The sequence below is a fragment of the Diospyros lotus genome, chromosome 6 (assembly GCF_014633365.1).
Source record: "Diospyros lotus cultivar Yz01 chromosome 6, ASM1463336v1, whole genome shotgun sequence".
In the NCBI taxonomy this organism is placed as follows: Eukaryota; Viridiplantae; Streptophyta; class Magnoliopsida; order Ericales; family Ebenaceae; genus Diospyros; species Diospyros lotus.
In genome coordinates this window covers 28,988,279-29,060,367 of record NC_068343.1, presented here as the reverse complement: position 1 = coordinate 29,060,367, position 72,089 = coordinate 28,988,279, and the positions used below count along the sequence as shown (strand labels likewise).

General features: G+C 38.7%; 1 protein-coding gene and 1 pseudogene across 1 annotated transcript; both read right to left on the bottom strand.

The window, feature by feature from the left end:
- Positions 1-20,786: 20,786 nt before the first annotated feature.
- On the bottom strand, positions 20,787-20,942 carry LOC127805343 (5.8S ribosomal RNA; annotated as a pseudogene).
- A 7,716-nt stretch (positions 20,943-28,658) lies between these two features.
- LOC127803583 (uncharacterized) lies at positions 28,659-38,761 on the bottom strand. Its single transcript, XM_052339934.1, has 9 exons — positions 38,530-38,761; positions 37,081-37,164; positions 31,182-31,285; positions 31,039-31,095; positions 30,851-30,952; positions 30,375-30,709; positions 30,068-30,286; positions 29,790-29,984; positions 28,659-29,197 (listed from the first exon to the last, which is right to left on the bottom strand). The coding sequence occupies exons 3-9, from the start codon at positions 31,276-31,278 to the stop codon at positions 28,793-28,795; spliced, it is 1,410 nt and encodes a 469-aa protein (XP_052195894.1). The 5' UTR covers positions 31,279-31,285; positions 37,081-37,164; positions 38,530-38,761; the 3' UTR covers positions 28,659-28,792.
- Between the last annotated feature and the right edge of the window lie 33,328 nt (positions 38,762-72,089).

Sequence of the window (72,089 nt, the reverse complement as noted above, 5' to 3'; positions counted from 1 at the left end):
CAATTAAACACCAGCAACAAAATGCTTATATGGGCACTAGTTAAAAATGGAACATGAAGCATGCAAAGCAGAACCTTAAGTAGAACTTATTATAGGACAAAGATTAGCAAAGTACAAAAATTATCTATGGAAACATGGTTTAAAAGTCACAATATAACATATTTAAGTCTACTAAATTTTTGCATCAAGCCAGTTCCTGAACAGACATTTAATAAGCATAAATGCAACAAAATGCTTTCCCTATAACCAATAGGACAACTCAGAATTAAACACCAGCAAACGGAACAAAGGAAATATTAATGAGTATAAATAGAGAGTAACAATTCCATTCCTAACTCATAACGTAGATAAAAACATTTTAGTAAAGACAACCATAACAGTAAGAGAGCAACAATTCCATTACTGTTTCAGTGCATTCCCATTGAAACAAAAGCCTGAAACTTTATCTCTAACACCAACCTAACACATCACTAATCAAAGTTCAAACTTCTAGTTTGGTGTGAGATAGCTCTAACACCAAACTAACACATCCTTTAACTTTATCTCTAAACAGCCAATTGAAATAAAAGCCTGCACAATGAAGAGATTAGGAACAAAGGAAATAATGAGTATAAAATAAATAGAGCACAAGGAACTAACTAGTCTTCAACTTCATCACTAATCAAAGTTCAAACTTCATCACTAATCACTAAATAGAGCACACACACAGTTCAAAGTTTACAAGCATGCTCCAAAGTCTTCAACTTCATCACTAATCAAGGCTGAGAAATTTTTTTGTCATAACGGACTTATCTGCAATATTAAGGAGAACAATAAAATTAGAAAATTAAAATGTTAAACTTAATAGTTAATACAAATAAAATAATAAACATGTTTGATGAGTAGATAAAAAATTATCAGATTCAACTGATTCATAAGTAGCATGCTCTTCTAATACTAGGCTCATATCCAATGGTAAAGATGTAGCTCTCAATCAATTCTGACAACAAATCAACTCTTCTACCATAGAACCATAGATGGACTCAACGAACTTCAAAAGCAATCAAGCACCCTACCTCCAGTGCTAAAAGTTGACTCAGAAGCTACTGTTAACACTTGAATGGAAAGAACATCTCTAGCAATCAGTGATAGGATATGGTACTTTGTCGAAGATACCTTCCACCATGCCAATATATCAAAAGTATTGTTTCTTATATCCTCATTTGGCTCAGCTAGGTACCTTTCAAGCTCATTTTTCATTTTAATAGCATTATCTTGAAAACATTCTTTCTCAAAACCAGATTTAAACATGTTAACAGTATCATCTTCATCAGAATCCACAACTGGAAACCTTGGTCTAGAAGTTGTCCCACCTTGTTCATTTGATTCAATTGATGCATAAAAATTCACTAACTTCCCTAGAGTGCTCTTGATAAAATCCATAATGGTTTGAACTTTATCTTCAGAATAAAGTTTGTGCAAACAAAATGCCACATATTTCATTTTGTACCTAGGATCAAGTACAACCGCCACATAAAAAAGCATATTTTGATTGTCAATGTTGCCCCAATACTTATCAAATTTTCTCTTCATGCTAGAAGCCATATCTTTCAAGATTGATTCGTAACACGAACTCCATTTGTTTAGTCTACCAAGCATATTACAAATTTAATGAAAATAATTATTTGTAGTAACATTCAAGGAAGCACTAAACGTGAGGGTAGCATCATAAAAAGTCTTCAAAAACTTACAAAATGTTGCACAATTCTCCCAATCTATAGAATTTGACGGCTTAATATGTTTTTTTCCATTTCTATCCTTTTCACAAAAATATTGAGAATAAAGCAAATCTTCTTCTTCCAACAAGTTAAATGCATCAACATATTTTAGTGCATGATCCAACATTAAATAGGTGGAGTTCTATAACGCCCCGCTCCCACCTACGGGTGTTACTCACGAATAGCCAACTTACTATTCACACGCTAGAGCAAAGATGAAGAGATGGCTACGTTTCAACGGGAAACGACCTAGGTGGGAACTAGGCTTTGCCCTCTCTTCGCTCCGCTCGAGGGTCCAGGAATTATCAATCGACCTATTAAACTCGAAACCTCGCGATCGTCACCCCTTCTCGAGCTCTTTAATGAAGGCTAAGGGTGACCTACCAGGATAAAAGGAAATAAGCTAACTCTCTAGCTTAAAATAATTTATGGCATAACGCCTTAATTATAAGAAAATAGATTTTTCCTATCTTCGCCCCAACCATTAACCCATTTATCTCACTTCCAATTCCTTTGGAAAATATTTGGATTAATCTTTCTTTAGAAAAATTTAAATAAAATTTTCCTCATTAAATCTCAATTGATTTTCCCTTTTATTTATTTCAAAATTCCCATAATTTTCCAATCATTAGGAAAATAATTTTTAAAATACAAATCTCAAGCATCCTCATCCAATTTCAAAATTTTAGGAAAATAGTCCATTATTTAATTTCCCAAAATATAGAAATTTTTCCCACAATTGCCTCAAATTTACATTAATTTAAAAATTAATTTAGAGGCTAAATACTCATTTATTTATTTATTTATTTAAATTATTTCAGAATTTCATAATTTATCAGAAATAATTAAATAACCCCAAAAATATAAAATATAAAAAAATAAAAAAAAAGGGAAACTTCACAGCAGCCACAGGGGGGGGGGGGCGCGCAGCAGCAGCCGCGCCCCCCCAGCGCGCGCTGGCCGCGCAGGCTGCGCGCGCACGGGCCGCGCATGCCCCGCGTGCGCGCAGCCCGCGCGCGCACTGGCCGGCCGCGCGCGGCCGCGCCAGCCCCGCCCAGGCGTGCCCTTGGCCGGCCAGCCCACTGCCTTGGCCTTTTTTTTTCAAAAAAAAAATATATATTTTTTTAAATAAAAACCATATTTTCCAGAATACATTTCCATATCAAGGGGCTTCCAAAACACTCAAGTTTACCCCTTTTTAACCACATTTACATACATTCCAAGTTTAACAAAATAATACAACACAAAAATACAAAACTAGATAACCATTACACATAGTTTCTTTTTTTGCTTCAATACCTTCACCCTTGCAAAACTCCCTTTCCCTTGGATGTTTCTCCACCTACATTGAGGTCAAAGGACCTTATGAGCCAATGCTCAGTAAGGGTGCTATGCAAATGTAAATGAAGTATGAGAAACATAACATGTAATGCAATGCAATGCATATTAAGGGTAGTTCTCTATGCCCTCATAACCACTTAGGTTAAGGCACCAACCAACCCCTCACTCCCCTCACAAGTCCTCCTTATGGCCATAGGTCCACTTGGGCACAAAACATGCAAAGAACCATCACATGCAACTCATTCACACATGTACAAATGCAAGCAAAAACCCCTCCACTTGGGGCTATCCCTTACCTTGTTTCCTTGAAGCTTTAACACTCTCACAAGCCAAGAATCCCTCTTAGACTTTGAAGCTTCAACACCTCCACAAGCTAAGACTCACCCTTAAAGAAAAATAATAAAGGGACTTTAGTTCTTAAACACATGCATTCAACTATATCAAGGGAGAAAACTAGGCTTACCTTTGCTAGTTTTTCTCTTCTTTCTCTAGACTTGCTTGCCTTCTTACTTGCCTTCTTGCTTCTTTACTTCACAAATGGTAAAAGTTTTGAACTAATTTCTCACTTCCTATTTATAGAGTTTTCTTCTTAATCCATGCCAATTCTCAAGATCACATCCTAGCCATAGATTTTTTTCTTATTTCAAGAGACTTAATCTCTACCTTTGAACATTAGCACAATCCTTGTGCTTCTCCCAACTTAAATCCTAGCCATTGATTTTAGGAGAACTCTTGCCTAGATACAAAAGAAACACAAATCCAAGAGACTTATCTTATTAAATCTCATCCCTTGATCTCTCTTTGGAGACTAAATCTCCTCCCTTGGATCAATCCCAATTTTCCATAATTCTCCATTTTCCAATTAATTAAATCATGACTAATTTCCAAGATTGACTAATTTCCCAAATTTGCATTTAAATTAAATCCACAACTTTTCAAGCATTTAATGGAGACTTAAATAATTTCTTTTTGATTTAATTTTTTAAAGGCTCTTGAAAGACATAATCCATTTTCTTTAGCATTTATTTAAATCCACCATTTTCCAACATTAATGCTTGACACATTTCTTTTTAATATAGATTTTCTTTTTAATTCTCTCCATAATGGCTCTCATTAATGCTTGAGAGACTAATTTCTTTTTCCTTTTTGCATTTATTAAATACCCCTCTTGATTCATAAGATCATGCCATGTGTCACCAAATTCTCTTAATTAAATAAATCCTTATTCTCCAAATTAAATTAAATCTCTTCCATAAGAATTTGCCAAGTGTCACCAATCTAGCCATACTTGGTTTTCCAATTTAATTCCTAATTATCCATGCACTTAATCAAGAATTAAATTCTCCAAAATTAATTCTCCAATATAAATAATTTCTCCAAAAATAATTTATCTTCCTTTGGGATGAAATTCCAAATTACCATTTTGCCCCTCCTAAGACATCCAATATTTCATGGCATTTTCTTTAATTCAAGGGCAATTGTGGAATTTTTCATAGACCAAAATTCTCTTAAATGACAAAATTTATCATGACTCCTCAAGGGTATTACAATCCACCTCTCTTAAAAGAATTTCGTCCTCAAAATTTCATTTCCATTAATGCAATGTATCAATACATCAAAGCTACTCTTCCATTACATCAACAAATAATTCGGGAAATTGACGCTTTAGATCCTCTTCTAGCTCCCATGTTGCTTCCCGATCAGAGTGATGGTTCCACTGAACTTTAAATAATGGAATTGATTTGCTTCTCAATTTCTTTTCCTTACGGTCCAAGATTTTTACTGGTCTTTCAATATAGGTTAGGTTTTGACGAACCTCAACCTCTTCCTCTGGAACTTCCATTCTTGGATCCGGTATGAACTTTCGCAATTGAGACACATGGAACACGTCATGAAATCCCGCTAATTCGTTGGACAAGGCCAATCGATAGGCCAAAGGACCTACTCGCTCAATGATCCTATACGGTCCCATAAACCTCGGACTAAGCTTCCCTTGCTTCCGATTTCTCATTGACGGTCTTTGTGGTGAGATCCGAAGAAATACCCTATCCCCTTCTTGAAATTCCAAATCTCGCACACGGTGATCCGCATAGTACTTTTGGCGATCTTGAGCAATCTTCATACACTTTCTTGCCACCTCAATCTTCTCAGAGGCTTGCTGTACTAATTCAGTCTTGACCAACTGCTTTTCACCCACCTCAAGCCAACACGAAGGCGATCGGCAACGCCTGCCATACAAAGCTTCATACGGTGCCATGCTGATGCTACTCTGATAACTGTTATTATACGAGAATTCCACCAACGGTAAGTACTCATCCCAATTTCCTCCAAATTCCAGTACACATGCCCGTAGCATGTCTTCCAAAACCTGGTTCACCCTCTCAGTCTGGCCGTCTATTTGGGGGTGATATGCAGTACTAAAATTCAACCTCGTTCCCAATTCTTCTTGCAAACACGTCCAAAATCTTGATAAAAATTTTGAATCTCTATCAGACACAATGCTTACTGGGGTTCCATGCAGCCGCACGATTTCCTGAACATAAATCCGTGACAGTTCTTCCGCACCTTGACCAGTCCGAACAGGTATGAAATGAGCCGACTTTGTTAGCATGTCGACCACAACCCATATCGAGTCTTTCTTCCTTGCTGTCTTGGGCAATCCCACAATAAAGTCCATGGAAATGTGCTCCCACTTCCATTCTGGTATCTCTAACGGTCGCAACAATCCTGCTGGCCGCTGATGCTCGATCTTAATACGCTGGCATGCGTCACACTTAGCTACATACTGAGCTACACTCCGCTTCATTCCAGGCCACCAATAAACTTCTCTCAAGTCTTTATACATCTTGGTCGCCCCTGGATGTACAGTGTACTTTGATCGATGAGCTTCATCTAAAATCTTTTGCCTTAATTCTTCATTATTAGGAATATAAATTCGCCTGTTCATCCTCATGATTCCATCTCTGAACTCAAAACCTGTTTTCACCGGCTCTCCCTTCTCATCCACCCATTGGCGAAGCCTCTGATCTTCCCCGGTAGCCTGACGTATCTCCTCCCACCAACCTGGCTGAATTCGCAAACTAGCCACCATGGATATACCGTTCCCAGGCGCTACACCCACCGTTAGGCTACTGAACACCTCTATCAGCTGCCATTCCCACATCATCATCCCGACCGCGACAGCAAGATCCCTACGACTAAGGGCATCCGCCACAACATTCGCCCGCCCTGGATGATAATGGATGGTGCAGTCGTAGTCCTTCAAGAACTCCATCCATCGACGTTGTCTCATGTTCAGCTCTTTTTGGGAAAAGATATACTTTAGGCTTTTATGATCGGTGTAGATCTCAAACTTCTCACCGTAGAGATAATGTCGCCAAATCTTCAGGGCGTGGATGACTGCAGCCAATTCCAAATCGTGGACCGGGTAGTTCTTCTCATGAGGTCATAATTGACGCAACCCATAAGCAATCACTTTACCATGCTGCATCAACACGCAGCCTAATCCCGATCCCGAAGCATCACTGTAGACCACAAATCATGTCCTAACGAGTAACCAGAACTAATGTACAAAACATAACAGCTAAACAAAATTGAAAAAAGATCGATATAAACCAGGTAAATTCAAAACCACTATATCATGATCATCAACTTGAAGATCATACCAGTTTAAAGCTAAGCACGATTGTGTATTATCATAAATGCTCAAGAAGCAGGGAAAGCAATAAAGCGGGTGAGAGAGAGAAAATACAATTCTCGCTGAAAGTTTTTCCTCACAAGTCACAAGCATTTTGTGACTAAAAATAAGTAAATAAATCAACAGAAATAGTTGTGAGAGAGATAGAGAGAGTCCTATACTAGCAATCGGTGAATCAGCGATCGAAAACGTTGGGGGAAGAAGGCAACGGGACGCTCGGATTGCTGCGAGACAACGGTGGTAGTGTCAAGAGATGCCTATACCAGCAACCGGCGAATCGATGATTGGAAATGCTGGGAGAAGAAGGCGATGGGATGCTCGGACTATTGCGAGGTAACAGTGGCAATGTCAAGAGGTGCGTCTGCTGCGACTAGAGCCTGCAACGTGGGGGCTGCCGGTGGGTTGGCGTTGATCGGCGATCCGAGGGTCCAAGGGGAGAGAAAGACCACGGCGGGTGGGTGGGTGGGTGCGGGTTAGCATTTAGGGGAAATAGGAGAGAAAGAGGAGAGGAAGAAACAGCTGATGGTGCCCCTTTTATATTTTATATTTTTATTTTTTATTTTTTTAATTATATATTATATATATGCGAGCGGTTCGGTTCAAAACCAAACCGCCGGTCTGCCAAACTGCGAACCACATGGTTTGACAATTTTCCAAACCGAACCGAACCACCAATTCAAAAAACTGGCCGGTTCTGTTTGGTTTAGCCGGAAACTGCGGTTCAGCTGGTTTTTTAAACACTCTTAGGGGACATAGGTGAGACACAAAATGATGCACACCATCCTCCCCAGATCGTCCTCTGTCGTCCTCTAAGGCCACGCGTCCAAAATCGTTGCACAAAATGACAAAACAATCGTGCAAGCTTTCAGCGGATTCGACAGAAACTGTCGATAGTTTTGGTTGCTGTTGCCAAACTTTGGTTTATTACATCTAGGCCCACTATTAACTGTTAATAGCACTTCTCACTTCTCATAATGACACTAAGACCCCCGTTAACTCTTAACGGCATGCTGGTCAACTCTTAATGATTGCCTTCTCAATTATTAATCATTTAAACCCGGCCCATTAACTCTTAACGGTAAGCGTCATTTTCTTTTAATGACAATTTCAGCGTTAATCGCTTAGTCAACTATCACACTTGGATATGCGTATGACCTTCTAGGTTCACTACTAAGTAGCAATCAGGACACGTCAAATACTTTAATGCTGACCAAAACACTTTTCTCTACAACAAGGATTTCTTCATCTCCTCGAAGTACCCCGAAAGACCCTGAGTAACAACTAGCATTATGTCAGGGTGACCCTACTAGTAATGAAATCTTACTTCAATGAGAACCAATTTGAGCTTCCGATTCTCATGCACTATAATCCCTTCATTGACTAACATCTCGATTAAGTGAGAGCCATGGAATGATCAAACTCACTAACTCGATAGTTATGCCAAAATCAGCGTGGTGTGATTGAAATGACACGTCAAAACTCTTTCTAACGTTGGAACACTTTCCTATCGAGTGTACCCTAGCTAAAGGTTTCTACAATCAAGAGCCACCACTGATTGCATATGATGTTCGCCTCTTGTCAGAGGTCGATGAATCCCATTAGCAATCATCTATCTCCATATTCCACTACACAGGGACCACAAAGTGCATCTCCCACTTGGTAATCAAATGGTTCTTAGCAATGAAAAATCCTTGACACCGACACACAAGATAACTGTGTTGCCTCCGATCTAAGGACCAATAACACAATCAAAGCCTGTGTTAGATTATAGATCCTCTCAACCATGTGATCTATCACGTGCGTCATATTCGATAGTTATTCTACTAACATCTTCCCACATGTATACTATATCCACCACTTGGATTATGGTATGTGACTCACCATTCTTTATCATTAGTATCTCATACTAATCAAAATAAGTATCTCACGTGCCAATTTGTACTCGACTAATCATAGTCGCTTTCTGAAAAGTCTAAGGATTAGGAATTATCCTTAAAATATCCTTAATACAAAGGTCTCTTTGTCACATATTCTTAACATTTAAGAATAAGACCTTCAACAAGAAATATAGGGACTCATTCACATGTTATGATAGGAGAGGTGTGAATGAAGATATAAACTTAAAATATGCAAACATATTTTATTACAAATTGAAAGGATTACATCAGTAGTCCCATAATTACAATCGCTAGATGTCATCTAAATCTAGCATTAGGGCACTAACACTAACACTTATCTGATATAAAATATGATATTCTCGACTTAAATGGTGATAACTACAAAGTGTGGAAAGAGAATCATTCTACAATTGGGGTGGATGGATGTTGATTATGCCATTCAGAAAGAGAAACCACCTGCAGTAACACTGATTAGCATCAAGGCTCAGATCACTGAGTATGAGCATTGGGAGGGATCTAATTGCCTCAGCATGACATTCATACGAACAAAGGTCTCTGTTAGTATCCATGGTTCGATTCTAGAATGTAAGACAGTCAACGAATTGCTGAAGGCCATTGATGAATAGCTTGCATCTTCAAATAAGGTGTAACGCCCCACTTTTTCATATACACAACAATGTGAAATACAAGCAGACATCACCTAGGGCGTTATGGAAACCCTTGTTAACGGAAGCACTGGATCGAACCTGAAAGCTTAACCAAAGAAAAATAAATGGGGTTTCCACTCACTTTTCCTTTACATGTACAACAAATGCATATAACTTTCAATAAACCCAAAAGACACAACTCACTACTTGTAATTATAATTGCAACACACGCTCAAACTAGCGAATAAACCCTCATCATGACAGTTTCCCCATACAACATTTAAAGTGCGTCATAACCACCACAACAGTACCACATACCCTGTGTACCCACTAATCTATGGTATTACAAAGGTACATCTTACTGTACATATACATGAGAGCAACCATAGGACACCCACACACACCTTTTACAACCTTGAGTATCCTAGCTGCTATTACAATACATCAATTGGTTACAAGGGTACATAATGAAATAAAACCCAAAGCTAGCCAATCACCACCTCTTTGCCCTTGCTCGAATTAGAACCTGGAACACCTGACACTTTTGATAAACTTGGGACGTTGAATGTCCCAGGGGTATGAAACACCCGATTAGATAATAACATCTAAGAGAGTGAATTAAAAAAGGAAAGATATGTGCGTGCAAATGCAATAATGTTGTTATGAAATCCACCCATGTGGTAGCAATGCCAGGGTGTTGCAATCACCCCCACGGTCATCATAGTCACCCCTGGCTCACCGTAAGAGCACGAGATCTTCCATGATGGCCCAACAACTAGCCACAGTTACCAACACGAACATGATATATGACAAAGTAGGAGGAATATGCATAAACAAGGGAAAATATGACATGTAGGCCACAAAGGCATGATATGCAAGCCAACATCCACACACAAGTGAAGAAACAAATGCTCAAAGTGTCACAAAACATGCAAGAATCACTCACCTTGACCGATTACCTTAAGAAGCACGGTTTACAACGAGCGGGATGGGTTTTCTTGTAATTTTTCTTACTACTTGGCATAAACTTCTAAAAAGACCTAAAAGCTCCATCAAGGCTCATTCTCCCTTAACTTTCTCCCTTCTTTTCGATAACGTTTCCTCTCTTAAACTCCCTTCCTTTTCCTCCTTGCTTGGTGCTCAAAATTAATAACCCCAAAGCCCTTATTTATAGGAAACTTCGGCAAACCAAATCGCGCCACGTGTCATGTCATCATGAGACTTCAAATCCTATCTTCTAAGTGGCCAATGAATGCTTGCCACATGTCCTTAAGGATAAGGTTTGGAGACTTTTGCAAACTTGGAGACTAAGTAAGCCTTTCCTTGGCCAATCACGCGATGCCACCTCAGGGGGTCATTATGAGCCATCATGTGACGTTATCTTATCTTTCAAGTGGCTAATGGTTGATTGCCATGTGTCCTTGAGGATAAGGCTTCATCATTTCTCCCATGTGCATCCAATCCAAATGCACCACTTGTTGCTTAATTGAATTTAATAGAGTTTGGAATCCAAAGCTCCATTTAATTTGAGTTTGAAATCTATGGTATTTTGAAGAGATATTTTTAAGGTTTCAAGAAACGATGCTTTGGCCCAAACTTTTCACGTAAATGCACTTAGACCCTTGCAACTTGGTCTCCAGGCCATTTTTAATTGCACTTTTTGGTTCCTGAAAAATAGATAAATTACACTTAGCACCCCAATATTTTAGGTAAATTACACTTTTACCTGAACTTCAATATTTACGATTTTGCCACTGATTCAAAAACTGAACCTTTGTCTCAAGACTTCTATAAGGCACTCGCCAGCACCCTAACAACGAATTTATCATCAATGAGACTCACTAGGGTTAAGGGTGTGTGCGAGCACATCATGAAGATAAGGGACATTGTAGCTCAGTTGAAATCCCTCGATGTTACAATGTCGGACTCTTTCTTGATGCACTTTATTCTAAATTCTCTCCCACAGTAGTATGGTCCCTTAATATTTCTTACAACACACATAAAAGTAATTGGTCTATCAATAAACTTCTGACCATATGTGTATAAGAAGAAGAGAGGCTGATAATGGAAATGGGCGAGAGTGCGTATATGGTAATTCAAGGAAAGAGTAAGGGAGCTCAAGACAAGCATAAAGGAAAGGGTAAAGTACCCATCCAGCCTAAAGTCAAGAAGGAATCCAAGTGCTTCTTTTGTAAAAAGAAAAGACACCTAAAGAAGGATTACCTCAAATTCAAGAGGTGGCTTGAGAAGAAAGGTAATCTAACTTCACTTGTATGTTATGAATCCAATATGGTTGATGTTTGTCATAACACATGGTGAATTGATTCTGGTTCTACAATCCATGTAGCGAATACCTTGCATGGTTTTCTAAACTACAGGAAATTAGTAGGAAGTGAACAAGGCATCTACTTGGGCAACAAGATGCGTTCGCATGTGGAGGCCATTGGGACATACAGGCTGATTTTACATTCTGGCCTTGTTTTAGATTTGGAAAATATATTTTATAGTCCTAGTTTTTTGAGGAATTTAATTTCAGTTTCAAGACTTGCATCATCTAGATATTCCTTTAACTTTTTCAAAAATTCTTTCAATTTATTTTATAAATTTGAACTTGTTGGGAATGGTACATTGTTTGATGGTCTTTTCGGAATTAATCTTCAAAAAAATACCTCTTATAATGTAATGCATGCCCAGGTCAAAGTAGGTATTAAAAGATGTGCTATGAATGAGGATTCCTCTATGTTGTGGCATCAAACATTAGGACATATCTCTATAGAGAGACTTAGAAGATTAGTAAAAGACAAAGTACTAAATACTCTTGATTTTACTTATTTTCATATTTCTGTGGATTACATAAAGGGAAAGCAGACCAATAAGTCAAAGAAATGTGCCAAGAAGAGTACAAAATTATTGGAGATCATACATATGAATATCTGTAGTCCAATATGGACTTATATGGTCAGAAATACTTTATATTGTTTATAGATGACTATTCACATATATGTATCTCAACTTGTTTCATAACAAGAACAAAGTATTAGATGCCTTTAAGGTTTTCAAGGTAGAAGTAGAGAAACAATGCGACAAGTAAATTAAGATCGTGAGGTCAGATAAAGCTAGAGAGTATTATGAAAGATACACTAAGGATGGACAGACAACTGGTCTGTTTGTGAGGTTTCTCGAGGAAAATGGGATTGTGACCCAATATACCATGCCAGGGTCTCCAGACCAAAATGATGTAGCTGAAAAGAGAAACTGAACATTATTGGACATGATAAGGAGCGTGCTTAGCAGCTTCAAGCTTCCTAAATCCTTTTGGATTGAAGCTCTTAAGAGGGTTGTGTATATATTAAACAGTGTTCCAACCAAGGTTTTCCCTAAGACACCTTTTGAGTTATTTAAAGGTTGAAAATTGAGTTTGCGACATATACGCACTTGGGGATGCTTGTTTGAAGTAGGAGTTTATAATCCATAAGAAACGAAATTAGACCCACGGATTGTAAGTGGGTATTTCATTTAATATGTAGAAAAATCCAAGGGATATAAATTATACTGTCCATCTTATACCACTAGGATTGTGGAATCAAGAGATGCAAAATTTCTCATTTCTTGAAAATGACTTGATTAGCGGGAGTGATCAATCTCAGAATTTGGCTTCTTTTGAGAAAGATTATTCAGATATCCAAACTCTCATATCAAATGAGAGACCGATTGAAGTTTATAGTGCCCTTTAAGATCAACCAGGTACTAGAAATTTAGTTGATATTCCACAAGTTGTTGATAACAATCTAGAAGATCAAGTTATATAAGATAGTCCTCAAGAGAATATTATTAAACAACCAATTGTGCAAGATACTACTAAGGAGAATACTGCTGAGCAACCAGTTGGGCAAGATATTTCTTAAGAGGATATCGATACAACATCAAGAAGATCAACTAGAATAAAGAAATCAACCGTTCCTAGTGACTATATTGTGTATCTTCAAGAATCTGACTATAACATTGGAGTTGTAAATGATCCTGAAACATTTTTACAAGCCATTAGTTGCAAAGAATCCAAATAGTGGTATGATGCTATGAAGAATGAGATGAATTCCATGGCAACTAATGAAGTATGGGACTTTGTAGAGTTGCCTAATGGGGCTACGACCATTGGTTGTAAGTGGGTCTTTAAGACCAAGAAAGACTCATTAGGCAACATTAAGAGATATAAAGCAAGACTCGTCGTTAAGGGATTTACTCAAAAGGAAGGAATCGATTACACAGAGACTTTCTCTCCTGTATTCGAGAAAGATTTTTTCAGTGTGATAATGGCATTAGTAGCACATTTTAACTAGATTTGCATCAAATGGATGTGAAAACTGCTTTTCTCAATAGAGATCTAGAGGAAGAGGTTTATATAAAACAACAAGAAAGATTCTCCTCTAGTAATGGTAAGCATTTGGTATGCAAGCTTAAGAAATCCATACATGGATTGAAACAAGGCTTATGATAATGGTACTTAAAATTTCATGATGTGATCTCTTCATTTGATTTTGTAGAGAACGTCATGGACCAATGTATACTAGAAAATTAGTGGGAGTAAAATATGTTTCTTTGTCCTATATGTTGATGATATCCTACTTGCAACCAATGATAAGGGGTTGCTACATGAGGTGAAACAATTCCTCTCTAAAAATTTTGAAATAAAAGATATGGGTGAGCCATCTTATGTCATTAGCATTAAGATCCATAGGGAAAGATCTCAAGACACATTTTAGCTTTGTCTCAAGAGACCTATATTAACAAAGTTTTAGAGAGATTTTGGATGAAAAATTGTGCACCGAGTGTAGCATCCATTGTAAAGGGTGACAGGTTCAATTTGAACCAATGTCCAAAAAATGAACTTGAAAGGGAACAAATGCACAACATTTCGTATGCTTCAGCTAGTAGAAGTCTTATGTACTCTTAGGTTTACATAAGACCTGATATTGCATTTGTAGTGGAAATGTTGAAAAGATATCAGAGTAATCTAGGTTTGGACCACTAGAAGGCTGCTAAGAAGATTATGAGGTACCTTCAAGGGATTAAGGACTACATGCTCATATATAGATAAACTAATCATTTAGAGGTGGAGGGTTAATCGAAATCAGACTTTGCTGGTTGCGTTGATTCTTGGAAATCAACATCTGGATACATATTCATGTTAGCCGGTGGAGCTGTGTCTTGGAAGAGTGCCAAACAGAGCTTAGTTGCTACCTCCACTATGGAAGATGAGTTCGTTGCTTGTTTTGAGGCTACATCGCATAGTGTATGGTTGAAAAGTTTCATATCAGGGCTTAGAATTACTGATTCTATATCCCACTTAAGTTGTATTGTGATAGTTTAGTTGTTGTTTTCTAAAAACCACAAGAGTGGTAGTTGAAGTAAACACATCGGCATTAAGTATTTAACTATAATGGAACGTGTTAAAGAGAATAATGTGGTCATAGAACACATTAGTATTGAATTGATGATAATTGATCCTTTAACTAAAGGCATGCATATTAAGAGTTTTAAGGATCATGTGGAGTGCATGGGAATTGGTTTCATGATATGAATAAGTTGTATTGAACAATTATTGATGTAATGAAACTCCTATTCAGTTGTTTGTTATTGATTTCTCATTTTAGTGTACACATTTATGTTTAGAATAACAAACTATCTTGGACCTGAATAAATATAGGGTTTATTCATGAAGTTGTATTATCACATTGGGTTAGTGGGAAAGCAATTAGATGCATTGTAATACATGGAAGGTAATACTCAATTATAGAAGACCTATGGCCATGATTCATGTGTTTAATTTCTTTTTTAATCATGAGGAGATATAGATGTAAGGTATTTTTTTTGGTCAGATAAATGTACAAACTAAGTGAGAGACTGTAATTATCTAATAAAATAATTACAATTGGTGTAATTATTTATTATTATAATTATCGATAAATGGTCCTATTTATTTGATAAACACCATTAATAATTCTTGAGGATTTTTCTCCAAATATTTATCCACTAGATAAAGAGTGATAATTATTATTTAAATTATTATTCAACTTAATTTGATGGGATTAACTTGAATGAAGAAAGACATCATTCAGTCTATAAATAGAGAGTCTCTTATATTGGAAACGATGTCGAATACAAAAACCAATTTGGGTCCTCAATCAAAACAGATTTAAGGGCATACACCATCGGTGTGTAGTCGGCTGATTGGTTGAAAGCATCCAAATCAACTACGTTAGCTTTCTTTTCAAACAAATAATAGCCGGAGGTTAGTGCATTTAATTTTGTTCAATTTTTCTTACACATTAACCCTTCAAGATAACCAAGTAACATCACGAACCTCAGTCAAATACACTAAAACTAGAGATAAAACTATGTAGAACAGGCATACAAATATAAAAATGTCCACGGAATTTTATGCAAAAATAAGTAACAATTGGAGGAAGAAACGAACCTGTGTGAGAAAGACGCCATGGATCAACTACCGAATTGATGGGTTAAGTAATTTGTGGTGGGTGGGCCGGTTGGAGATCCAACCCTCTCTACCTCTCCCCTTTCTCTCTCTCAACTTTACCATAGCCCCAGTCTACTTGGTTTTGCTTTTTCTAGCAACTTCTTATGCTAAAGTCCATTGCAAATTTTTCGTCCTTCTAGTCCCCACACAAGTAGACCCTTTATATATATATGAGCCCGGTAAATAGATTTTATTGTTATTATTTTTTTATAATGTAAGAAATTTGAGTAATGCATTAATCGTAATCAATTTTCAGTCTGAATTTATCTTATTTTTTTTGTAAATTCACTGTTTGCCTTTTTTATACCTATGGCCGAACAAATAAATTTATCACAAACCAAAACTTGAGAGTCTGACTCCTTAGATAAACAAGTAAATTTAATATTTATAATTTTATTAAGAGTAAATTTTACACTGTTTATAAAGTTTGTTTAAAATATATTAATTAATTCAACTTCCTTTTAGATTAATTGTAATATTCAAGAAAATAAATACATGTGTATATATATACTTGTAAATTTACAATTTTTAGAAAAATATATAGATATATATGTGTGTAAATGGTATTTTTGTAATTTACTCAAAGAAGGGCATTGTGTGTCAAAATTAAGACGAATTTTGAGAATAAACCTGTTTAAATTTGGAGATAAACATATAATCCATCTCAAAAAATAAAAATAATATTTTTAAATACAAAATATAGAAATTAAATATAACCTTGAAATATATTTCTATAGAAAATATAGTTATATATAAAATATAACTATATATATGAACTTAATCTATATATGAAAATATTTTTATGTAAATATGTTGAAATATATGTACAAAAATATATTTATTTAAAATAAATATAAACTAAATATATAAATAAATACATTCTCCATGCATAAAATATAAAGTTAAATATACTTAAAAATACAAATTAAATGTATAAAAACTTATAAGTTGAAATATATGAACTGAATATTTCGCTATTAGTAGTCTTTTGTAAATGTATATGCATCACGTTTGTCAATTTCGTTTTGGGTATCATTTTGAATTTCTCACTAAAATAAGATATTTTGGTACCAAAGCTTTTTGGAATTCCATTCAAAATTATATATATATATATACATGTATATAAGCACTTAAGAATTGATATATCAATAGTATATAAAGTTGAGTGTCAATCATGACTAAAAGAAAAGGAAAAAAGAAGGTCTTCTTGAAAAGAAGGCTCATGTAGTGACTAGTTGTTGCTATTGGAACTTGGAGTTTAAAAGGAGAAAAGAAGATTGATTGACCGACAACAATAGATAAAAAGAAAAAAAAGAAGAGATGGTCTACCAAAAAGGAAGTTGAAGGTCAACTTGCTAGGAAAGAATATGAAAGGAGAAAAAAAAAAAAAGAAAAGGAAAGGAAAATTGTTAAGTGTTATGAGTTGACAACAGTTGCCATGAGTTGTCTCTTGAATGAAGAAGTGCGAAAGGAGAAAGGGAAGATTGAAAAAGAAATATTTGATTTCTAATTTCAATTTCACTCTGCAATTTGTAGTGTCAACCCCCATTTCTCCCTCATACCCTTCCCTCCACCATTTCAGTCCAAATTGTCATTTTAGCTAGTTTGGGCCAAAAAGTATCAAGAACATTGAAAAGTTTTCCAATATGAAACAACATGCCTTCCATTTCTATTTGGATAGAAAACCAAGGCATTCTCGCTAGAATGGTAACGACATCATTGACATGTATACAAAAAGAATAAAGGGAGAGGAGAGAGGAAAACATCATTTTCATCTTTAAAAAAAATTAACAATCGCGCATTCACTATTGAGAAAAGTGTTGCATAATTAATAATGTCACACAGGTTTTTATCATTTTTGATAAGTTAGAGGTGTTAGTGTATTTTATTAAATAATCAGATCATATATTGGTTTTGAAATATTTAATTTACACCATGTGTAAATATTTACAATCCCAGTATATTTACATTAACCACTAGCTTTTCAATGAAGTACAATGACCAATTGTGTGAATAAATGGCTCCTCTTGTACTAGGTTGAATTACTATTGCAACGCCGTCATTAGTAGGGTAAAACTAATCTATCTCATGACAGTCTAAACCCAGCTCACATTGCCCATTGGTAGGTGAACAATCCAATACTTGATGAATTCAGCTTCACAATGATAGGAAGAGCCGACATTGAAGGATCAAAAACAACTTTGCTATGAACGCTTAGCTGCCACAAGCCAATTATCCCTTTGGTAACTTTTTGACACCTCTAGCTTCAAATCCCGAAGGTCTAAAGCATCGTTAGGCCACACTTTCATGGTTTGTATTTGTACTGAAAATCATAATCAAACGAGATTTTACCCTTATGTTTCACACGAGATTTATGTTCTTGTTGAGCTCATATTAGGACACCTATGTTATCTTTTAATAGATGTGTCGCCCCAGCTAAACTCCCCATCGAATAATGTCTTTCACTTAGAAATGCTTACCGAGGGTGGGCCTTGGGTCCAAAAGGAGGGGCGGTGCCCCGCTTTTGATTCACGGAATACGTAAAATGACATTAAAACTAGTGGTATTTCACTTCCCCGTCTTTAGCTCCCACTTATCCTACACCTCTCAAGTCATTTCACAAAGTCAAACTAGAGTCGAGCTCAACAGGGTTTTCTTTCCCCACTGATTCTGCCAAGCTCGTTCCCTTGGTTGTGGTTTTACTGGAGAGTAGATAGGGACAGTGAGAATCTCGTTAATCCATTCATGCGCGTCACTAATTAGATGATAAGGAATTTGGCTACCTTTCCATTTACTCGCGCTTGGTTGAATTTCTTCACTTTGACATTCAAAGCACTAGGCAAAAATCACATTGTGTGAGCATCTGTGGGGAACATCGCAATGCTTTTTTTTAATTAAACAGTTGGATTCCCCTTATCCGTACTAATTCTGAGTCAGTTGTTCGATGCCTAGAGAAGATCTCGCAAGGAGTTGTTCCCAGTCCGTCCCCCGATCAGCACGCGGTGACTTGTTCTCACTGTAGGAGCAGCTCGAGCAGTCCAACGACAGCTGAATGGTTGGCGACTCGGATCCCCGTGCCCAGCCCATAAAGCCAATCCTTTTCCTTAGTAATGGATTCGTTTTGCTAACTTCCCTTGCATGCATTATTCCATGGACTAGAGGCTCTTCACCTTGGAGACTTGATGTGGTTATGAGTAAGACTGGGCTTGGGAGGCACTCGATCCTCCAGACTTTCTTGGGCCACCAGAGGCGCACCGAACACCATGCAACTTGTAGTGCTCTTCCAACCGCTAGACCCTACCTTCAGCTGAGCTGTTTTCAGGGTGTGCAGTCTATTAAATAGAAAAAATAACTCTTCTCGAGGCCCACTTTTACGTTCGGACTCCCTAACATCGCTGTCAGCTGCCATGTCCTAGTTTAGGAATTTTAACTCGATTCCCTTTCAATGTTACCACTGGGAGGGGTTGTCTGTCGAGCTTTTCCTGACTCTTAGGATCGACTAACCCATGTGCAAGTGTCGTTCACATGGAACCTTTCCCCTTTTCAGCCTTTAAGTTCTCATTTGAATATTTTCTACTACCACCAAGATCCATACCAACAGCCGCTCCTACTGGTTGGGGCCTTTCCCTTGCCCTGACAGTTAGGTGTAGATCGTGTGCTTGAGCGCCATCTATTTTTAGGGCTAGTTGATTTGGCAAGTGAGTTGTTATACATTCCTTAGCGGATTTCAACTTCAATGACCACTGTCTTACTGCCTTAATCTACCAACACCCTTTGTGGGTTTTGTGTTAACACGTAGTTAGGTACTGTAACCTAGCTTCTGGTTCATCTTGCATCGCCAGTTCTACTTATAAAAATGGCCCACTTGAAGCTCACGATTCTGTGGCGCAGCTCATTGAAGCAGTTGCGCCGTCCTACCTATTTAAAGTTTGAGAATAGGTCAAGGCCATTCCTCCTTTGATGCCTTTAATCATTGGCTTTACCCGATAGAACTCATGTCGAGCTCCAGCTATCCTAAGGAAAACTTTGGAGGGACTTAGCTAGTACAAGGTTTGATTACTCTTTCGCCCCTATACCCAAGTTAGATAAACGATTTGCACGTCAGTATCACTGTGAGCATCCACCAGAGTTTTCTCTAGCTTTGCCCTGCTCAGGCATAATTCATCATCTTTTGGGTCTCGACATGCATGCTCTCACTTGAACCCTTCTTAGAGGATCAAGGTCCGTCAGCAGTGTAGCCCCTGCACGAGGTGCATCTCACTAATTAGCTTCCTTGTGCCTCACGGGTTTACTCGCACACATGTTAGACTCCTTGGTTCATGTTTCAAGACAGGCTGAATGGGAAGCCCATTGGCCAATGTTGGGAGCGTGCAGGTGCCGAGGCACGCTACAAGCATGCACTGCCAGCTATAGTCGGGGTGAAGGCGTCTCCTAGGGCATGTCGATAGCCTAGACTATAGCCTCCGCCCCAACTTACACCGGTCGACGCCCCCAATCGATCGGCCGACTAGCGAAGCCATTCCACATCTAATCGGGGCACATCGTCAGCCCCCATTCGCTTCCCTCCCGATAATTTCAAGCACCTTTTAACTCTTTTTTCAAAGTCATTTTCACCTTTCCCTCACGATAGTTGTTTGCTATCAGTCTCTCGCCCATGTTTAGCCTTCGACGAAATTTACCCACCTATTGGGGCAACATTCCCAAACAACTTGACTCACCAACAACGCCTCATGGTGCGACAGGGTCTGGGCATGAGGCTTTAACAACCACAAATGACCATGACTGCTGCCACTAGGGTCCCTTTTTTTAGGCCGACCATGCCCTCATGGGCATGAGGGGCCAAGTTCTACTCGATCCTTTACGCGTCCGTCCCCTAGGGGATGGTGTGGGGTGAGAGGGCGACAACGTGCATGATACCTAGGCAGATATGCTCTCGACCGAATGGCTTCGGGCATAGCTTGTGTTCAAAGACTCAGTAGTTCACGAGATTCTACAATTCACACCAAGTATCACATTTCGTTGTGTTCCTCATTCATGCAAGAGCTGAGATATCCATTGGCAAGAGTCATTTTTCATAAGTGAAAGACACAATGCCCAATCGCCACTGTTACGGGGGTCGGGGGCCCTCCTGTTTGTTTCATTTCCTTGGCGCGTCCCACGTAGGTGTCCGGTGTTCGTTGTTCGTTACAGGGGGGCATGGTTCCGCCCAAGAGGCTGGGTCCACGCACCCCACATGGTGGGAAGGGCCACGAAAGGATTACCCCCTCTTGGCACATAGAGTTATTGGTTCATGGGTTGTTTTGCTTTCGCGGGGGCTCGATAATGATCCTTCCCTAGGTTCACCTACGAAAACTTTGTTCCGACTTCTCCTTCCTCTAAAAGATAAGGTTTAGTGGACTTCTTGTGACATTACTGACAACAAACTGTCCACAGCACTACGATCCGAACACTTCACCAAAGCATTCAATCGGTAAGGGCGACCGACGGCTTGTACAAAGGGTAGGGACTTAGTGTAACACCCGGTGTTACAGGTGTTAAAAGAATGAGAAAGAAAGTGAGAAAATTCCAAAATTGCCCTTGAGAAGGTGTTGGATCCTTGAGATTGAGGGTGCCCTATGAGAGGGGTATTTTGGTAAATTGGAAATAATTCCTATGTGGAATTAGGTATGTAAGTGAATAAAATCCTAATTTGGTGTTTATGTGGAGATATATGGGATTAATAAATTCACAAGGGGTAATTGGGAATTTAGAATTTAATTCTATAAAGGAAATTTAATTTTGGAGATAGGAAAAATGGTGGATATTAAATTATTGGAGGAGAATAATTATATTTTCCCTAAGTTATGAATTAATGTGGTAATGCCACTTGGAGAGATGAGATTAAACTTGGAAGCCAAGATTAGTGTCTTGTGGTGACACTTGGCATTTTGTGGTTCAAGTATAATTGGGGTGATTTAATTAAATACAAAAGAAATGATAAATGGTCTTTCAAGCATTTAATGAGAGGCATGATAATTTGGATTAAAGAAAATCCAAAACAAAATGGTAAATGGTCACCATTAATGCCTTGGAAAATATGAGATTTATTTAAATGCATAAGAAAGTATTTATGTCTTTCAAAATTGGTCTCTCATGTGATGGTTGGAGAGCGACCAAGTTAAATAAATAGAAAAGAACTCCTATTTTGAGATTTAAAGACAAGATCAAGGGTGGAGAAATGGTCTTGAATTTCCAAGGGTTGAGATTAAAAGTCAAGGAGCACATGGATTGTGTTTTCTTGAATGGTAGGGATTTAGTCTTGAAAAAGGGAAAAGAAATCTAAGGGTGGAGATTTAAGAAGACCAAATGGCATGGATTGTGCTTGTAATTGAAGGTTGAGATCTTCTCTTGAAAAGTAATTAAAATCCAATGGATGGGATTAAAGAAGACAAAAAGCACTTGGATTGTGCTTCTTTGGAGGGATGAGATTTTCTCTCATAAAGTGGGAAAGATCCAATGATGAGGATTTATTCTTGAAATGTTAGAAATGAGTATAAAAAGAGAAAGATGGCTTTATGCTCAAACTTTTCTCCATTTGTAGAGCTTGGAAGGAGAAGCCTTCCAATGAGTAAAGAAAAGAGAAGAAGAAGAAGAAGGAGGAAAGAAAGAGAGAGAAAGAAATCTCCCATGGAGGAAAAAGTGAAGAAGAAGAAGTAAGGGGTCAAGGTAAGATCCAATTTTCTTCTCTTTATTTTGGTTTTCTTTGTATGCAAAGTAAGTTCTTGTTGGAATGTCATCTTAGATGGGAGAAGATGATGATGGGAGCTCTCTTGAAATGAAGATTGGAAGATTCAAGAATAAGGTAAGGGATAGCCCCATGGGATGGTGGCTTGCAAGTTGTAAGTATGATGCATGATTTCTATGTGTGCATTGGCATGTGTTTGTGCTAGGACCTATGGCCATGAGGTTGAGTGGGGTAGGGTAGATTAAAGCCTCAAACCAAGGTGGTTGTGAGGATGTGGAAGCCCTAACCATGTTGCATACATGCATTGGCATCACATTTATTTTCATGTTCATACTATTGTCATTGCACCCTTATTGAGCTTAATAGCTCATGAGGTTTTTATCCTCACCATGTAGGTATCTCATGTGCAAGAAGGAAGGGATCTTGGAAGGTTAAGCATACTTGATGAAATGAAGACCCTAAGGAACTCATGTAATTTAGCTTGGGTTTTGGAAGCCTAAGCATGTTGTAAATTACTTTTATTTTTTTTGATGTATGATGTAGCAAATATATTGTAAAGCTACATTCTTAATAAAAGGGGATTTAAGCATCAAGGGGTTGTGTAAGCTTTGTTGCAAATTAGTGAATGGTTGATGTGTGTTGTGGAAGCATCAAGAATTTTGTTTAAGCCTTATTTGTGGAGAAATAAAGGTAAATTTGAAGAAAAGTGAGGTATTTTATTCATTTTAATTTCTGAAAAAAAAAAGAGAAATTGGGTTTGGAAGCCCCAAGAGAAAAAAAAAAAGGAAGAAGAGAAAAAAAAAAAGGGGCAGCAGTGGGCTGCTGCATCAGCAGCAGGCCGCAGGCGGCCAGCCGGGCGCGGCAGGCGCGCAGGGGTGCGCGGGGGGCGTGCGCGCGCGCGGGCGCGCGGCCGCGGCAGGCGCGCGGCCAGCCCGCGCGCGGAAAAAAAAAAAAAAAAAGGGGAAAAAATTTCAAAAATTAGGGGAATAAAAGGGGAAATAATATGGCCCAATGTTGAGAAATTTTGGGCTATAGAAAAAATTATAAAATCCCCGAAGGAGTCCCCAAGCGATGAAATGTTGGAAAAATTGGAGGATTTTTTCCGAGTATGAGTTTTCCCCTTAGTTTAGCCCGGCGTTAAGAAGCATCTTGAAGCCCTTGGGCGGTGTAGCGGGTTATTTCTTCATTCATAAGAAACTCGCTCGGTCCTAGGGTGTTTATGGATCCTGGGTAAGCGAAGGGCCAGACGAAGCCTAGTTCCCACCTAGGGCGTTTCTTCTTGAAACATAGTCCGCCCTTCATCTCAGACCGGGCAGGTGAACAGTTCGGGTAATTGTTCATGAGTAACTCCCGTAAGTGGGAGCGGAGCGTTACAGATTGGTATCAGAGCGTGGTTGGAGCATCAAGTGGAAGATGGTTGGGGGAAATGTGGTCAAAGGTTGATATGAAGGCCTTGGAAGTAGAACCACAAGTGACCGAGGACCCTAGGGGTTGGGTCGAGAAATGGAGGTCTACAGTGATGGAAGTGGAGTGCTCGGATATTCCTGCTATAGGAAAGGGAAATATCATGTTTGAGATGACATACCATAAGAGATATACGGGTCGAGTAATGAAGAGTCAAGTGCCCAAGTGTGGGTATTGGTATCAAGAACCCGAATGTGGAAATTTGGGGGTTCATGAGGCATTCTAAGGATAAGAGTTCCTTGCGATTGAAGTGTTGAGGCTTGTGTGGGGACACAAAGCCGAGTCATGATAAGGATCATGATGGGACAAGTAGAGCCCGAGGTATAGCTAATCCAAGAAGGGATTAGTGGACCAACCTATGTTGGGGAGATGTACAAGCCCGTATGAGGGAATGGAGTGGTTCCCGTAGAGGTGACGCGCTAAGGGTTGCGTGCTTAAACTAGGGTGAGCTGAGGTTGAAATTAGCTCGAAACCCAAAGAAAGAAGTCGTCAACAGGTTGTGTGACGAACTCCGGGAATGGAGCAAGCTAAAGTTGCTTGTAGAGAGGCTCTAGGTGGAGCGAGCATGTGAAGCATATGCCAGTCATGACCAGGGTAGGCGTGACGTTGGTAGTTTATTGAAAGACTCCAAGGGGAGTCGGGTGTGAGACATGCATGAGGGATGCATACGGTGCCATATGATTATATCGTTATGACAATCCTGGAGGGGACGTGCCTAAGGTATGAGTGGACCCTAGTTGATTTCATGATGAAACGGGATATATCCTAAGAAAGAATAGGTATGTGGAAAATGGACCCTGGCGGGTACTTGTGTGAGATGGAAATCCCAAGTGAGTCGAGCTAGAATCCAAGGGGATTCAAATTTGGGATAAAGGAGTTGGGCAAGTGTAGATATGCGCGTGAGAGCCATGGGATTGGAAGTCCTGGTTGAGAAAGGCCAAGTGACCGTTCCTGTGAATGATGGATGAGGGGCCAATTTAAACTCTCATTAACGCTTAGGGTCAGGCAAGACGCCTAAGGTCAGGAGATGAGAGGTGAATAGACCCTCATTATGATGCCTGGGGTCGAGATGACGCCTAAGGTTATGAAACCCTTGACGGGAGACGCAGAGGTCACCCAATGAAGGGTATGAGCGGTATGTGGACCGAGGGTAGTGAATAGTGGCAACAGGACATCCCTGGGCTATGCACGTGGAGGAAATGCCAATTGTGGATGCCCGAGTTATGGACATAAAGTCAAGGAAGCCCGAGCGAGGCATGCAAGAAAGCCAGGCCGAGCGTAGTGACTGAATGTGTTCATGAGTGTGCAAGGGGAGACGAGAGGTCTCAATTTACCTAGAAGGTACTGGTTGACGCTCCATGGTTATGGGTGTCGGAGCCTGAGATGGGCTCAGCATGTTGATTGTGGGTTGCGTGATCTATGATAATTAAGCTCTAGGATGAGCTGGGTGGCGAATGAATTATGATGGATAGGGATCCATTGTCATGGAAAGTTGGAACTTTCAAATGTTGAGTGAGAGCCATGATGTATGATCTTGTGGGGTAAGATCATGAGGCCTCAAGATGTGAAGTGGGTTGAGAGTCTCTTAAGTGATAAGAGATGTAGGATCCTGAGGAGTGGGACTCATGGTACGAGCTTGAGGTTATCAAGGCAAGGATAACCAAGTGAGATGGCTCGGGTAAGGTGGTAGCGGAACCATCGTAGCTCGGGAGGCTTTAAATAGCGTTGATGCTATGGGTGCAAGGCTCGCTGTGACGGATCTGATACTATGGACCGTATGGCAGAGGACTAATTAGTTGGCTCGTGTTGAGGGCAAGTGGCCCGTGGGCCTGAGCGATTTAGTGAACTGCAGGTGACGGTCGGATGTTGAAGATCCGGAGCAGCACCTTAGGAAATTTGGTCAGGTGAGACCGAGAACCTCTTGTAAAGGATACGACATATAGAGTAGTCCTAAGGAGGAATCGTGGAGCACGTTAGGGAATCCGATACATTGCTGTAGAGTAGGACGCTTGGTAGGAATAGTGGCTGCGAACGTGGCGAGGTAGTCATGCTGAGTTCGATAGCAGAGGTGTGACTGGAAGGTAAAAGTCACGATACGGGGTGCGAAACAGATCAGAATCGGACCTGAGCCATGCTGTAGGAAACTGTTGTTGGGCCAGTGTAAGGGACAACACAGTAAAGGTGATGGGGTGTTGACTCTTCGAAGCACAGGGCAACACGATGGGGAGCCAGTGTTGGGCCAGTGTATGGGAGTGACACGATGATGGTGACAAGGTGTTGGTGCGCCTAAAGCACAGGGCAACATAGTGACTATGCAGATGGTCAGGGACTGAAGATCGGTGAGATGTTTGAGAAAGAAACCCGGGGAAAAGAAACGGGTTTAACGTGGGAATAATACTATGGTTGACGCCTACCAGTGACGGGTCTAATGCTATGGACCACTGGATGCAGACGGTTAGTCCACAGGAAGGACTGCAGCCCTCCACGTGGAGTAACCTGTCTGTTGTGGAGACGATTAGACACCGAAGATCTGGGGTATGCTGTATGTTATTCCTGAGCCAGACCTAAAAATTCCGTAAGGGTTGAAGTATGGTGGTAGTGCTGTGGGTGTCAAGGCAGCAAGAAAGTTTGTGAATCGAGGGAGTGATATCTTGTGGTGTGATAACAAGAGGTGTGGCGATGCTCCTTGCTAAAGGATGCTAATATAGCTGTGGTTAAATCGATCGTAGTGATCTGGTAAATTGAGATGATGTATCCAGTGTGATCTTGCAGTAATGTATGAAGATGGGACTGATTGGTAGAGTTGGTGAATGGCTCGAGAAGGGTACGTAAGTGCCGTGGAGGGCGAGACTTACGAAATGGAAGCCAACCATCAGATAGGGAAATTGAAGCGTGTGGAGGTTTCGAATAAAGCAATCTCTAATCCAGTGATGTGAGTTGTGGTAGGCTGAACGTGTGGCTAAGGCACGGTTTGAAATCTGTGAAGGTGTGCGATTGCACAGTCTAGTGTTAGCCTTTGTTGTGTCAATGCGAAATGAGAAAGTGTCCTCATGTGGCACTGGAAGGGTTTCCTGTTGATGACACACGAGAAATCGCCAGGTGGTAGCACCGGATGGCAATAATGGAACGTGATGCTCGAGGGAAGTGAGGTAAAGCCTTGTTGGTACCGTGCATGCCATTACTAGAAAGGTTCAGTGGGTCCTAGTGGTTAGACCATGTAAATTGTGAGAAAGAGATGCAAGGTGATGGAAGATGGTTGGTCAGAGAAGAAATGTGCCACTCAGAGGAGTGTGGCTTTGGATTTAGAGCTATCAATGGTAGTGGAATTGTGGTTAGGGTAGAACTTGAGATGTTCTCCCAAGAAAAGTTGCACACGAGGCAACAATGTGAGATAAACTTCCTAAGGCGCTACAACTCGATCAGGAAAAGCCACTCGGGGAAAGGCTAGCGTAATGGCAAGTGCCTGAGTAGGAAGGTGAGTCCTACGGCATCCAGTGAAAGTGTGAATTCCACAGCAGTGGCAGGGGTGATTTCCAGTGACTGGAGTTTAAATCGAAGCGGTAATCGATGATTGCAAGTACGGTACCTAGAGGAAGGTTATGTGGGTTGTGAGCCAAGCGATCCGGCTAGAGTTAATCGAGTTGGTTAGATGGAAGTTGTGGCGAATTTAAGATGTCGTTAATGGGTAAAGAGAGCTCAAGGAAAGAGCTTATGGGACGAGATGGGTTTCCAGTAATGGTGTTGAGGTGATGAAATCACCTAATGGCTGTGAGTGGCGCAGTTGAAGGGATGCCTTGGAGTGTGAGCAATTGATAAAAATTAACCTCGCGTCTAAGGTTAATGGTTGTGAAAAGAAATCGGCTAGTGAAGCTATTGTGATGCTAGAGCCATGTGGTTGCTCACCGGAAGGTGTGAGTTGGTTGTAGCAAACACTACAAAAAATTGAGGGATTTACCCACACACGTAAATGTGGGTAAAAATCACCTTATGTGTCAATTATAATTTTTCTTCACACATAATGCAAATGTCAAGATGTGTGGGTAAAGGGGGGTTAGAAAATAACTTTTACCCACACATATATTCATGTGTGGGTAAATCTTAATATATTGCCCACACATATATGTGTAGGTAAATATTTTTATATGTGTAGGTATTTTTATATCCGGAAGTTATAATTGTGACGTGGCTGATGACGTGGCTGCTGATGTGGCTAATGACGTGGCTAATGATGTGGCTGATGACGTGGCTAATGATGTGGCTTTAATTGGATGATGATGTGGCGTGACACGTGTATTTGTTTATGTGTAAGTAAAGTTAAGATTATGTGTGGGTAATAATATTAAAAATAATTTTTTTATGTGGGTAAAAATTTTATGTGTAGGTAAAAAAAATATTATGTGCGGATAATAATTTAAAAAAAATTAAATGTGTGGCTAAAAAAAATATAATGTTGATAACAAACATATTATGTGTGGGCAATAATATAAAAAATAATTTTTGTATGAAAGGATAATTTCCATGTAGCTAAAAACCATATTATGTGTGAACAAAGCTAAAATATTATATTTAAAATTTCAATTGTTGCACATAAAGAGTCACCAAATAAAAAGTCATCTATTACGATTTAGTTCAAACATATATGCACATAAAAAGTCATAAAGTCACAAAATAAGCATAAAGTCACCTAAAAAGTTCAAACATTCTTGAAAAAAAAGCACAAAACAAATTATTAAATCTCATCGCCAAACTCCTCTTCAGTAGAATGGAGGGAAGGGCTAGAACTGGATGGGTCGAGACGGGATGGATTGAGGCGAGATCGTCCTGAACTATGATCCGATGGTACATGCGCAGTAGACGGAGGAGGCATAATATTTTTTTCAATCAATACTTGCCGCAACATGTTCACGTCTCCCTGGAGCTCTTGAAAAAGAGATTTGTACCTGTTCAAATCATCAACCAATTGTTTGTAAGTTGGACGACTAGACTCCTCACTAGTGCATGTTGTCCCGGAAGTACTAGGAGATCGCCCCCAACCAAACAAGCGAACAGATTGTCGTCCAAGAACCTTTTTTAAGATATCCTTATCAGTCATTTTATCTGGAGAATTATCTCGCCTCAACTGCATCATTTGTTCTTGTAGAAAAATATAACATATTCTTAATCAATTATTTTTAAATTAAAAATAGTCTCAATTATGCCAATATAAAGCAATTGAATCATCAAAATCGATCATGATTTTTCACAAGCATACCCACTCAATGCTATTCATGCCACTAACAAAGAAATATGATGGAAAATCTAACAAATACTTTCTACTTAAGTAACAACTAGCAACAACTAGATCTCCACAATATGATAAAATTCTATATTGTTCAAATTCATTAAGAGTTGCAAAGAAAAATTAATCAATCTCTTCACACATCAACTCCCCCCACCTTTCAAAAAGCATGGCAAAATTACAAAGAAAAACTAGAAAAGAAACGAAAATGCAAGTTTTAAGATCAATCTGATTCCAAAAAAAAAATTCCCAATGCATTTCTCCATTCCTTTTTCTTTTTGATAACTTTCTTTACTCCTACAAAACACTTATCCTTCATTGAACTCAATACTCTTCACAAGATACCCAACATAAGCTCTTTAATTAATAAAAATAAAACTATGTAAACCAATCTTCCCTGATTTCAGCTTTTTCTTCCCCTAATCTAGAGTAAAAATAATATACTTACATATTTAGCCTCTAACTCTGAAGACGACCAACCGTGTTCGGAATGCCAATGTCGAAGATGCCAAGTCTCAATATGTCCTGTCGGGCCATCCAAGTTAGCTCCACGAACAACGTGATGACGCGCTGTACTCCTCGAACCATTTCTAGATTCCCACTTTCGTTTTGCACGAGAGTTGGCATTCTTCTGTGCTCGTTCCTTTAAAAATTAACAATTCACTAATAAATATATATTTTCATTAATAAAAAAAAAGAATCCTAAAAAACAGTTATAAGCATTACCATAAAAACAGGATTTGTCCAAAGATCACAAAGGTAATCCCAATCATCTTGGTTCACTTTCTCATGGCGCTTACTTTTGGCCTTAATTGGATCTTTCTCTCCTCCAATTTCTTTGAAGTAAGCATGTAGCTTATATTTGTGGCCTCTCCAAGCTCGTTGCATTTGCTTATCGATAACCTTTTGGATATTTTTATCCTCAATGTTGTTATCAAAAACAGTCTAAAAAAGAAAAGAAATCATATAATGTTAGCAATAAGAAAACACATAAATATACAAAGTAAAAATAATTAAATGATGATTTACTTACAAGAAGTTTGTGACGAAGCGGTGCCCTAACTATTGAAGGTACACATCTCCACTCCTTATATTGAAAACTACAATTCTTACGTACAATGTATCCAATTTCATTATTAAACATCTTTGCGTTGTCACAAATAGCTTGCATAAGAGTAAAATTGAACTCCACAGTCAATCTTTCCTTAGCATGTTTCTTCACCTTCCGAGCACGTTGTCCATAAGTACTCCTGCGTACAATTGAACCTTCAGGTGCATCCACATCCACATTTGCAGCTGTTGATCGAGATGAGATGTGCACATCCACATTTGCAGCTATTGATCGAGATGAGGTGTGCACATCCACATCTGCAGCCAAAGATGTTAGACACAAAAACTGATTGAATTCTAACTTTGTTATATGAAACCTAACATTATAAGAAAATAAACTCATAATAGTATCAACAATACATCTAAATGCAGCAAATTAGATTGTGATAGTTAGCAAACCAGAATGTGTGACAACTGGTGGAGATGGGATTGTAATAGGCTCCACTAACGGAAATGTAGTGGGGGCAACAATAGGCTCTGTCTGTCCTCCAACCTGTCCTCCTGTATAAAAATGAATATGTATGTAAGCACCAAAGATAAATGTTGAAGAAATAATCAAATTAGCTATAAATCTAAATGCAACAAACCAGAATGTGATGTAGTGGGGGCAACAATAGGTTCTGTCTGTCCTCCAACATGTCCTCCTATATAAAAATGAATATGCATGTAAGTACTAAAGACAATTGTTGGAAAAATAATGAAATCAATCATAAATCTAAATGCAACAAACCAGAATCTGATGTAATGGGGGCAACAATAGGCTTTGTTTGTCCGCCAACTCGTCCTCCTCTTCGTGCAGCCCTACCTCTTCGCCCACTAGTAGCCATGTAAGAACTGTAATAAAAAATCACGCATCATGCATTATCATCGTCATCGTCATCAAGATCTGGGTCATCAGAGTCGTCATCAGTCTCAGATTCTAAAGTTACTTCATCGGTTATAAAAAATCTACCGTCGTCATCATTGTCCTCAATATCTTCCAAGTTATGTTCTCGATCATTAATAAATGCTTGTTCCCTACGTAGTTTAACCACCAACTCATGAGGCAGAGTTATTGGTTCTTCATTTTGTCGAACCAATAAAGACGTATCGACTATTTCTTCCGTTGGCTGAAAAGGCGGCAACTCACTAGATTCTTCCTCTTGAAAGATATCATCATTCACCCTCTCTTCATCATCGTCATGCTCAATTATATCATATATGTTCCGATGATTTACCTTTTGTACAACCATCCAATTCTTTCCCCGACTCCGATCATTTAGATAAAAAACTTGTTGAGCTTGTGTGGCCAAAATAAATGGATCTTCAGCATACCAATTAGATGTAATGTCAAGTGATGTCAAATTATTATTAACCACTATTCTTTTTCCTTTCGGATCAGTATTGTACCACTTGCAACGAAACATGAATACCGTACGTTGATAGATGAAATCCAATTCTAAAATTTCAAATAGAACACCATAATATGTGATATCGCTACTCTCATAATCACCCTCTGTACAAACTCCACTACATTGTGTTTTGAACTTGTCGTCACGTTCTTTGCAACGAAATCTAACGCCATTGACAATGCAACTATGCCAAATTGTGTAACGATCATCCGCATATTGTGACAATGAGTACAAATCATCAGTTGCTTTAGGATCGCCATTGACTCTAAAATTAGCCATCTGTAGACAACTAATATTAGTTTAAGATGAATTACAAAAATTAAATATATATATACAAAATATTTTAACCTTGTTCTTGAACCAAGAAGGAAATTCATGTTTTTGTACGGCTTCGAGATCTTCTTCCCGCACATTTCTCAAACACAATACTTCTTTATGCTCACTACAATGAAACAAGTCAGTACTTATTTTAAAATAAACCATTTGTGATAATTTAAAAATATTTTATATGTGCCTAACTCACTTTATGTAACCATCAAGTTCATCTCCGCAGTTATTCAAAAGGTACCATTGCACCACATGGCCATAAACGCCTAGTTCACAAAATTTAGAGGCCCCCATTGTACGAACATTATTGTTGAATAACTCCATCTTATGTTGTGTAATAGGTACATCCCAATTACGTTCTAGACGTGTAAATCTCGTCTCAATATTATGCAAGTATCGAGATAGAAATGTCACAGCCTCATCAACAACATATGCTTCTGTAATGGAACCATCAGGACGTGCAAAGTTACGAACGTATCCCTTGTATGTACCCATGCGACGTTCAATGCCAAACATCCATCTTGGACTGACTGGTCCACCCCACAATGCTTGTTCAGGTAAATGCACACATAAGTGAACCATGATTGTAAAAAATGCCAAAGGAAATATCTTTTCAAGTTTGCACAGTATGATAACAATCCCTGTCTTCATATTTTCAAGTTCGTTAACATATAGAGTCTTCGCACTTAATTTTTGAAAGAATTGACAAAACTCAATCAACGCAGCACGTATTTTCTTGTCTAAGTATGGGAGAATGGCCACTGGTAGTATTTTTTGAAGCAATACATGACAATCATGTGTTTTCATCCCTCCAAGCGTATGAGAGTCTGTCACACATCGACTGATGTTTGAAGCATACCCATCCGGTAAGCGAACTAACTTGATAAAGTCACAAAACCCCTCACAATTTGATTTACTCAACGTGTAATTTGCATGAGGTTTCTCAAATTTTCCATTCCGCTCCTTCAACCATAATTCTTTACGAATGTTAAGATCTTCCAAGTCTAAGCGTGCCTTCACAGTATCCTTCGACTTCATGGGATCATTCAACAAGGTTCCAATAATATTATCACAAACATTTTTTTCAATATGCATGACATCAAGATTATGGCGCATCAATAGCTTTGACCAATATGGTAGTTCAAACAGTATACTCTTTTTTGACCAATTCAACTCATCAACACCACGTTTACGTTTTCTATCATCATTATTAGGTGCTTTACCTGGGATGCATATAGGTACCTCCTTTAATTGCAACAAAATATCATCACCAGTAAATTGACGAGGTGGTCCCCTTTTTTCTGGTTTTCCGTCATACTCCATACTCCTTCGCCACGGGTGTGTTTTACTTAAGAAGCATCTATGCCCTGTATAACATTGTTTACCCCGAATTCGTCTGGAACGAGTATCCTCGAGGCATATTGGACATGCCAATTTACCCATAATGCTCCACCCAGACAAGTAAGCATAAGCAAGAAAGTCGCTAATTGTCCACATAACTACTGCACGAAGAGTGAAACTTGATCTGGAGTATTCATCGTATGCTTGAACCCCGTTACACCATAAAACTTTAAGCTCATCCACAAGCGGTCTTAAAAACACATCAAAGTCCTTCCCAGGTGACTTTGGTCCTGGAATCAACAACGTTAAGAGGTAGTTGCTCTTATGCATTGAACGCCAAGGCGGCATGTTATAAGGCATCAAAATGACTGGCTATATACTGTGTGTTGTCGACATATTGCTAAATGGATTGAACCCATCTGAAGCTAACCCCAATCGTACATTCCTTGAATCGGCAGCAAAGTCAGGGTATAACTCATCAAAGTGCTTCCAAGCCTTCCCATCAGCAGGATGACGCAACACTCCAGGCTCTTCCGCACGAACTTCTTTATGCCAACGCATGTCTCTAGCTGTATGTCGTGAGCTATATAACCGCTTCAAACGAGGCGTGATAGGAAAGTATCGCAGCCTCTTATGCGGAATCTTGTTACGAACATAGCGACTATATTTACAAACAGGACACATTGTAGCATTACTGTGTTCACCATAGAAGAGAGCACAATCATATAGACAAACATCAATATGCTCATAACCCAAACCGACATCACAAAGCAATCTTCTAGTGTCATAATAGTTCTCTGGACAATTATTACCCTTTGGGAGCACCTCATGGATTAGCTTTAACAACATTTCAAATGAATTATCACTCCACTTGTTCATCACTTTTATGTTCATCAACTTCACAACAAATGTTAAAGCAGAAAAGTTTTCACATCCATTATATACCGGATTATTTAAAGCTTCATAAAGCTTCTCATAACGGGCCTCTTCAACAGCTGGTCGTACATTTCCAACAAAGTCACTCGTAGGCCCAATGTTAAAAAGGTCAACACCAACCGCATCATGCAATCCTTCTTCCAATTCATCAAATTGCTCATTGAAGAATTCCTCGTTACCCACACCTTCTTCCTCCTCAAGTTCCTCGTTACCCACACCTTCTTCCTCCTCAGGTTCTTTCTCACCATGGTACACCCATCGTGTGTATGAGTCATCAATTCCCTTTTTAATCAAATGAGCTCTAATGACATCTATGCTTTGTAACCTCCTATTAGCACAGTTAAAGCATGGGCATAGAGTTAACCCCGCAGAATTCAAACTCTGTTTTGCGACAGTTATAAATTCTTCTACCCCTGCCACATATTGAGGAGATACCCTATTCAAGTTCTTTACCCATTCACGATCCATACTCTATATCTTTTCACGCTCTACACAAAAGTAACACATTGAAACATATTAAGTAAATAAATATACGACCATTAACACTAAGGAATGTTAGTTAAACCTATATTGCTTCCATGAACCTAGTACATGGAAGCAATAATAAAGAAAAAAATAAAATTAAATATAAGACTATTCAAAATAAAGTTAGAATCACTATATTCAAAAAAATTTATAAAATTCAGATGATTCAAACGGTTCAAATAATGGAGCAAAGGATGCAAGAAATCATTAATATGAATACAAATGATGGTTAAAGAAAATAAAATGTTTTCATCATTTTATTATTATATAAATAAATAAATATATATATATATCTTAAAAGCACTTTTCTATCAACTCGTAACACAGATTATCTTTATCTGTAAAAGAAAAAACACAATGGCGGCTCAGTGGGGGCAAAAATTGCATGCTTCAAGCCTAATATATAATATTATGTGCCATGTGCTTCCATTAATATAATATTAATTGTAGTCCTTCAGAAAAAGAAGCTGCTGCTGCTGCTCGTGGATTAATATCTACTATAATTTGTATTTTACAGTAAACAACTCTTCATCAGTAAAAAAAACAGAGGGCCCCTACCCTTCTTTAATTTGAGGCATTCATCACAGCTTAAGCAATCTGATCCCAAGAACATCAACTAATTAAGAAGATGGTGAATTTAATTTCATTATTAATTAATGTGATTCTATATAAAAAAAAAATGACCTAGGAAGAGAAGAAAGCCATGTACTACTACTAATGAGACAGACTGTAAGTAAAATCAGAGAGGTTTGAAGGGGCATGGTTGTGATGGGGGACGGAGAGATTCAGATTACAGCAAGAGGGGACTTTAGTTTCTGGGGTAAAATCCCCAAAAAATGAAACCTAGACAAGGAAGTTATCATCATTCAAAAATCCAAAAGCTAATCAGCAATCATTCAGCAGTACTATTACTTTGTTTGTTTCCTAAACTTGTAATCAGATCTCCTCCTGTGTTTAAATCTAAGTTTTTGCTTTGATTTTGCACTTTCAGAGAGATAATACAGTGGAAAATTTTCAGTTGAATTAAATGGTTGACAGGCAGTTTAGTTTTGTTTTGTTTTCCTTTCCTTTTAGTTATCTTAACTCTGCCATATGTTTCCTTACTAATTTTTTATTTACACCTTTTTTTTATTAAAAGTACAATTTTAGGTCTCCATGACTTTTTCTTTTTTTTTTTTTATACCAGAACTAGCTATTGTTTGTCACTTTTTATTAAAAAAATGGACGACCCAATTGCTTAGGTTACCCAACAAGCTAGGGGGGGGGGGGGGGATAATAAAGGGGAAAAGTGCAGGTGACCTAATTTCTTGATCAGGTTTTATCCATCTGCAAGCTTTATATATATCCATTAATTTTGTTTGATATCTTAATATTTGTAAGCTGCTGATAAAGTATGTGACAATAATAATAATAATACATTAATTAATTAATTGGCAAACATGATAATGAACTAGGTAGCTAGTAGCTAGCTAGTGATGAACTGATAAGGTATGATCTGATCCTTTCCTAATAAAGAATATAATTATATTCATAAATAATATAATTAAATATTATATTCATAAATAAGTTTGAAAAATAATAATTAAAATTAAAATGATATATATAAATTCGTACTATATATAACATTGTAAAGGTTAAAAATATAAATTTTACCTAAACGCTTGTTCATGGTGAATATTTTTAAACTTATTTTCGGATCATTAAATATTCTCTAATAGAGTTATTTCTATATCTTTGTTCCTTTCATTATTAATATTCACCATCTGACTCATATAAGTAACCCAAACCCTAAAAAATTCAAATGATCAGGGGATAGTATAAAGACTAGCTAGCACTGTGTACAATGAACTATCTAAGGGCTATTACATCAAAATTGTACTGCAAATATTCAAGCACTGCCTTGTGATGATCTTAACTAAATAATTTAAACCCTGTCCATACATAAACTAGCCCCAGTGGTTCTTTCTAGATGAAATGAACATTGTTAAACCAATGGACACTCCACATGAGTTCTGACATATAGAGTGGTCATAATGATGATAATTTTCTTCATGACTAGCATAACTATGGAAGCAATACCATTAATCAGAACTGTAGAAAATGACTAACCGGGCAGGGAATTTGCTATCTGCACGAGCTTCAACACGGAGCCACCACAGCAAAACCTTGCAGCCACAACTGCCCAAACTTGATCTAACACAGGAGATATAATAAGCCCATAAAAGTAATGAAGTTCTAAACTCTGAGGTCCAACCTTATATTCATGAATTTTGTTAAAAGGAAACAAAACCACCTACATATTTGTAAGATATAAAAAAAGAAAAAAAATGACCCAGGAAGAGAAGAAAGCCATGTACTACTACTAATGAGACAGACTGTAAGTAAAATCAGAGAGGTTTGAAGGGGCATGGTTGTGATGGGGGACGGAGAGATTCAGATTACAGCAAGAGGGGACTTTAGTTTCTGGGGTAAAATCCCCAAAAAATGAAACCTAGACAAGGAAGTTATCATCATTCAAAAATCCAAAAGCTAATCAGCAATCATTCAGCAGTACTATTACTTTGTTTGTTTCCTAAACTTGTAATTAGATCTCCTCGTGTGTTTAAATCTAAGTTTTTGCTTTGATTTTGCACTTTCAGAGAGGTAATACAGTGGAAAATTTTCAGTTGAATTAAATTTTCCTGAAAATTTTCAGAGAGGTAATACAGTTGAATTAAATTTTCAGAGAGGTAATACAGTGAAAACATTTTTAAAGCTTCAGAACATTTTTAAAAATTCTCCTGCTAGTTTTTTATACTATATATTTTATAAAACAATTTACATTTTAAAATTCAAACAACACACTCAACTTACACATTCATTAATTGACTATTTATTTAAAAATCAAAAATTAAATTACAACAACCAAACAATACCTCTTGAAATTTTACCTTTCTTTTAATTACCACACATTACACAATTTCCCCTCATTATGCAATTCAAAATTTAATATAAAAATGACTAAGATTTATAAAAATTCAATTTAAGAAATCATGTTTCTGCTAATATGAACTCTAATACTCTAATACTCATTGCTAATATGTACGCATTAAATACATTAATATTTATTAAAAAATATTTTAAAATTTATTGAAGGTTATTTACTATGATATAATATGAACAATCAAACCAAACTCATAAAACTTAATCACAGCTTTTGTTTATTGAAGGTTATTTACTGTGATAAAAGATAATTAGGCTGGAGTGGAGCAGAGCGGAGCATATATGGCTTATCAATTGCTTTTGTTTGATGCTTGCTCTATTCAATCAATCACCTCCCTGAATTTGGAGTTTTCCATCCATTACCATTTTCAAAAAACTAATCTAAGGATAATATTAGTCTGTTTTTTAAATTAATCTGAGGATAATATTAATCTAAAAAACAGAGATCATTTTCAACTTAGGGTTTTCGCTGCAAATCAATCATCTCTCCAGAAGTTAATTGCAATGATCTATATCTTTCTAGATCCTATATTGTATACACATAGAAGTATCAAAATGAAAGATCATTTGAATTACCTTGGGAAGATGATCTCTGAGTTGCCAAAGCGGAGCGGAGTGAAAGAATCGAACAACAGAACGCGACAATGACTACTGGAGGCGGCAACGACGACGATCAGATAAGGAGACAGATGCGGAGGCGGAGGCGGAGGCGGAGGCGGAGGGGTTGATCGAGGGAGTTCAGAGAGAGAGAGAGAGAGTTGGGGGAGAGTGAGAGAGTTGGGGGAGGGGGGAAGAAGGTGCGTGAGAGAAAAGAGGGGGGGGGAGATACAGATTTAGGGCTTTGGAGGGAATGGGAATTTTGGGAGGGAAATAATTTTTTTATTTTGTTAAAATATTAAGTTATTAAATAAAAAATAAAATAATTTATAAAAAATATTAATAATTATTTTGGCATCCACGGCTTTGACACTTTTATGGTATATAATTTCACCCATTTTGTAATTAGATATTCTAGAAAAATTATTATTTTTACTTTTATCAATTATTTTATCGAATAAAATTTAAAGAATATTCAAGTATATTAAAAATTTGGTAGAACTTTAAAAGAAGGAAGATCAAACTTGGTGTTTACTTGTTATATATATTTGTGTGCTGTGTATAACGTATGTGTATGTATATGGATATGTATGTATGTCTTTATTTATAGATACACATATATAAGGATGCTTTTACAAAAAATATATAATTTATTAATTTTGGTGTAAATTGAAAAATGAATTTTGAGTTAGTAAGTTATTTTATGTCGTATGGTTAAAATTTTTTCATTATAAAAATATTTATCTTTATTTTTTTTTAAACAAAACACCAAAATGTAGAAACATCCAAACAAACAAATTAAACCTTATATTCATATTCTTTCTAACTATAAAAACCTTATATTTTATATTCTTTCTCACTATAAAAATCTTTATTTTATATTTTTTTTTAAGTCTCTTTAAGGATACATTTTGGTATATGTCTTATATAATAAATTTAGCACCAAAGGTTGCCTAAAATTATTTTCTTTAGGTGTTTGTGTTTTTTGCTTTTGCTGTATGGATTTTGCATTTTGGGCTTCCCTTCCTCTTTATAATAATTGGAAAAATACTATTCAGAAACAGCACTTTAATTTTTTCACCAAAAGCCAAAAGGGGTGTAGAAAGAAAATATATAAAACTAATGAAAAATTTATGTGATGTAACAATTTCACAACTTATCCCAAAAAATAATAATAATAATAATAATAATTTGACTGAAAATATAATCATATATATAAAATTCCTTGTAAAATTGTGTTTATATAAAGGGATTTTAAATTAATAATGTAATTTAAAATGACATTTATGTAGTTGTAATTTCATTTATTTTTATTTTAGGAAGCGTATTAATCTAAATTTCAAATTTATATCAAAAGGTAATTTAACATTTGTAATTATGTGAATACCTACACATATCTAACATTTGTAATTATATATGGGTAAATTTATAAATAATTATCCACACATATTAAACATTTATTAATATGTGTGGATAATATAATTCAAAAAAGTGCCACATCAGCTAATAATACATAGATACCCATACAAATATAACATTTGTAATTACGTATGGGTAAGTTTATAAACAATTACCCACACATACGTAATATTTTTTAATATGTGTGGATAATATAATCTAAAATAATTGCCACATCAGCTAAAAAAATTTTCGAAAAATTATCCTACCAACCTCTAAAAGTGAAGGGAATTTTTTTTGCCAAAAATAAGTGTGGGTATATCAATTTACCCACACATAATAAATATGGATAATGTAATGAGTTTGTCTAATTTAATCACCCTCACATATTACCATTATGTGTAGGTAAATACCCACGCATAATATGTGTGGGTAACTTATATGTGGGTAAGTTTAAAAATAATTACCCACACATACATAACAGTTATTAATATGTGTGGGCAATATAATCTAAAAAAACTACTACATCAGCTAATACGTGAATACCCACATATATATAACATTTGTACTTATGTGTGGGTAAAATTTTAAATCATTACCCACACATGAGTAACATTTATTAATATGTGTGGGTAATATAATCCAAAAAAAGTGCCACATCAGATAAATTTTTATTGAGAATTATCCCACCAACCTTTAAAAGTGGAGGGAATTTTTTTCACCAAAATAAGTGTGGGTATATCAATTTACCTACAGATAATAAATGTGGATAATATAACGAGTTTGTCTAATTTAATCACCCACATATATTAACATTATGTGTGGGTAAATACCCACGTATAATATGTGTGGGTAATTTATGTGTGGGTAAATCCCCTAAATTCTTGTAGTGAAAGTGTATAAGGAATCCGGGAGAAGCAAAGGTCTCTAAGGGATTTAGCTGGATGCTAGATGTATAAAAGGTGATGTGAGGAAGACGACCTAAAATTAGGGTTGTGCTGGTTGTGGTGACCAGTGAGATTCAAAGAGCAACAAGTCTTTGGCGATGGCATGGTGGTGTCGTCATTGCGGTTAAGGAAAAGAAGTTGCCAGGAAGGTCAAAGGTAACCATCGTGCTTGGTAAGACCTTGAAGCCGAGTGCGAATGGCCATGAAGGCTGGTATCGGTGAATTTTGAAATGTAACAATCGTGGGGAGAAAATTCGTTGCTGTCATGGTAATGTCCTTGCCAAGGAGGACAAGAGGAACCATTATGCATGGTTTAAATCAGGTGTCTATTACGGGTTGAGAATGAACCTGATGTGTGATGGCTGGAAGTTCATGCCTCAAGAGTAAGAGGCTTTGTTGAGAAATGGGGTGAAGAATTGAAGAGGGGTTGCTCAGTGAAGAGTTCCCTGGTATGGGTATGAGACCTTACTAGCATGTGATATCGGCTAGTAAGTATGGTTGTGTGCTTAATGCGAAGAACTCTTGGTTGGGAAAAGGTTGTGACCCGAGCATACTTAGGCTCGAGGTGAGATTGAAATGGTGCATACGTCGCCAAGCTCGATGTGAACTCGGGCAGTACACAGGGTTGAAATGTGTGATAACCTAGCACGGTGTTAGGTAAGTCAACTTTGCGTAATCATACCAATAAATGAGGGTCGGCTCGTCAAGGTAGAAGGCTATGTATGAAATGGTCGAAGTTGGCCAGGTGGGCCAAATGGGTGCTTCCTAGGTAGTGCTAGCATGGTAAGTTGATCGGTAATGAGAGGTTACCATGAGGATCAACTCAAGCTATGCAGGCGTGTGATTTATGGCGGTACGCCATGGTGGAATGGGTGTCCGAGTATCTAATGGGCACTGGAATGTGACATTGCGGTGAATGATCAGTGCTAAGACGTTGCTGGTTGGACTAGCGTAAAATCGTGGCCATGTGTGTTTGGCAGTGGGAAACGTTGCCGTGTATGATCGGCGTAAAATCGTGATAGACTGATCAGTGATGCAATGTTAGCGTATGTGGTTTGACTGAAGGGAAAAATGGAAGTGGACTGCAAAGTGATGCTCAATAGCGTTGCGGTAAGCGTGATCAGCAACCAGTTGTGCAATTTGGCAAGAGGCCAAAGCAGTGTTCGGTTGTTGAATATTCTCGAGAGTTGGAAGATCGAAGGCCTAAAGTGAAGCCTTGAGGTAGGTGTAACCCGAGGTAAATGTGAAGAATGGATAGGCTATGGGATTTTCGAGTAGGAGAATTTGGCCAGTAACCCGAGAATGTGATTGTCTTGGGTAGGAGATGATGGTAAAACGAATTTCGAGGACGAAATTCTTTTAAGGGGGGAGGAATGTAACACCCGGTGTTACAGGTGTTAAAAGAATGAGAAAGAAAGTGAGAAAATTCCAAAATTGCCCTTGAGAAGGTGTTGGATCCTTGAGATTGAGGGTGCCCTATGAGAGGGGTATTTTGGTAAATTGAAAATAATTCCTATGTGGAATTAGGTATGTAAGTGAATAAAATCCTAATTTGGTGTTTATGTGGAGATATATGGGATTAATAAATTCACAAGGGGTAATTGGGAATTTGGAATTTAATTCCATAAAGGAAATCTAATTTTGGAGATAGGAAAAATGGTGGATATTAAATTATTGGAGGAGAATAATTATATTTTCCCTAAGTTATGAATTAATGTGGTAATGCCACTTGGAGAGATGAGATTAAACTTGGAAGCCAAGGTTAGTGTCTTGTGGTGACACTTGGCATTTTGTGGTTCAAGTATAATTGGGGTGATTTAATTAAATACAAAAGAAATGATAAATGGTCTTTCAAGCATTTAATGAGAGGCATGATAATTTGGATTAAAGAAAATCCAAAACAAAATGGTAAATGGTCACCATTAATGCCTTGGAAAATATGAGATTTATTTAAATGCATAAGAAAGTATTTATGTCTTTCAAAATTGGTCTCTCATGTGATGGTTGGAGAGCGACCAAGTTAAATAAATAGAAAAGAACTCCTATTTTGAGATTTAAAGACAAGATCAAGGGTGGAGAAATGGTCTTGAATTTCCAAGGGTTGAGATTAAAAGTCAAGGAGCACATGGATTGTGTTTTCTTGAATGGTAGGGATTTAGTCTTGAAAAAGGGAAAAGAAATCTAAGGGTGGAGATTTAAGAAGACCAAATGGCATGGATTGTGCTTGTAATTGAAGGTTGAGATCTTCTCTTGAAAAGTAATTAAAATCCAATGGATGGGATTAAAGAAGACAAAAAGCACTTGGATTGTGCTTCTTTGGAGGGATGAGATTTTCTCTCATAAAGTGGGAAAGATCCAATGATGAGGATTTATTCTTGAAATGTTAGAAATGAGTATAAAAAGAGAAAGATGGCTTTATGCTCAAACTTTTCTCCATTTGTAGAGCTTGGAAGGAGAAGCCTTCCAATGAGTAAAGAAAAGAGAAGAAGAAGAAGAAGGAGGAAAGAAAGAGAGAGAAAGAAATCTCCCATGGAGGAAAAAGTGAAGAAGAAGAAGTAAGGGGTCAAGGTAAGATCCAATTTTCTTCTCTTTATTTTGGTTTTCTTTGTATGCAAAGTAAGTTCTTGTTGGAATGTCATCTTAGATGGGAGAAGATGATGATGGGAGCTCTCTTGAAATGAAGATTGGAAGATTCAAGAATAAGGTAAGGGATAGCCCCATGGGATGGTGGCTTGCAAGTTGTAAGTATGATGCATGATTTCTATGTGTGCATTGGCATGTGTTTGTGCTAGGACCTATGGCCATGAGGTTGAGTGGGGTAGGGTAGATTAAAGCCTCAAACCAAGGTGGTTGTGAGGATGTGGAAGCCCTAACCATGTTGCATACATGCATTGGCATCACATTTATTTTCATGTTCATACTATTGTCATTGCACCCTTATTGAGCTTAATAGCTCATGAGGTTTTTATCCTCACCATGTAGGTATCTCATGTGCAAGAAGGAAGGGATCTTGGAAGGTTAAGCATACTTGATGAAATGAAGACCCTAAGGAACTCATGTAATTTAGCTTGGGTTTTGGAAGCCTAAGCATGTTGTAAATTACTTTTATTTTTTTTGATGTATGATGTAGCAAATATATTGTAAAGCTACATTCTTAATAAAAGGGGATTTAAGCATCAAGGGGTTGTGTAAGCTTTGTTGCAAATTAGTGAATGGTTGATGTGTGTTGTGGAAGCATCAAGAATTTTGTTTAAGCCTTATTTGTGGAGAAATAAAGGTAAATTTGAAGAAAAGTGAGGTATTTTATTCATTTTAATTTCTGAAAAAAAAAGAGAAATTGGGTTTGGAAGCCCCAAGAGAAAAAAAAAAAGGAAGAAGAGAAAAAAAAAAGGGGCAGCAGTGGGCTGCTGCATCAGCAGCAGGCCGCAGGCGGCCAGCCGGGCGCGGCAGGCGCGCAGGGGCGCGCGGCCGCCCCAGGCAGCGCGCGGCCGGGCCCAGCCGGCCGTGGGGCCCGCGTGCGGAAAAAAAAAAAAAAAAAAGGGGAAAAAATTTCAAAAATTAGGGGAATAAAAGGGGAAATAATAGGGCCCAATTTTGACAAATTTTGGGCTATAGAAAAAATTATAAAATCCCCGAAGGAGTCCCCGAGCGATGAAATGTTGGAAAAATTGGAGGATTTTTTCCGAGTATGAGTTTTCCCCTTAGTTTAGCCCGGCGTTAAGAAGCATCTTGAAGCCCTTGGGTGGTGTAGCGGGTTATTTCTTCATTCATAAGAAACTCGCGAGGTCCTAGGTTGTTTATGGATCCTGGGTAAGCGAAGGGCCAGACGAAGCCTAGTTCCCACCTAGGGCGTTTCTTCTTGAAACATAGTCCGCCCTTCATCTCAGACCGGGCAGGTGAACAGTTCGGGTAATTGTTCACGAGTAACTCCCGTAAGTGGGAGCGGGGCGTTACACTTAGTCAACACAAGCTAATGACTTGCGCTTACTAGGAATTTCTCATTGAAGACTAATAATTACAATAATCTATCCCCATCACGATAAAATTTCAAAGATTAGCCAAGCCTGTTGGCCAAGGCTATAGATTCATTGAATACATCAATGTAGCGCACGTGTGGCCCATAACATCTAAGGGTATATGGACTTGAGATGCGCCCACTAGCGGAATAAAGTCGCCCGACAACCAGTGACACACTGGAACCAACAGACCGCCCAAAATGGTTTTTTAAAATTAAATTTTGAACAAAAGAACTCGCTCCCATAGATCCTCGGATTAGGAAGACGCATCCAACAAGCATCCATGATCTGAAGTTTCACTAACAGGAACCAGTAAGTCCGCAACCAGCAAGGAAACCAGAGGCAATGACACACGAAGGATTTGCCCAGCTAAGAGCTTCTCTTTCTAACAAGTAGCCCCTAATGTGCCGCCTCGCCATTGAATGATTTGGTGCATGGCTAGGGATTGGACTTTTCCCTTAAGAGATGTGTAACTTTTCCACTTTTGTTGCTAATAATTGCTATTGTTTCTCTAAATTCTTTGGAACTTCGCACTTTCTTGGATTTTTTTGGCAATGTTAAGAAGGAATACTTTTTTATTATTAAAGTTATTTATATACTCATGTAATATATATTTCTTTATTATTTCAACTATGACAAAGTTATCTATCATATTATATAAAGCTGTTGAGATGCATGGGTCCCATTAACACTTTTTCCCACCTAAACTCCATTTCTAAAGCTTTTTGTTTTGTGGCAAATACATTCTACACCATCGATTTCACAATGGACATTGTTGAACATTGCATTTAATGCACGCGTTTTTAAATTTTTACCCCATTCTTTTTTTTTTTTGGCCTTTTTTTTTTCCAAATATAATCTGCGACACCAATTGCACATTTGACACTGTGATCATATACATTGTTTAATGCCTGTGTTAATTTATTTTTTCCCCATGAATCTGATTTGTATCCCTAATAATCTGTATCCCACCGAAAAACTAAATCACTGGTCTCTATGTACTTTGGAAAACTCACATTCTTTAACCAATTCAAAACATTTATCAAATCAACAACTCAACCCTATATATATATATGCACTTAGAAAAAATATTCAGTAAATCAAAAAAAAAAAAAACTTCGGAACTATATTATTTTGTCTCCCGTTTTATTTCATGTTATGGCTCCTTACTTTACCTTACTGAAAGATATTAACAAAAATCGGGGAGATTGGCATATACAAGTCCGATGCGCCCATAAATGGACAGTTTCTCCCTATGGAAGGTGTGGAAAAAAACTTGAATACGTTTTTATTGACAAAAAGGTATTTTTTCTATATTCAATCTTTGTATGTTATTTATCAAAAATTTTAAATTTTAATTTCTTCTTTCTAAAATTTTTCAAATCACTAAAATGATTTGTTTATCATGTTCTTATTGCAGGGGACACGGATTCAAGCAATAATAAAGGATTTTTTGATTCAAAAATTTGAAAACTTAATCGAAGAAAGCAGACTATATTGCATAAAATGCATATCTGTTGACACAAATAAACGAGTATACCCAGTTACCGGTCACGATTACCATCTTATTTTCAACAATGCATGGAACTTATATCGGACCTACAAATGACATTCATTTTCAAACAACAATTTTAAGTTTTAAGACATTTTTGGAGATAAAGGATTTGCCTCATTCCGATCAAACACCACTGTTCGGTAAAGACACTTTCTTATATACCACTAATATCTTCAATCATTAATCATTAATTTTTTGTTTCAGATGTAATTGGACACATCGTGGAGTTTAACAACTCAAACATGCAAAATTCCACTGCGAGAAAAGGTAACAGAAATCTGGAAGTTATACTTCAAGATCTACAGTATGTACTACTTTCTATCCTACAAACTGTAAATATATAATTTTTTTAATCAAACTAATTATTTATTAGTTATATTCTTTATAGTAAAAATCAACTATCATGCACTCTTTGGGAGACCTACGCAGACGAGATGCAACAACTTCTACAAGGTGACCGAAATGAGGAGTTGATTGTCATCGTGCAGTTTTGCAAAACCAAATATTTCGAAGGTCCGTTTCCTAAACTATTTAAGATTTTTTTTAATACAATAACAAACTATGCAGTTTTGTAAATCCAAATATTTCAAATTTTCATTTCCTAAACTATTTAAGATTTTTTTAATATAATAAGAAACCGTGCAGTTTTGCAAGACCAAATATTTCAAAGGTAATTCCTAAATTATTTACAATTTTTTTTAATACAATAACAAACCAAAAATGAATCGATTTTGACAGTTTATACTAATACAAATAATTTCTTTTTGTGCAAGAATAGTTGGAATCTCAAACACTTTTAACATAACAAAACTTTATGTTAATGCCAATATTCTAGAGATTGTTGAATTCAAAAATAGGTGTAATGTATAATTAACTTTTTTTTTTTAAATTATGTATCAAATCGAAATTAAACCTAGACTACCATTCAATGTCTATGATTAATTAAACGTTCAAGTAGATGCCAAATAAATTTCTAATAATTTCAAAATTCAGCCTATCTTTGGGCCAATAGCAATCGATGCAAATTAGTCAAATTTCAGCATTGTCCAAGCTAACTATCACAGAGGAAATTGAAACTAAAATGTTCAAGGTTAGAACTCTACAGCAAATTATTGGGAGTGATCAGGTAATTAGTTTAAATGTTATTATTTTTTTGATTCACGCCTTAATGATTTACAGTTCCATTTAATCTAAATCAAAAATTTATTTATTCGTTACATTTCGATTATAGGCAGAATATGTTTGGGTGCCGTGTGTGATCTCTACAATAATTCCAGAAAGGGGATGGTATTTCATGAGTTGCAAGAAGTGTGTTCGAAAGGTTAAGGAGGAAGATGGAAGGTGTTACTGCATTTACTGTAAGGAGTACTGCAATGGGGAATTCATTACAAGCTTAATATTAACGTTGTGGATGGAACAGAGTGTGTTATGTTACTTCTTTGGGACACCCAGTCCCGTGAGTTGATTGGAAAAATAGCGCGAGAGTTAAAAGACAAAATTGCCAAGGTAAAATATTATAAAGTTGTTTCATGTGTTACTTAACATTTTTTTTTCATGCGTCATAGGACACGATTGGAAATTAAATGATATTGACCAGAAAATGATTCCCACAAAAATCGAGTACATTGTTGGTCAATAATACTTTTTCAAAATAAATGTGAACCAAAAAAATGTTAACAAGCAAGATAGTGTTTATACAGTGGTGAGTGTTTCAAAGGATGCTGACTTAATCAAAAGATTTAAATCGATTGATCATATCATCGACATAAGCGATGATAGTGAGAATGGAAACAATGAAACAAATACCACTGAACAAGATTCATTTCGGATAATGAAGTAACGTCTCCTAACAAAACACCAAGGAAGGATAGAAAGGACATTACTAGCAAAACACAAGTTAATGAAAGTGACTACGGTTCAACGGCGCTATCTTCTACGAAACTGAAGAAAGTTAAAGTTGAAAAGAATTGAGTTGTTATATTATTATTACCTTGACCTTTTTAATATTTTCTTGTGGTTTTTTTAAGTTCCTTGGTTATGTCTTTAACATATGACTTTTGATATTGATGTTTAATGAATTGTACTCTTATCCAAATGACATTATCTTTCTTCCCTCTATTACTTATGCCCTATATTACTTATGAACCTTATTTTGATAACGAAGTTTAACCTTTTTTTCACATTATGCCACATAGATACACAATAATTCCATAAGGGAAACACAAATATAATTCATTCACTTTAGTAAATATTGTTCAAATATTATATAATAATATAGAATAACAAATATAACATGTTAATATAATATAATTAACATATATAACATGGTCATTAATGTAACCATGTGATTGATGCTCAAAAATGCAAAAAAATGTTATATTTTTATTACCTCCTAATCCATTTGATCGGCTTAAAAAACTTAAAAATTGCTTGTTGCAGCCCAAAAGAAAAAAAAGAGATAAAAGAAATGATTTAACCCTCCAAAGGCATGATCAAAAGATGAAGAAGAAGCTAAGAAATGAAGGTGTTCTGATAGAATCAAAACCATTCGAATGAAGGTTGAGTAATTCGAATGAGTCTTCAGAAGATGTTCAAATATGGAGCAATTCAAATAGAAGCTAGTCAATCATTCGTATGAATCATTCGAACATTCGAATATGCAAACTATCGGGTATGTATTCGGATAAGCTTGGCCCAATTCGGATAAGAAGTAGCAAAATCAAAAACTCCAGGTGAAATGGTGTCCATCCGAATGAAGACCAAGTTATTCGAATGAGCTAAGAATAACAAGATATTCGGATAAGCATATCGCATAGAAACAATGAAGATACATCCGAATGAAGACCAAGTCATTCGAATCTTATGAAGAAGTCAAGAGGAAAATTAGAAATTCATTCGAATGAAAGTACTCTTGCATTTGAATGGCAGAAAAAATCACCGTGTAAGGAACAGTAAAGTGTGAAATTCATTTGAATGGGATTAAGATTCATTCGAATGACCCGAGCGGCCAAGGGAAACTCAACATGCATTTGAATATCTCTGCTAGCATATTCGAATGAGGATCGGAAAAACTCTGACATGCGTAAATAAACACGGTGGCTCTGAGGTAAATTCAACCAACTTTTTGAACCACTTTTCATCAAGTGACCCCCACTTCCATGCGCGATAAGCTTAAAAAGGAACCAATATCCTTTGGAATCAGTGGTTGGTGAGAGCAGGGGATACTCAGAAAAAACCACAAAAAGACGAAGATCATTGAAAAGTTGCAAGTCTTTTCATTATGTCTGTTTATCTCGCTCTAGTTCTTATCTGTACTTTTAAAACGAATAACACTTCAGTCATTTTTCTTGTTCTTTCCAGTTCTGAGCATTTGCTCTAGACATATTACAAGTTCATTTTATTTTCTGTTTCAAGTTGTGGTTCGTTTCAGTAATCAATACAGTAGTAGTTTATCTAATTCTTATTGTTTGATCCAATTTATTTTCTTTGTAAATCTCGTATTCATCCGTTGAGATTAGTTTTTATCGTGCACTTCCCATGAAGATGTGTGTCTAATTCGATCCTTGGGTTAAGGCAAAGACGGTGCCCAAAGCCACTGATGAATCAATATAGCAGAACCTCAGATGTTAAAGTAACCAAAGCAAAAGTAGTTTGGGAAATGTTATTAATGAAAACCTTCCGCTTGGATTGGTTCATATGCCTAACTTAGAGTTTCCACACCACGTATGGGAGTTGCTTGACCTGGAAACGTTCTCATACCCAAGTCCCAAGCAATTATTTTGTCAAAACGTTATTTATACACTGATTTATGATAGCTGCTTAACATAAAGTCTCCATGCCATGTATGGAGGTTGCTTGAACAAAGAGTTATCATCATCTCAGTAGTATATTTAATGGTTAAAATCCAAGCTATTTGACCTACTGCTGACATCACAAAAAGCTATATGGTAAATCAGTTGGGTTTGGCACCAGATCTGTCTTGACCCAAGACCTCTCCATATCCAGATTGCAGTCATATCACATTTAGTTTGATCTCATCATCTTATTTCATTTATCAAAAGAACTGGTGTGGTTATCTCCTACCATGAGTAATCTCCCTGTGAGTCGACCTGGTCTTGCCTGAAAAAATTACATATAAATTTTCTGCTATAATCACACTCGTGCACTGATGAGTCTAAACGCCTCATCCTTTCCATGAACATAAATAGCTGCTAAATTAGCTGAGTTAGTAAAAGAAGAATACAAAAGTGATAAATGCAGGGTGAGTGATGCAGCAAATTTTGGCACTGTTGCCGGGGAGATTGAGGTAAGCCAAATAATCATCCATAGTCTTTTTTCTTTTATTTCTGTTCTTTAGTTTCTATTCTCTTTCAGTTTAGTTTAGTGTATGAGACTTAGATCCGGTAGAGTGGTGGAACAAGTGTTACATTTAGAAAGTACTCCATCTGATTTTGAGTTTTCATTACCACGCTCATTCATGGCTCAACCAAACAACATGTTTGAACATGGGAGTGACCATGGTGATCCTGATCCTGTTGATCAGGAATTGATTAGACCTCTTAGAGAATACCTTCACCCTCTAAGGCAGACAACACCCTCGTGTATCATCCTTCCCATAAATCAACATAGGTTCAACTTCAAACCTGGCACAATCCAATTGTTGCCCACATTCCATGGCATGGATTTTGAAAATCCATATACTCATATGAAAGAATTCGAGGAAGTGTGTAGCACTTGCATGGACCATATAGTAAATGAGGATGTTATAAGGTTAAAACTTTTTCCATTCTCACTGAAAGATAAGGCAAAAATGTGGTTAGGCACTCTCCCACCTAGATCTATAGGAACTTGGAGAGAGATGCAAGCAACTTTCTTAAAAAAATATTTTCCTGCCAATAGAACCACTACTCTTCAAAGACAAATCATGAACTTTGCCTGTAAATCAAGTGAAAAATTTTCCCAAGCGTGGGAAAGATTCAAAGACCTTCTCCACACTTGTCTGCACCATGCCTTTGAGCAATGACGAGTGGTCAGTTTCTTTTATGACTCACTCACGCCCCAATTAAAAATGTTAGTTTCTACAATGTGCAATGGAGAATTCTATGAGAAAACTCTAGAAGAAGCTTTTCACTTCTTTGACACATTGGCTGAAAATACAAGAAATTGGGAAGTTGGCCCAACATCTTCTCTTGATCTGAGGGAAAATCCACAACCAAGAGGGAGATACCAGTTGAGTGAGAATGATGATCTAAATGCAAGACTAACTGCCTTAAACAAAAAAGTTAAAAACATGGAGCCCAAAAAGGTACAATCTATTAAACAAGTGGAATTGAAATGTGCTGTGTGTGAAGCAATAGATCATGCGACTGAAGAATGCCCTACTCTACCTGCTTTCAAGGAGGTATTGTTTGGGCAGACTAATAATAATAATTCACACAATTTCGAGGGAAGACAAAATCAAAATCAAAGTGGAACCTATTACGGGAACAATCAAAACTACAATTCATACCATCCCAATAATAGGAATCACCCCAATTTTTCATGGAGACATGATTCTGGAAATCATTCTCAAAATCCCTTCCCTGCACATCAACAATCCTTCCAACAAAATCAAGGTTCTTCATCCAATACTTACCAGCCTCCTCACAGGAGATCTTTGGAAGATGCCTTTCATCAGTTCATTCAACATCAAACAGGTATCAACAATCAGGTTGCCCAACTTACAAAAAATCAAGAGCAAACAAATAGAGCCGTGGAAGATATGAGAAGCCAGATAACAAAGTTGACCCAAACACTAAGTGTGAGAGAACCTGGAAGATTCCCTTCTCAAACCAACCCTAACCCAGTTAGGCAAACAAATCAGGTGGAATCTTCTAGTGGTGAAAGTAATACACATGAACAAGTTCAATCCGTGACTATCCTAAGAAGTGGAAAGGTAATTGAAAAACCAGATGATCTTAGGATAAGCTAAACTATTGATGAGAAAGAGAAAGTAGAAGGGAAAGAACCAACCTTAGAAAAAGATGAAAACAATGAAAAAGAAAAAAATAAGCAAAAACAAATAGAAGATGGAAAAGGTAAGAACAATGAGAGAGAAAGTCAATATCACCCTAAACCTCATTTTCCTCAAAGACTGAGTGTTACAAAAAAAGGAACAAAAAAATGCTGATATATATGAGGTGTTTAAACAAGTAAGGATCAATATTCCACTCTTGGATGCGATCAAACAAACACCCTCATATGCAAAATTCTTAAAAGATCTTTGCACTGTGAAGAGAAAAGTGAATGTGCATGGAAAAGCATTTCTAACTGAGCAAGTGAGTTCCATTTTGCAATTTAAGATTCCCCCCAAATACAAGGACCCAGGCTGTCTGACCATCTCATGCATAATAGGAAGACAGAAACTTGATCAAGCACTCTTAAACTTAGGAGCAAGTGTCAACCTATTGCCTTATAGTGTCTATCAACAGTTGGGTCTAGGAGAACTTAAACCTACCAGAGTCACTCTGCAACTGGAAGACAGATCAGTCAAAGTTCCTAAGGGTATTGTGGAAGATGTCTTAGTTCAAGTGGATAAATTCTACTTCCCAGTAGACTTCATAGTTCTAGACACTCAACCTCACCAGGGTCCACAACCACCTGTTCCTATCATCTTGGGGAGACCATTCCTAGCGACTTCCAATGCAATCATTAATTGTAGGAATGGAGTTTTGAAACCGTTGTTTCGAAATATGACTGTGGAGATGAATATTTTTAGAATTTCCAAACAACAGAACATTGAAAGTGAGATAGAAGAGGTAGATTTGATTCAAACTATGTCTGAAGAGTATTTTGAGAAAGAATTTGTGAGTCGAACTGTGAAGGGAGATAATCACTTGGAGGATAGCAGAAAGGAAAGTGAGATGCCCATGACTCAATGGATTCCTAAGCCAGAGCCTGTTGAGCCTTTACATAAACCATCAACCTCTGTGAGTCATCCACCCATTCCTGAAAAGAAGTCACTGCCGAATGAGTTGAAGTATGCTTTTCTAGGAGAAGGAGAGACATACCCAGTAGTTATTTCTTCCAGCCTAAGCACCCAACAAGAAGTGCAGTTGATAGAAGTACTGAGAGCACACAAGAAGGCTTTAGGATGGACCATATTAGACTTGCATGGAATTAGCCCTCTAATTTGCACCCATAGGATCTTCTTAAAAGAAAATTCAAAACCAGTGAGGCAAATGCAGATAAGACTAAATCCCAATATGAAAGAAGTGGTTAGGAAAGAAGTGCTTAAATTATTGGATGCAGGTATTATTTATCTAATATTTAATTCAAAATGGGTTAGTCCAACTCAGGTCGTTCCTAAACGGTCTGGAGTTACTGTGGTGAAAAATGAGAAGAATGAGTTAGTCCCAATCCGCCTCCAAACAAGTTGGTGCGTGTGTATAGACTATAGAAAACTCAACTCCATGACTAGGAAGGACCATTTTCCTCTCCCGTTTCTAGATCAAACACTTGAAAGGATAGCAGGTCAAGCATTCTACTATTTTTTAGATGGATATTCAGGATATAATTAGATTGATGTAGCACTAGAAGATCAAGAGAAAACAACCTTCACGTGCCCTTTTGGGACATTTGCATATAAACGTTTGCCATTTCGGTTGTGTAATGCCCCTGCCACCATTCAAAGGTGTATGATAAGTATCTTTTGTGAAATGGTTGAACATATTGTGGAGGTGTTTATGGATGACTTCTCTGTCTATGGAAGTAGTTTTGACTTGTGTTTAAAGAATCTGGAGAAAGTTTTGATTCATTGTGAGGAGACTCATCTTGTGCTCAATTGGGAAAAATGCCACTTCATGGTTAACCAAGGCATTGTCTTAGGACACATAGTCTCATCTAGGGGTTTAGAAGTAGACAAAGCCAAAGTTGAAGCCATTCAGAAGCTTCCTGATTAATGCTCAAAAATGCCAAAAATTTGTTATATTTATACCCCTAGTTTAATCTTAACATTGGTTTTAATTGAATATTTATATTCAATTTGTGGTTATATGTAGGTTTAAAAAAATTAATATAAAAATATATATAATATCTATAATATAAAAAACTAGTAAAAATAAAATAAATATAATATAATATAATATATAATATATAATATATAAATATAATACATATATATATTCTATATTCATGCGTGACATACATATATATAATATATAATATATCAATAACATATATTCTTTGTATGTAGCGTGAACCAGTGGACGTGAAGTAAGGCTAATTGCAATTTAACTTGGAGATTAAATTAAGAAGTCCAAACTGGGACCCACGCATGTGCACATTGAAAGCGAAACTGAAGCCCAGCTCGTGAAATCAGCAGGCGCACAGCAGCTTCACCATGTGATCTTCTGTCAGAGCATGCGCAAATGACCATGGTGGCACGCGATGTAATTTCTTCTTTGACCAGGGCCATTTGCAGAATATGTACATATATATATTCATCGTCGACTTCAGCACAAAGGGAGACCCCATCCGCCATTTCTGCAAGAATAAGGGGAAAAGCACACTGTTCTATTCCTTTCTTTTGTTCTTAAATTCCAATAGTTTTTATTTCTTCATGTTGTTCCAGTGTTCTTCATTTCAGTTACTTACATTCTGTAGTTTTCGTTCTGTTCTTTTTATTCTGTAACTTTAATTCATTGTTCATCTACATTTCTCTAATTTTAATTCCAGTATTTACATTCCAGAACTTTAATTCCTGTCTCTTTAATTTTTTCTTTGGAGATGTGTGGCTAAGCTTAAACTTGGGCCAAGGCGCGGACAGTGTCCAATGCCATAGATTTCCCAAGATAGCCGAACTTCGAATGCATTACCAGAAACCTGATTTAATTTGAGTATTGCACGTTCATTGAATTTTTGAATTTGGAGTGGAGCATAAGCCAAACTTAGAGTCTCCATGCCATGTATGGAGGTTACTTAAACTGGAGATGCTATCATATCCAAATCCAAATGGGTTATCTGATTACTGCATATTAACTGTATTTTAATTTATGGTAGTTGCTTAACGTAGAATCTCTCATGCCATGTATGGAGATTGCTAGACCAAGAACTACCATCATCTTGAGATGCATTTTAATATCAAAACCTCAAATTAATTCAGACATGTGTTTTTGGTACCTATCTATCTGTTGGGAAGTTATGGAACTGGCACTGAACATTGCCTTGACTCAAGACTTCTTACAGTTACAGTACTTCATTTTTGTTCACTTAAAATCAAATGAATTGGCCTGACAACCCAATTTAGATCGCGGCTCTATTTTCATTTTATTAACGATCTCCCAGTGAATCGACCTGGACTTTCCCAGAAAATTAAATTGTGCTACAGCGCACACTCGTACACTGGCGAGTATAAACGCCTTGTGCTTGCATGCTTGTTTCTTCTTTGTTTATTTTGTATGTGTTTGTTTGAAATAAATGCACAAGGTTAAGCGCAGCCACTTCCAGCCCCTAGAAATGTCAAGGACATTAGATCTTTTCTTAGTCATGCTGGCTTTTACAGGAGATTTATTGCCTCATTTAGCACAATAGCAAGACCTTTGTGTTATCTGTTATCTCAGGATGATCCATTCGAGTGGACTTCAAATTGTCAAAGTGCCTTTGAGAAGTTGAAACATGCACTTATCACTGCACCCATCATACAACCTCCTGACTGGACTTTACCTTTTGAACTAATGTGTGATGCAAGTGATTATGCCATAGGGGCTGTGTTAGGACAAAGCAAAGAGAAGAATCCCCATGTCATTTACTATGCTAGCAGAACCTTAAATGAAGCCCAGAGAAATTACACTACCACAGAAAAAGGATTGTTGGCTATGGTATTTGCATTGGATAAGTTTAGGTCATACCTGGTAGGATCAAAGGTGATTGTGTACATAGATCACGCTGCTTTGAAATACTTGCTCACCAAGCAAAACACCAAGCCACGTCTCGTTAGGTGGATTCTGCTCCTCCAAGAGTTTCACATAGAAATTAAGGATAAAAAGGGAGTAGAAAATGTTGTAGCCGACCATCTGTCTAGAATCCCAAGTCAAGATCTTACTGAGGGTTCCATTCCTGATAATTTTCCTGATGAACATCTTCTTCATGTGAGTACATTGACTTCTGCCCCTTGGTATGCTGACATAGCCAATTATTTAGCTGTAGGTGCCGTTCCCAGTCATTGGACTAAGCTAGATAGATAAAAGTTTTTTAGGAAGGTCAGAACATTTTTCTTGGATGAACCATATTTGTTTAAATATTATGTTGATCAGATCTTGCGAAGGTGCATTCTAGAACATGAGCAACATAGTGTGATGAACTTCTATCACACCCTTGCTTGTGGAGGTCATTTCTCTACCCGGAAAACCATAGCAAAAATCCTATAAAATGGATTTTACTGGCCTACTATGTTTAGGGATGTACACCAGTTTTGCTTGTCGTGTGATAGGTGTCAGAGGTTAGGAAGTCTGACCAAAAAGAGCATGATGCCTTTGCAACCCATTCTGGTTCTTGAAATTTTTGATTGTTGGGGAATAGATTTTATGGGCCCTTTTGTTAACTCACTTGGACATGAATACATCCTGCTTGCTATAGACTATGTCTCCAAGTGGGTTGAGGCAATCCCAACAAGGACAAATGATCACAGGATTGTAGTGAAATTTTTGAAGGAAAACATTTTCAGTAGGTTAGGTATGCCTCGTGCCATCATCAGTGATGGAGGTTCTCATTTCTGTAACAAGCCAGTGGCAGAATTAATGAAAAAGTATGGGGTAGTTCATAAAGTCTCAATGCTATACCACCCTCAGACCAATGGCCAGGCAAAATTAGCAAATAGGGAGATCAAGCGCATTTTAGAAAAAACTGTCAATTCTAACCGAAAGGATTGGTCCTTGAGGTTAATTGATGCTCTTTGGGCCTATAGGATTGCACATAAAACCATATTGGGCATGTCTCCCTATCGACTGGTTTATGGAAAACCATGTCATCTGCCAGTAGAGGTTGAGCACAAGGCTTACTGGGCCATCAGGAAGATGAATGAAAGTTTAGAAGAGGTGGGACTTAATAGAAAGCTGCAACTGAATGAGCTTGAGGAACTTAGAAACGAGGCATTTGAGAATGCCAAGTTCTCTAAGATGCACATGAAGAAATTGCATGACCAACACATTAACAGGAAGAATTTTTGCATAGGTCAACACGTGCTTCTTTACGATTCAAGGCTCCATCTGTTTCTTGGAAAACTCAAGTCAAGGTGGACTGGGCCCTTCAAAATTTGTTCCATCTCAGCACATGGCGTATTTGATATTGAAAATCTTCAATCTGGTCAGGTGCTCAAAGTGAATGGACAACGTCTGAAACCCTACTATGAATCTTTGAATGAACAGGAAGAGAACATGGATCTTACAGATCCACCCATTGGGTAGTGGTTAGTCAAAAAAAAAAAAAAAGGAAAAAAAATAAATGAATGAATAAATAAATAAATAAATAAAGGGGGATTTAGTATTTTGATTTCATGAACTGTTTTCACTCTTCATTTTGATTTAAGTATTGAAGTAAGCTCACGGAATCTACACATGCAATGAAGGCTAGCAGCAACATCTGAGTAAGCAACTGGATCGTTGTGTTCAAATTTTTTTTTGAAGACATCCAGGTATCCCTTACTCCATTTTTCTTTATAATTATGCAAAACAAGTTGGGGGGTAAAGGTATCCCTGAACTGTTGTGACGATTTCTGCCTATTTGTATATTTATATATATCTCTTGATAATCTGCTGTGAGAAATTAAACTTCCTGATAAGTATTTGGGTCTTTGGAAATGTGTGTGCAAAAAAAAAAAAAAATCTTTTTTGCTGTTATTTGAATACCCTGTTCAGATGAGCTTAGTCATTCGAATGTGTTGTAAGCCATTCGAATGACCTGTGATCTGTTAAAGAATTAATCGAGAAAGCATTCGAATAGTCTCTATTGTATTCGAATGTGCATAAAATTCATTCGAATGAAAGTACTGTTGAATTCAAATAGCTGGCCAAATTCCTTTACAAATGAAATTACTGTTTAAAATTCATTCGAATGAATCTGCTATTTCTTTAAAAATTGAAGCCAGCATTCGAATACTCTTCAGATCATTCAAATAACCTATCCTTCCATTTCTAACATCCGAATATGGCTTCAATTAGTTAATTTACCTTAATATATATATATAATAATAATAATAATAAAAATAAAAAAAAATATTCAAGTTATTCGAATGAAGCTTTTTGCATTCAAATGATCATTCTATTCAATGCCCTTTTTGTGAGCGTACTTCCTGATTTATTCGAATGACCCTCATAGTCATTCGAATGACCGAGAAATCCATTTGAATGAAAGTACTGTTGCATTTGAATGAGTAGCTCAAATCCTTCGATAAGTCAAGTTACTGTTTAAAATTCATTCGAATGAATTTTTCCACATTTGAATGAGGTGTCTGGCCCTTTAAAAGCATTCAACGAACATTCGTATTCTCTCTCTCTCATTCGAATCCACTGTTACCCATTGTTCTAAGACCCGAGTTATCATTCGAATCGCCCAGTTTCCATTCGAATCTACCTCTATCATTCGTATAACCCCAGAATCATTTGAATGATGCTCCTGTTAATCTCATAACCGTCTTTGAAATCCGAATCGACGCCCCCCTTTAAAGATCGAAACCCCTCCTCAATCGATGCAATCATTCGTCCATCCACCTGATCTCTCCCTATATATCTTGTTGCTCATTTCTAATCACCCTCATTCATCATCCATTTCATCCACCCGAAGATCAAGCCGGTTACTCACGAGGAAGAACAGTCCACTAGCATTCGAATAGGGGGTTACTGCATTCGAATATTCCAAGAAGAGAACAGCCGAGAGGAAAGGGTTGTTCCTATTGATTAAATTTAAATTCTATTGATTGGATAAAGGAGTTGTTATGAAGAGGGAGTGAAGGAGATCAGTGTGAGAAAAATAAGATTGGTTGGGCAATTGAAAGAAGAAGAAAAGAGAGGAACCACATTATGCCTACCAACTGTTCGGCAAAATCCCAAAGCCAACTCCCTAGACTAAACAACCCTCAATTTGACTTGTCTCCAAAGCAAAAACGCCCCAAGGTTGTAGGAGAAAGTTCTAGGGCCTCAAAGAGGCAGAAAGGAAAAGAACCCGCTGCCACCCCAACCATTAATTTGAACCCTCCATATTCCAATATCAGGTTCATTAGCCCCGCGACTGAAAAGAATTATAGTGAGGGGTATGCTAAGAGGCCAGTGCTTTGTGAGAGGGGAATTATGCTAGAATGTTTTGAAGAGCCCCCGTGTGATTTGTTGTCATTGATTGTTGCCAAAGGATGGCAGTCTTGGGTTAAGTTTCAACACAAAGCCATAGTTCCCTCAATTAAAGAGTTTTACTCAAATGTAACCAGTGACAGAGATGACTCAGGAAATAGGTGCTTAGTTACTGAAGTAAGAAAGGTGAAAATAGAGTTGAAGCCCTCTAATATTGCTGAAACCTTCCAAATCCCAAGAGAGGCATCACCAAGGGATCTTGAGGAGGCAAGTGTGGACTTGGGGAAAGAAAACCTGGCAAGGATGTTGACAGAGACAGACAATGCTATTTGGTTAAGTCCTACCCTCCCAAAGAAGAATTCTTCCCCTAAATGCATCATTTTGCATAGACTTCTTTGCTTTCACTTCATGCCCCACGCATTCACTGGAAGTGTTTCGGTTAAGCAAGCCACGTTCATGGGAAAGATGATCCTGGGAGTACACATAGACTTGGCCAAGCACATTTTTGATACCATAGACCTAGTGACCAAGCATGCATATGGGGGTGGAGGACTACCCTTTGGGGGACTGATTACCTACTTTGTACTGAGACATGGGGTAAAAGAGAAGGCAACTTTTGAAGTCATTAAGCCAATGGATAGGATCAACCCAGCATCTACACGAAGAAGCAGTGGACAGTTGAAGAGGCTTGAAGCAACAACACCCGAGAAAGGAGAGGCATCAGGTAGGCAGGTTGAAGTACAATAAAGACCATCTCAAGAATTGCCACTGCATAAGGACCAGACAGAGAGACAAGAGAAAGACCATACACTTAGAGGCTTGTACGAGTTAGTCAAGGAGATGCAAGAAAGGCAAGTGAGACATGAAGCCCTAGTGGAGCAATCATTAAAGAAGATCTAAGAGAGATAGGAGGCCATTTATGAGGATCTACAATGGAGGCAGAGAGTCATCTATTTAGGAGTAATGACCATGAATGACCGTTACACTGCGATGGACAAGAGAGTAGGTCATCTTCTGAGCATATCTATAGAGGAGCTTCCACAGAAATCTCCAAAGGCCAAGTTGGCCGATACTGAGGCTTGCATACAGAGGGCCATTGACATGTGGCAAGATGAAGAGGGTGCACCTTCTACATCAGGGACACATCTGCAGCCTGAGCATGTAGCACCTTCTCACCCTACCATTCCATCTTTTTCCTCTGTTCCTCCTGCTAATCCCTTATCAAAGACTCATTAGGGAGACTCCACTGATGAGAACTCCACTTCTGATGATGCCACTGATGGCACTGAGTAGTCATAGGATTTGATTCTTCATACTTAACTTCTGTACCTATGAACTACAAAGATTAATCACATCTTCATTTTTCAATAAAAATGACTTTGCTTACTCTATGCTTCAGATTATTGTGCTTGATGCTTTAGATTCACAATTGGTTATTTGCATGATAATCTTTTATTTGAAAACAAAACTGTATGAGATTTAGAACCAGGACCAGTACTTAGGTTGCTTTATTTTTGTTCATTTGTTTGGATGGCATATAAACCATGGTGAAATGATTAGCAAATTGCCCAAATTCTCAAATTAAGTGGAGATTTGTTACCCAAGTGAGTGTTGGAGCTTCACGACAGTTTATTCTGAGTGAAATAACACCTGTTCTTGCAATAAAATACTTTGTTGATTCTCTCATCTTTCAATAGCTTCAAAACAACATTTTGCTTTGAGTGTCTTTAATGATCGCGGCTAATTTTAACTGACTCTAAGCTTGAAACCAGTTGAATGAATAGCGTTGTTTTATGGAAAATCATAGAGGGATCATTTTCCTATCACTTGAGACAATCAACCTATTGCTTTATGACCAATTTCCATTTATAGCCCATGGAAGCTCTTCATGACTGGGTGCATCATTCCCTCCATCCAAACCATAGCCATAAGATTTTTCTCATCCATTGATTAGGTCTCAGGAATTATTCTGTAGGCTCAGTATAAAAAAAAAAAAAATCATCTGAGAATTTGACGTTAAAAGACCACTTTGCCATTTAAAATAAATGGTTGTCTCTAGGTTTAGGACATTAAAAACACCTCCATAGCCATTGAGGGTGAAGCAATGGAAGCTTGGTCATTATCAGTTGGAATAACAGTTAGATTCAGGTTCGGATACGACCAACTGAATTTAGATGTCTTGATATGATTTTAGCTATTGATGCATGAATGCATCACCTATGCATATTTATTTTCAGTATCAAAAAAAAAAAAATGTCAAAGTTATTTATCCTTTCTTAGCCACAGTGGAAAATTCCCGAGACCTAAAAAATTTTTTGATTTCCATCATCCCCTTTGCTATCCCACATCACCATTTGGCCCCATTACTTCCCAAAAGGATCCCTCTTGGTTCTATCAATCATGCAATTTCAGGATATAATTTCAAAAGTAAGGAGACTTGGTTAATTTTAGATGTTATTCATTGAGATGCTATTCTAATCATGAAGCTATGTCAGGTCCTTTCCTTCTTTAATCGCATTCTTGATATTTGATGATACCTTTTTGAACTTGAATTACATCTACTCCAATTTGAGGTACATCCTTTGAGAGCAACTTTGAGTGATCATTTTATTGAAGAGAAACATATCTAGTGAGGTTTATAATCAAAGCTTAGAGAACTGAATGTAATATGCTGATTGATTTAACATATTGTGCCCTGGACAAAAGTTTAAATAATAAACATTCCTTTGATTGTCCGAAGTCCCTGTTCTACTGACCATACACTTTTGCTTCACATTCGAGATTTAATCTATTACCGAGTTTGTGAATGGTAAAGTATTTGTGCATTTAATTTGATTGCTAAGGGACTAGCAATGTTTAAGTTGGGGGGTATGATTGATGCTCAAAAATGCAAAAAATTGTTATATTTGTATTACCTCCTAATCCATTTGATCGGCTTAAAAAACTTAAAAATTGCTTGTTGCAACCCAAAAGAAGGAAAAGAGATGAAAGAAATGATTTAACCCTCCAAAGGCATGATTGAAAGATGAAGAAGAAGCTAAGAAATGAAGGTGTTCTGATAGAATCAAAACCATTTGAATGAAGGTTGAGTAATTCGAATGAGTCTTTAGAAGATGTTCAAATATGGAGCAATTCAAATAGAAGCTAGTCAATCATTCGTATGAATCATTCGAACATTCGAATATGCAAACTATCGGGTATGTATTCGGATAATGTAATACCCGGTATTACATGGTATTGAAAATAAATAGATTTTTATTAATTTGGCAGGACCTCGGGTGGTCCGGGAAGGCCAAAAGTCAATTTCGAGTAATTAATTAATAAAAATTGCCGAATTGACGGCTGGGAGTGCCTCGGGACTTGGATGTCTAGGGAAGAGGGCAAGAGATTAATGAGCGTCTCGGGATGAAGATAATGGCGCTGGAAGCAGTCCGATCGGGAATGATTTTCGGAATAAATTATTTATAAGCCCGAGTGGGTGCCAATACCGAATAGTCGGAGGGGACCTCCTGGAAGCTGAGGGGACCCCTGGAGTGGTTCGGTTTTCTGAGTAAGGAAACCCTTAAGTGCTTTGGGGTCGAATAAATGTCTCGTGTAGGCGCAGGGACGAAATTGGCTTTATCGAGTAAAAGTTAATTATTAATTTTGGAGAATTAAGGTTTTGGTGGCTTTGGGGGTAATTAATTAAAATCTTGGAGGGCCCAAGTGTAATTATAAAATCCCCCAAGAGCAATTATAAATTTCTCAAGTGAAATTATGTGATATGTGGGGGATTAATATGCAATTAGTGCATATATATATATATATAGGCGTGAGGAAGCTTCCTTGAAGCTTCCTCGTGTACGCCTCTGCCATTTTTGAAATGGCCGAGAGGCAGCAAAGTAGAGAGATGAGATTGAGGGGAGTGAGTGATCGAGAGAGAGAGAAAGGCCGAGAGAGGCATCGAGCTCGAGAGAAAGGGAGATCGCGAGAGTGAAAGAGAGAGCATTGTGAGGGAGAGTGAAGATCGGCCATGGCAGAAGCTGCCATGGCCACGGTTAAAGCAGCTGTTCGAGGAGCTTGAAGAGGCTCCAATGGCGGTCCAGCAAAGCCGATGGCCGCGGTTGAGGTCAGCGACGCAGCAGCAGCGAGGAGGCAGCCGCGGCCTGTAGCAGCGAAGCTTGGTGGTCCGCCATGGCGGACGCGAGGGCAGCAGCTGTGCAGCGACAGCGTCGTGCAGGGGAGGCCGTGATGGCTCGTGCTTGAAGCGTCGGTGGCCGGCGGTCGCGCAGCGATGAGAAGCGGCCGACCAGTGGCCGGAAGTGAGCTGCAGCGGTGGCCGACCAGTGGCCGGTTGCTGTGCGCGCACAGGCGCTGCGCGCGCATGGAATCCGCAAAGAAGAAGAAGAAGGCGCGGGAGAATGGAGGAGGAAGGAGAAGAATAAAAAAAAATAAAAAGAAAAGAAATGGAAATAATGGGAAAAATAAGGGAAAATAGCCAAAATTCCAGAAAAATGGGGGGAAGAGTCTGGAAATTATTTTGGGGCACAAGGAACGTGTCGAAAGCTTGAAAATGGAGATTTTGGGCTTGAGATGGCGGTAATGAGGCAATGCCGGTATGAGCGATTGACCGATTTTCTCTTCCAAATTATCTAAGGTGAGTTAATTACTTCTTTTCAAAATATTTCCTTTATGTGAGATATTAAATTGTGGGGTGTTGTTGGATTTAACCCTGGGTCGAGGTGGTTGGAAATTATTAAACGGCTGATGTATGCCGTGGTTGGTTGTTTGGAAATAGTGTTGATGGTGATTTTGTAATGTGTGGCAAAATCGAGGGCATTGGGTTAATGCCGAATGTTAATAGAGTTGGGTTTTTATGTGTTTGCCTCTAGATTCGACCGGGAAGGCGGTAATCCTAGAAGAGCTCGGAGTTCGGGCTGGCGTTCTCGCCGAGGCAGAGATGAGGCTTCGAGCCAGGTAAGGGACGGCCCCATGTGAAGGTGGCCTTGCAAGTTGGTAAATATGCTTGATAATGTTTTTATGTTGCACTGGCATGTAGTGGTTATATCTTGTGTGATGCAAGAACTAGTGGTGGGGGCTGATAGGTTGATGCCTCAAACCTTAGTGGGTTGTGAGGATGTGTGAGCCTAGCCTCATTTGCATGCATTTGGCATACATAAACATGATTATATTCATATTTACATGCATTGCACCCTTACTGAGTCTTTATGACTCATGAGGTTTTACCTCATGTGTAGATGATGCAAGTCCGGATGCAAGCAGGGATGGCGCCGGGAGGCCGTCGTGGCAACTAGCTGAGTTGCCCGAGTTATGTATTTTTAATATTGCTTGTATGTAGCCAGGGGGCATGATGTATGTAGCCAGAGTTTTGGAATAGAGGGTGTCTGGCATGATTGAGTGTAAGTCAAAATGTCTTAACTGCTGAGTTGGGGTCGAGAACAATTGATTTGAAATTTTGAGATTTCAATGTAAGGTTGGTCCGATAACCTTGAAAGTTGGACATATGACCGAGGACCCTAAGGGATTGGGTCAAGTCATTGAGGCCTGCAATGGCATGTTTGGATATTCCTGTTGTTAGGATGAGAAAATACCCTGGATTGAGAAGATATACCCGTGAGAGGTATACGAGTTGAGCAATGAGGAACCGAAAACTCGAGTGTGGGTGTTGGTGTCAAGAAAACTCGAATATGGAATTTCGAGGATATGAAATGTTTAAACAATGGGAACTCCTTGAGATTTAAGTGTTGAGGCTCGTGTGGGGACACGAAGCCGAAGCGTGACTACTCCGGGAGGGAACTAGTGGAGCGTCCCTACGTTAGGAATTCGCCGAGCATGTTCGAGGGAATAGAGTTGTCCCTTGGAAGTGGTGCAGTAAGGCTTGTGCGCTTGAGATGTAGTGAGCTAAGGTGGAAGCTAGCTCAAGGTTCAAGAAAAATATTCGACATCAGGCGATGTGATCGTATGGTCATGATGATCCCGGAGGGGATGTGCCTAGGGTATGAGTGGACCCTAGTTGGCTTCTTGATGAGACGAGGTCTATCCTTGGGAATGATAGGCGTGTGGCAAGTGGACCCTAGCGGGTGTTTGTATGAGATGGAAATCCCAAGTGAGTCGAGCTAGAATCCAAGGGAATCCAGATCTGGGATTAAGGAGTTGGGCATGCGTTGATATGCGTGTGAGAGCCATTGGGTTAGAAGTCCTAGTTGTGAAGGGCCAAAAGACCGTTCATGTGAGTGATGGATGAGGGGTCAATCAAAACTCTCATTAGGACGCTTGGGGTCTGGTGGGACGCCTAAGGTCGGGAGATGAGAGGTGGATAGACCCTCATTATGATGCCTGGGGTCGTGATGACGCCTAAGGTCTCAAGACCCTTGATGGGAGACGCGGAGGTCACCCAATGAAGGGTATGAACGGGTATGTGGGCCTAGGGCGATGAGTTGTGACAATAGGACATCCATAGGCTATGCGAAAGATGGAAATGCCAACTTCAGATGCCTCGGTGGGCAGGGGCATTGCGTGAAATGTGAAGGCCCGAATTTTAAATTCCAAATTATGGAAGCCCGTGCGAGGCGTGCTGGAAGGCCAGGCCGGGCGTTGTGACTGAATGCATTCATGAATGTGCAAGGAGAGGCGAGAGGTCTCGATTTACCTAGAAGGTAATTGTAGGTGCTCTATGGTTATGGGTGCCGGAGCTTGAGGTATGATCTTGTGGGGTAAGATCATGAGGCCTCAAGATGTGATGTGGTTTAAGAGTCTCTTAAGCGGTAAGAGATGTAGAGTCCTTAGGAGTAAGGCTTCTGGTATGAGCTTAAGGTTATCAAGGCAAGGATAATCAAGTAAGATGGCTTGGTAGGATGGTAGCGGAACCATCGTAGCTCGGGAAGGCTTTAAGTAGCCTAGATGCTAAGGGTGCAAGGCTCGATGTGACGGATCTGATACTATGGACCGTGTGGCAGAGGACTAATGAGTTGGCTCGCGTTGAGGGCAAGTGGCCCATGGGCCTGAGCAATTTAGTGAACTGCAAGTGACGGTCAAATGCCAAAGATTTGGAGCAGCACCCTAGGAAATGTGGTCAGGTGAGACTGAGGATCTCCTGCTAGGGATAGGACATCTAGAGTAGTCCTAAGGAGAAAACGTGGAACGCGATAATGATCCGATAGATTTATTGTCGAGTAGGACGCTTGGTAAGAATAGTGGCTGCGAGCGTAACAATGTAGTCATGTCAAGTTCGATGTCAGAGGTGTGACTGAAGGGCTGAAAGTCACACTATGGGGTACGAAATAGATCAGAGTGGAACCTGAGCCATGCTATTGGAAACTGTTGTTGGGCCAGTGTAAGGGAGCCACACGGTAATAATGATTGGGTGTTGACTCTCCGAAGCACAGGGCAATACGATGGGGAACCAGTGTTGGGCCAGTGTATGGGAGTGACACGATGATGGTGACCAGGTGTTCGCTCGCCTAAAGCACAAGACAACACAGTGATTATGCAGATGGTCAGGGGGTAAAGATCTGCGAGAGGCACGGTAGGGGCGACGAAAGCTGCGGTCAGTTCCATAACTCAACCACGAGAAATGAGTGGTGTTGAGGCCGTTTAGCAAATGTATTGGTGTTGTAGCACTTCGAGATGTTTGAGAAAGAAACCCGTGGAAAAGAAACCGGTCTAGCGTGGGAATAACGCTACGGTTGATACCTATCGTTGACGGGTCTAATGCTAAGGACCACTGGATATAGACGGTTAGTTCACGAGAGGGACTGCAGCCCTCTATGTGGAGTAACCTGTATACGGTGGAGACGGTTAGACGCTGAAGACCTGGGGTATACTGTAGGTTATGCCTGGGCCAAACCTAAATTTCCGTGAGGGTTGAAAATCTTGGTAAGGCCTTTTGTTGTCTTGGCAGTAAGAAGATTGTGAATTGATTGAGTGATACTTTGTGATGTGAAAACAAGACGTGTAGCGATGCTCCTTGCTAAAGGATGCTAACGCAGTTGTGGTTAAATGGATCGCAGTTGATCGGGTAGATTGAGATGATAGACCTAGTGTGATCTTACAGTAATGCATGAAGATGGGTTGATTGGTGGAGTCGGTAAATGGCTCTGAAATGTTACGTAAGTGCCGTGGAGGGCGAGACCTACGAGTTGGAAACCAACCATGAGATGGGAATATTGAAGCGCGTGAAGTTTCAAGTATGGGGATCTCTAATCCTGCGATGTAAGTTGTGGCAGGCTGAACGTGTGGCTGAGGCACGGTTTGAAATTCATGAAGGCTTGCAATTGCACGGTCTAGTATTAGTCCTGATGTGTCGATGCAAAAATGAGGAAGCATCCTCATGTAGCACTGGATGGATTTCCGGTTGATGACATAGGATCAGTTGCCAGGTGGTAGCACCTGATGGCAATGACAAGAGCGTGAGGCTCGAGGACTGTGATGTAAAGCCTTATTTATTGACCGTGTACATAAAGGTTCAGCGGGTCCTGGTGGCAAGACCAGGCGGATTTTGAGAAAGAGATCCAAAGTGATAATAGATGGTTGGTCAAGGCAAAGTTGTGTTGCTTGAAGGAGTGTTACTCCGTAACGAGAGTTATAGATGATAGTGTTGAAGTGTGGCCTAGGTGGAACTTGAGATGTTCTCCCAAGAAAAGTTGGGCATGGGGCCACGACACTAGGTGGACCTTCTAAGGTACTATAACTCTAACAGGATAGATCACCTGGAGAAAGCCATCATGATGGCAAGTACTTGAGTAGGAAGGCGAGTCCTATGGTGTCGTGTGGAAGTGTGAGTTCCACAGAAAGGACATGGGTGATTTCCAGCGGATGGAGTTTAAATTGAAGTCATAGTTGATGATTGCAAGTGTAGTGCTTGGAGGAAGGTTGTGTTGGTTGAGCCGGGCGTTCCGGCTAAAGCTAATCGAGTTGGTTAGATGGATGATGAGAGCGAAATTAAGATGTCGCCAGTGGGTGACGAGAGCTCGAAAGAAAAGCTGGTGGGACGAGATTGGATCCCAAGAATGGTGTTTAGGTGATGAAATCACCTGGAAGCTGTGAGTAATACAACTAGAGGGATGCCTTGGAGTTTGGGCAATTAATGAGATTTAACCTCGTGGCTAAAGGTTAATGATTGTGAAAGGAAATCAGCTAGTGGAGCCGATTGGTGACTAGCTGAGGGTAGCTGATGGTGACCAAAGGCGCCAATTGGTGATAGCAGCAGCGGCGAGCGGTGGCTAGCCATGGTCGTGTTGCGTCATGAGAGTAGTTGGTCAGTGGCGTTGGTGGATCTGGAGTCGCGGTTGCGACTGGATGTGGCGCTAAGCGATGGCAAGAGATCGTCTTAGCTGATGATGATGGCGTTAAGGCTAATGCGGACGCTCACTGAGTGATGTGAGCTGGTTGTAGCAAGGGTTATAAGAAACCTGGGAGAAGCCAAAGTTTCTCAGGGAATAAGCTAGCTGTTATAAGTATAGCAAAGTGATTTGTGGAAAATGGCCTAAGGGTGGGGTCGTGTTTGTTGTGATGACCAGTAAGATTCAAGGAGCAGCGAGTCTTTTGAGATGACGTGGTGGTGTCATCGTCGCTGTCAGAGAATTCATTGTTGTCATGGTGTTGTCCTTGCCGAGTAGGACAAAGGAAACCATTATGCATGGTTTAAATTAGGTGTTTATCGCAAATTGAGAATGAACCTGATTTTGGGATTGCCAAAAAGTTTCATGCCTCAAGAGTAAGAGGCCCTGTCGAGGCTCTAGGGAGAATTTAAAAAGTCCTAACGAAATTGAAGCTGGGCGAGTAAATTTGGCTAGAAGACCACTACAAGAGTAGGGGTGTTACCGTGTTAGCTTGTTGTGGTGCGGACCAAAGGCACGAGTCATCCTATAGGTGCGATGCAATAAGTGATTGTGCAAATGGTAACAAGCCAATCACTTATGCCACGCACCGTGGGTGATGACGAGCGTCGATTTATGGTTCGCGACTTTAAGCGAAATGGTAGGACCCTTGACTCGCAGTAAGGTTTAATAGCCAAGGTAAGGCCTAGCATGGGGCATGATTGTGAAGGCCAAAATGAGGTGAAGATCTGAGAGGGGTTGCTCAGTGAAGAGTTCCCCAGTATGGGTGTAAGACCCCTACTAACGTGTGATATCGGCTAGTAAGAAGGCCTAAGTACCTCTGTGTGCTTATGCGAAGAGCTCCTGGTGGGGAGAAGGTTGTGACCTGAGCACGGTTAAGCTCGAGGTGAAAATGTCATGGTGTGTGCATCGCCAAGCTCAAGGTAGACTCGAGTAGTGCACGTGTGATTGAAATGTGAAATTCCCTAGCATGGTGTTGGGTATGTCGATTATGCATAATCGTACAAATAAATGAGGGTTGGCTGGTCAAGATAGAAGACCATGTATGAAATGGTCGAAATTGGCAGAGTGGGCCAAATGGGTGCTTCCCATGTAATGCTAGTGTGATAAGTTGATCGGTAATGAGAGATTGCCATGAGGATCAACTCAAACTATGCATGCGTGTGATTTATGGCGGTATGCCATGATAAATGGGTGTCTGAGTGTCTTGTGGGTACTAAAAGAAACATTGCGGCTGAAGATCAGTGCTAAGACGTTGTTGGTTGGACCAGCGTAAAATCGTGGCCATGTGTGATTGGCAGTGGGAAACGTTGCCGTGTGTGATCGGCGTAAAATCGTGGTAGACTGATCAGTAATGCAATGTTAGTGAGAGTTGTTTCGGTTGATGCAAAAAAGGGGAAATGGGAAATAAACCTGCAAAGCGATGCTTTGAGACAGAGAAAATCCATCCGGAGATGGATATCATTGCAGTAAGCACGACCAGCGACCAGTGGTGCGATTTGGCTGAAGGCCAAGGCGGTATTCGGTTGGTGAATGTCCTTGAGAGGCGGATGACTAAAAGCCTAAGTGAAACCTTGAGATGAGAATAACTCGAGGTAAAAGGCTGAGAAATGGTTCGACTATGAAATTCTCGAGCATGAGAGTTTGCCATGTAGCCCGAGAATGTAGCTATCTTGGGCAGGAGATTAAGGCAAAGTGAATTTCGAGGACGAAATTCTTTAAGGAGGGTGGAATGTAATACCCGGTATTACATGGTATTGAAAATAAATAGATTTTTATTAATTTGGCAGGACCTCGGGTGGTCCGGGAAGGCCAAAAGTCAATTTCGAGTAATTAATTAATAAAAATTGCCGAATTGACGGCTGGGAGTGCCTCGGGACTTGGATGTCCAGGGAAGAGGGCAAGAGATTAATGAGCTTCTCGGGATGAAGATAATGGCGCTGGAAGCAGTCCGATCGAGAATGATTTTCGGAATAAATTATTTATAAGCCCGAGTGGGTGCCAATACCGAATAGTCGGAGGGGACCTCTTGGAAGCTGAGGGGACCCCTGGAGTGGTTCGGTTTTCTGAGTAAGGCAACCCTTAAGTGCTTTGGGGTCGAATAAATGTCTCGTGTAGGCGCAGGGACGAAATTGGCTATATCGAGTAAAAGTTAATTATTAATTTTGGAGAATTAAGGTTTTGGTGGCTTTGGGGGTAATTAATTAAAATCTTGGAGGGCCCAAGTGTAATTATAAAATCCCCCAAGAGCAATTATAAATTTCTCAAGTGAAATTATGTGATATGTGGGGGATTAATATGCAATTAGTGCATATATATATATATATATATATAGGCGTGAGGAAGCTTTCTTGAAGCTTCCTCGTGTACGCCTCTGCCATTTTTGAAATGGCCGAGAGGCAGCAAAGCAGAGAGATGAGATTGAGGGGAGTGAGCGATCGAGAGAGAGAGCATGGCCGAGAGAGGCATCGAGCTCGAGAGAAAGGGAGACCGCGAGAGTGAAAGAGAGAGCATTGTGAGGGAGAGTGAAGATCGGCCATGGCAGAAGCTGCCATGGCCACTGTTAAAGCAGCTGTTCGAGGAGCTTGAAGAGGCTCCAATGGCGGTCCAGCAAAGCCGATGGCCGCGGTTGAGGTCAGCGACGCAGCAGCGGCGAGGAGGCAGCCGTGGCCTGTAGCAGCGAAGCTTGGTGGTCGGCCATGGCGGACGCGAGGGCAGCAGCTGTGCAGCGACAGCGTCGCGCAGGGGAGGCCGCGATGGCTCGTGCTTGAAGCGTCGGTGGCCGGCGGTCGCGCAGCGATGAGAAGCGGCCGACTAGTGGCCGGAAGTGAGCTGCAGCGGTGGCCGGTTGCTGTGCGCGCACAGGCGCTGCGCGCGCATGGAATCCGCAGAGAAGAAGAAGAAGGCGCGGGAGAATGGAGGAGGAAGGAGAAGAATAAAAAAAAATAAAAATAAAAGAAAAGGAAATA

Coding starts and splice junctions, on each gene's coding strand:
- LOC127803583 (XM_052339934.1), bottom strand. CDS start 31,278: ATGGCTACTAGTGGGCGAAGAGGTAGGGCTGCACGAAGAGGAGGACGA. Junction 31,096..31,181: donor CCCCATTACATCAGATTCTG/GTTTGTTGCATT, acceptor ATTTTTATATAG/GAGGACATGTTGGAGGACAG. Junction 29,985..30,067: donor GGACAAATCCTGTTTTTATG/GTAATGCTTATA, acceptor TAATTTTTAAAG/GAACGAGCACAGAAGAATGC.